At 37.8% G+C, this 71,629-nt stretch overlaps 5 protein-coding genes across 5 annotated transcripts; all 5 read right to left on the bottom strand.

The window, feature by feature from the left end:
• Positions 1 to 30,582: 30,582 nt before the first annotated feature.
• LOC149373885 (uncharacterized) lies at positions 30,583 to 33,762 on the bottom strand. The gene is made up of 6 exons (XM_089595322.1): positions 33,487 to 33,762; positions 33,214 to 33,415; positions 32,926 to 33,155; positions 32,407 to 32,852; positions 31,262 to 31,631; positions 30,583 to 31,159 (listed from the first exon to the last, which is right to left on the bottom strand). Exons 1-6 carry the CDS (start codon positions 33,546 to 33,548, stop codon positions 30,622 to 30,624), a joined length of 1,848 nt encoding a protein of 615 aa, XP_089451448.1. The 5' UTR covers positions 33,549 to 33,762; the 3' UTR covers positions 30,583 to 30,621.
• Positions 33,763 to 39,283: 5,521 nt separating this feature from the next.
• LOC149373884 (uncharacterized) lies at positions 39,284 to 42,576 on the bottom strand. The gene is made up of 6 exons (XM_089595316.1): positions 42,301 to 42,576; positions 42,028 to 42,229; positions 41,740 to 41,969; positions 41,221 to 41,666; positions 40,076 to 40,445; positions 39,284 to 39,973 (listed from the first exon to the last, which is right to left on the bottom strand). The coding sequence occupies exons 1-6, from the start codon at positions 42,360 to 42,362 to the stop codon at positions 39,436 to 39,438; spliced, it is 1,848 nt and encodes a 615-aa protein (XP_089451442.1). The 5' UTR covers positions 42,363 to 42,576; the 3' UTR covers positions 39,284 to 39,435.
• Positions 42,577 to 48,433: 5,857 nt separating this feature from the next.
• LOC149373883 (uncharacterized) lies at positions 48,434 to 51,726 on the bottom strand. The gene is made up of 6 exons (XM_089595317.1): positions 51,451 to 51,726; positions 51,178 to 51,379; positions 50,890 to 51,119; positions 50,371 to 50,816; positions 49,226 to 49,595; positions 48,434 to 49,123 (listed from the first exon to the last, which is right to left on the bottom strand). Exons 1-6 carry the CDS (start codon positions 51,510 to 51,512, stop codon positions 48,586 to 48,588), a joined length of 1,848 nt encoding a protein of 615 aa, XP_089451443.1. The 5' UTR covers positions 51,513 to 51,726; the 3' UTR covers positions 48,434 to 48,585.
• A 5,854-nt stretch (positions 51,727 to 57,580) lies between these two features.
• On the bottom strand, positions 57,581 to 60,875 carry LOC149373882 (uncharacterized). The gene is made up of 6 exons (XM_089595318.1): positions 60,600 to 60,875; positions 60,327 to 60,528; positions 60,039 to 60,268; positions 59,520 to 59,965; positions 58,375 to 58,744; positions 57,581 to 58,272 (listed from the first exon to the last, which is right to left on the bottom strand). Exons 1-6 carry the CDS (start codon positions 60,659 to 60,661, stop codon positions 57,735 to 57,737), a joined length of 1,848 nt encoding a protein of 615 aa, XP_089451444.1. The 5' UTR covers positions 60,662 to 60,875; the 3' UTR covers positions 57,581 to 57,734.
• A 5,520-nt stretch (positions 60,876 to 66,395) lies between these two features.
• On the bottom strand, positions 66,396 to 69,688 carry LOC149373881 (uncharacterized). Its single transcript, XM_089595319.1, has 6 exons — positions 69,413 to 69,688; positions 69,140 to 69,341; positions 68,852 to 69,081; positions 68,333 to 68,778; positions 67,188 to 67,557; positions 66,396 to 67,085 (listed from the first exon to the last, which is right to left on the bottom strand). Exons 1-6 carry the CDS (start codon positions 69,472 to 69,474, stop codon positions 66,548 to 66,550), a joined length of 1,848 nt encoding a protein of 615 aa, XP_089451445.1. The 5' UTR covers positions 69,475 to 69,688; the 3' UTR covers positions 66,396 to 66,547.
• Positions 69,689 to 71,629: the final 1,941 nt, after the last annotated feature.

Genomic DNA, 71,629 nt, shown 5'->3' with positions numbered 1-71,629 from the left:
AACATGGGACATAAGTATAATAAAATGGTATCTTTAAAATAAATTGCATTGTTTGTTTTTCAATTACATTGTAAAACTGAAGTAGTTCATTAAAGTACAATATTATATAGCTTCCGCATGTTTCGAGACGTATCATGTCTTCTGAAATACACGTAACTTAATGAAAACACTCGTTTCTGCGTGACACTTCAAAAATGTTATACAGAATGTTTTTATATTTTTTTAAATGTATCAATTTAACTAGTCATAATTAGATAAATTTAAAAGTTTCTTGAATCATGTAAAAGAGCATTTAGCTGAACCGTTAGCTATAACGAGCTTATGAAAATTATTTAATATATAAATCTATAGGCGTAAGTGTGTGCGAAATGCTTGTTCTACAAACATCGCTGACTAAACATTTACATTAATTATTGTTAATTATTGTTAAAAATAGATTATCATTGTTTAAAAAAGACTAGAATATTCCTACTAGAACAGTATTGCAGAATAAATTTAAAAAATGTATCAAAAAATCGAAAAAAAAATTTTTTATTAAAAAAAGATTTTTGTCGCTTCGGATTCGTAAAAAAGTTTAAACTTATAGGAAAGTGTTAAATAGCTGAGTAAAATAGAGCAAGTAATACTTGAATCATTCAAATATAGGCGCCAGAATAGAAGAGGACCGAGCCGCTAGCCACCGACGTCTACCGCTACGCTTCGCCCGCAGCGATTTTGCCCCGCACGCAAGTGTTATGCGAGAACTAGCCTTATAAAGTCGACACAAAACGTTTGTTTGACATCGCTTCTCGGCCTTTGGCCAAGGTCGAAGGGTGATCATTCTCTTCACTTCATCCCTCTGTGGTTCAGAATCGTCAGATGTTCAGCCGTGCACCCTCTTGAGAGTAGCCGTTGGACTACTGTCGAGATTCCCCCGAAGCCGTATCCTTATTAGGTTTCGGTCTCCAACTCTATCGAGCGGAGGTCAATCATTTACGCATGATTTTCATCACGCTTCCTTTTTAAGGCCTATAGGGCCACGACAGCGGTTTCCGTGCCGGCTTGTAGTGCAAAGCATTCCTTGCCTTTGCTCGATTCCACCTGTTTGGTGGGATTTCGTGCTTCGTTCTTAGCCGAAGCTTTGGACCTAGTCTTCCTCCCCGCCAAAGGCTTAGCTCCGGAGATGGTCGGTGTGGTTTGGATAGGTTGAACCACAATATTTTGCGGAACAATCTTGTAAGTACGTAGCGATGCTACTAGGTTAAGCGCTCTAGAGCAAACCTTATTGTATTCGCTCTTGAGCAACGCCTCAATTTTCGAGGCCTACTCGAATTCACTGCCGATAGGCGGAGTTTCTTCAGTACCACTCATCGTAAGCAGTAGCATTCGGTGACTCAAAAATGTCGGCTTTGACACAATTGTGTCAAAAAACTATATTAAAGTTAAATGCCGGGAATGCGGCTATGTGCCCGACAAACCCGAGGCCACGGCAGTTAAGGAAATCAATAAGCACTTGCGCTTGGAGCATGGTCCCCCGGGTGCAACGGCCCCAAGGGTGCGAGCACGGCCCGCCGGTAGTACGTCCACTAACACCAGGATGATCAGCCGGGCGGGCCTGAGCCTTCCCACTCGGGAGGCTAGGAGCTTAAATGGAAGAGATAGCGACGTGTGGGGGTCGGCGTCCGGGGTGGTGAGAGTGCGGCTCGCCCTGGCGGGCGGGGGGTGCAGCGTCTCGAGTCCTCGTCGGGCTCGAGTGCCTCCTCCTCCTCCTGCCGCGGGTCGCCGGGTGCGGGCAAAGTGTCGGATGGCGGGACCTCCGGCTCCGGGCCCGTCACTGGGTATTCGTCGTCAGCACCTGCAATAACATCCGGCGGGGGCGACGGGTCCCCGGGGCCGGGGGGCGGCCAGCCTCGGGCTGCGTCCACTCCGGTGGAGACCCAGCGGCGGGTGTTGCTTGGCACCCAGCCCAGCCCTACGCCTCCGTTTGTCAGGATGACGAGAGCGGAGCACTTTAAAAAATTGGCCAGGCAGGGGCGGCGAGTGGCTCCCGTGCTGCGGGTGGGGCCGAACGGACGGCGGGCGGCGTCGCCGGGCGGATCTGTGGCTTTGTCTGGCGGGGGCGTGGGTCCCCCGACGAACGAGGATCCGGTGGGTGCGCCGTCTGCCCCTGGCCGCTCTGCCGGCGGTGGTGGCGGTGGGTCAGGGTGCCTTAGCGGGGAGGGCATGTTTTTCGATGTCGTCGATAACGTTTACACCATGACCGGTGAGGGGGGGGAGGCCCCAAGCCTGGACGACGGGAACACGAATTTGACCCTGGGCGCCCGGTCCCGCATGGCTGCTCCGGTGAGCGGCGCAGTGCTTGGGCGATCCCCTAGAGTGGAATCTGAAAGGGAGGCGGGCGATCGAGGATCGGCGCATGAAAGCGATCATAGTAATGTAAGCGATGGAGGAGCGGCCGAAGGGGAGATAGCAAATGTATACACTGCTGGTCTTTGCAGCCCCTCTCCCGTCGATATGTTAACCCCTGCAAGTGACGCGGCATTGTGCGGCTTGCCCTTGCACGAAGCAAGTAACGAAGAGCCCAATGAACCGTGGTATGATTGAATTGAATTGAATTGAATTAAATTGAATAGTTTATTAAGGCTAAAGACTCAGAGTCCTTAATAGCCAAAGCTTAATACATTGCCTTACATTTGGCGGAAATAGTAGGCACGCAGGCCCGCTTACATTGTTTGAGATTCAAGCTGTGTGTCTAATCTAGTGCATATTTGTAATTAAGATAAAAGAAGAAAAAAATATAAATAAATTTAACATGAAATTAGAATAAAAATAATATAAAATTCAACACGAAATATGATGGGAGAGAGTCAAGGACAGCGACAAACAGCGCCATCAATGTTGTAATAGGATCGGCTGGCGAGTCTGCCGCGGGCTCTCGCGTACTGTCCCCGCGGGGCCTCTTGCGCGCCAATGTTAACACCGACTCGGCCGTTGCTGCCTGGCTCTGCGCGCAAAGCCATACGAGCGGCTCAACATCTAGCTTGCCCTCTCCGAGTAGGGGAGAGGGAGAGGCGAACGAGCGACCGGGCGGTGGCGGCCTGAGCGCGGATAATCCTCTCTCCCAAACATTGTCAACTCGCGGGGGAATAAACGAGAAGAGCGCGAGTGAGGACTTGACGGGGGTCGGGGACCTCGTAGCAATAACACCTACAGCGGCTCGCGGGACGATCAAGAGCGATAAGAGTACACTGTTAGAAAAATATGTATTAAATTTAATATTTATGTATTGGAAGCAAATTTCATAAGCCAGTTTTGAGGTTTAAAAACACAATATTGAAATTTAATAAATAGTTTATGGGTTTAATACCAATAGAATATCGTAATTTTAAGAACTATATCCAAAAAATTAATAAAAAAGAGTATTAATTATTTAGGTATCAATATGTAAAAGTAATAATCATTTGTATAGTAGTTAAAAAACATATCTTTTAAAATAAAGATGTAGGTGTTTAAAAAAAATTATTAAAATATTATTAATATTTATGAAAAAAATTTCCTTACGTTTATTATTAATGTTTATTATTAGTGCAATTTTGTTGATAGCTGTAAACGTATGGACTCCTAAGTATTTCTTATGTATTATGCATTTAAACAAGTCATGATTGTCGGATTTTCTTAATTTTTCAAGCAGTGATTATGCATTGTATACGCAACAATTAGATATAAAATTCGCATTTGATTATTTATAATAATATGAAAATACTAATTTTATGACTGAAACAGAAAAAAGGGGAGGATTAAAATTTGTCGTAGCGGGGTCTTGAACCCCTGATCTCTCGCGCCGTAGTCCAGTACCTTAGCAGCTCACCTAAATATGAACATGAGCGAGGAAGACAAAAACTTGTACATATATAATCTAGTTTCATTACTTTTAAAATTAATAATTGTATTGCAATCATTCCAAAGAGATATTGACAATTATGTTTTAATAAATTACTACTTAAACACCAATGTTGCCAAAATTTAATATGTTCATCCATAAAAATATAAAAATCCGCTTAATGTTTAAATGTTTTTTTTATTAATTCTTCTGTGTCTTGATATTTTTAAGTTAGTAAAAAATTAAAATTTATTAAATTTTACGTTCGAAGTATAGATATTTTTTACAAATGTCAATAATCGGTAGCCAAATTTCATTTTCAGTTAAGTTTCATCGATTTTAATACATACTTTCATCAAGTTTCAATAAGTTCCTCTAAAAAATGTATAATATCCTGTATTAAATTATTTTAAGTAACTAAATTATGAAACTTGTGTTAGAAGTGTCTCTTAAATATCTTTTAAATTTAAGAACTTTTTTAATAATAAATAAAATTTTTTTATGAATGTTGATAATCGGTAGCCAAATTTTATTTTCAGTTAAGTTTCATTGATTTAAATACATGCTTTTATCAACTTTCATAAGCTTCTCTAAAAAATTTATAATATCCTATTTTTAAATTATTTTCAGTTACTTAATTATGAAACTTCAGTTACAAGTATCTTTTAAATATCTCTTAAATTTAAGAACTTTTTTAATAATAAATACAATTTTTTATGAATGTTAATAATCGGTAACCAAATTTTATTTTCAGTTAAGTTTCATTGATTTAATACATAATTTTATTAACTTTCATAAGCTTCTCTAAAAAATTTACAATATTGTATATTAAATTATTTTCAGTTACTTAATTATGAAACTTAAGATACAAATGTCTCTTAAATATCTCTTAAATTTAAGAATTTTTTTAACAGTGTAGCGTTAGTAGGGACGCCAGCGCGAGCGTGCCGATCGACGCCTTGGCCGCGATGGTACGGAAAAACAGAGAAGAGCGCAAGGGGGAGTCGGGCCTGCGTGGCCGCAACGTTGTGCTTGTCCCTCGCCTGGGCCGCGCTCGCGGGGGGGCGGTGGCCCGGGCCCGAGGGCTGCTTGTGGGTCCTGTGGGCGAGAGGCCTCCTCGACTGGAGAACAGAAGACTCAACCGAGGCGATAGGCCAATGACCGCCGATCAAGTAGCGCTGGTGGCCCTTGCGGCCCGGGCTATGGATGCTCGTCAACTCGAGGAGCTATCTGCTTGATGTGCCGGGTATCTGTCGCGCTTCTCGCGGACGGCGGCTGGGGGGAGGGACGGGGGTGGAAGGGATCGCCCTCGAGATGGCGGTCGGCGGCGGGGGCGGGGGATCAGGCCTGAGCGGCCTTGGGCTGGCGGCGGGGCTGATGACGAGGACGGGGGACGAGAGAGGCAGGGATAGAAGGCGGCGGCTACGCGAATACAGAAGTTATTCCTCAAAAATAGACGGCGTGCGGTGCAGGAGGTGTTGGACGGGCCTCCCGAGCGTTGCGAACTCAGCACGGAGGAGGTGCGGGAGCACTTTCGGCAGACCCACGCGCACCGAGAGCCACCTGGAGAGCTGCCGCCAGTGTTTGAGAAGACGGAGCCGAGCCCCGAAAGTGGCAACAGGCTATGCGCCCTCTTCGGCGAGGCGGAGGTGAAACGACGACTCGGGAGAATGAGTAACTCTTCGCCCGGGTCTTATGAAGTAACCTACGTGGACCTGAGGAGGGCGGACCCGGGGTGTCACGTGCTAAGGGCACTCTACAACACTTACCTGAGGCTTAAGATGACCCCGGGGGCGTGGAAGGAGTCCAAGACCGTCCTCGTCTACAAAAAGGGAGAGCGAGGCGATATCGCCCACTGGAAGCCGCTAGCCCTGGGCCTGACGACGGCCAAGCTCTTCGCGGCTCTCATCGCGGGTCGGCTGACCGAATGGGCGACAGTCCACGGCAGGCTGAGTCCGGCGCAGAAGGGCTTCCTGCAGTGCGAGGGCTGCTATGAACACGGCTTTGTACTGCGGGAGATAATCCGGGACTCGACTGCCAGGGGCAGGGAGCTTTCGGTGGCGTGGCTGGACTTGGCTAACGCGTTCGGCTTGGTCCCGCACGCGTCGATCCATCGGGCGCTGGCCGAGCACAGGGTGCCCGAGCCCATACGAAGGTTGGTGGAGGCGGCGTATCGGGGCGTGACTACGAGAGTTAGAACGGCTGGTGGACTGACGGAGCCGATCGAGGTGCTGTCGGGGGTGGTGCAGGGTTGTCCGCGTAGCCCCATAATTTTTAATCTGTCCATCGAGCCCATCATAAGGGCTGTATAATCCGCTGGTGGAGGATACGAGGTGGCTGGACGGCACTACGAGTGCCTGGGCTACGCGGATGACCTTGCTCTAATATCTGCCTCCCCGGGGGGCCTTGAGAAGCTGCTGGGCGGGGCCTCGGAAGTGGCCGGAGCGATAGGCTTGACATTCAGGCCGGAAAAGTGCGCGTCTCTGCATCTCGGGGGCAGGAGGGCATTGCGGGCGTGGGCCACGCGATTCGCGGTACAGGGGGTGGAGATGAGGGCACTGGGGGCGGGCGAGGCTTACGAGTATCTTGGCGCTCAGGCGGGCTATAGGGTGAGCGAGATGCCGGTGGACACGATTGACGATATGGTGCGGGACCTGCTTGCCGTTGACCGCTCCCTCCTCGACCCCTGGCAGAAGCTGGAGGTCGTGGCCTCGTTTGTATTGCCGCGGATGGACTTTTGCCTAAGGGGCTCGGTGGTGGCAAAGGGCCCCCTGACGGAGGCGGACAGGGTGCTCAAAAAACTGGCCAAGGGATGGATGCACCTCCCGCAAAGGGCAAGCGTGGAGGTGGTCTTCCTCCCCCCGTCAATGGGTGGAGGTGGACTGCTGCCACTGGCGGACATGGCTGACTTACTCACAATAGCTCATGCTTATAGAATGCTGCACGCAGCCGACGAGCGGGTGAGTGGGCTGGCGTGGTCCGCCCTGCGGGAGGCTGTCAAAACCCGGATAAAGAGGAGAGCGAGCTAGAGTGATTTGGCCGAGTACCTGTCTGGATGGAGACCTGGCGCAGCCGTCGAGTGACCTTGTCTCTTTGTGGTCGAGGGCGCGGAACGCGGCGCGCAGGCTGAATTGGACGCTCGGTGTGAGGTGGAGTTGGTCGCCTGAGCGCCGGGAGATGGCCCTGGAGTGCCGGGGTGCGAGAGGCAGAGTGCTCGTCACGCCCCAGGCTAGGGCGCAGATCGAGCGCCGGCTCCGGGCCGCACTGGTGGAGCGCTAAAGGAAGCGACTGCTTGCGAAAAAAGATCAAGGCAAGGTATATGAAGTCACGTCCCGCTCTCCAACGGCCAACTACTTCTTGAGAAGTGGCAGCTTTACGCGCTTCGCAGAGTGGCGATTCGTGCACAGAGCCCGGCTGAATGTGCTGCCGCTCAATGCTGCAAAGAGGTGGTTGGCTGCGGCCGATAAGCGCTGCAGGAGGTGCGGGGCGAAACTGGAGACGCTCCCCCATGTGACCCAGCACTGCGGACCGAGCTCGGCGGCAATTGCGAGGCGACATAACAACATCCTTGATCGCCTCGCAAAGGCGACGCGCGCGCCTGGGGAGGTGTCGATAAATCGCCGGGTTAGGGGTGTCGACCGGGAGCGCCAGCAGTTGAGGCCTGACCTGGTGGTCAGGGACGAGATGCAGCGCAGGGTCACCATCATAGACGTTGCTGTGCCCTTTGAAAACCGTCTGGGGGCCCTCCACGAAGCTAGAGAAGAAAAAGTGCAAAAATATCACGAGCTTGCGGAGGACCTTAGGCGGCAGGGGTACGCGGTTGAGGTGGAGGCCTTTCTGGTCGGCGCCCTGGGCGCGTGGTGTGGGTGGAACGAGAGGGTCCTGCGCCTGTTTAAGATAGGTAGGCGATACGCCGGACTAATGCGAAAACTGATGATCAGCGAGACGATGAGATGGTCCCGCGACATATATGTAGAGCACGTCTCGGGTATGCGCCAATACAGCGACCAGAGGACGGGCACCGACGAGTCCGGGCCTGGTCGAGCAAACTAGGGGTGTGAGACGTGCTTGTACTGCCCTTGTTCATTATCTTTGTTTTTGTTTTGGTTTTTTGATCGTCTATTAAATTGTACTTTATATTAACTAACTGTGATTTGACAACGCCAAAATTAGGTATGAAACAATGTATTTTATCTTTTCTTGTAAGCGTATCTGGATTTTACATCCTAGTCTATAAGCGATTTATATATACATATATACAAAGATTTATGAAAGATTGACTTATATAAAATATCGTTAAGCGACTAATAAATGACTAGCATGCAATTAAATGTTAAAAGCAACGAGAGCACAACGTACGCGGCTCTACCAATAATGTAAATAAATGTAACAACTCGACTCGACAAAATGTGATAAATGTACAAACAGCGGTACTATCTATATGACAATGTTTATACACACTGACACAATCAACACATGTACCTGCCGCAAGGCAGGAAGTTGCTACAATCAATAAACAAAATACAACACTTGATTAATCCATCAAAAATCGCCATGGCAGCTGCGGCTGTCATCGAACCCTACAAGAAGGTAATTCACGAGGACAACGCGTTCGTCGTCCTCCTGCCCATCAGGGAGTTTGAAATACTACAGTGTCCGTTGTGTGTGGGGTGCGTATACAGAGGTGCGCGGAAAATAGAAAACTATATCCGCCATGCAAAACAGCACCACGAGAACGTTCCCTACAATTTCAAGTGTTGGAACTGTGGTTTCGTGGCTCCGGTGGACAAGCGCTACCCGCGGAAAATAGTGTACGATCACTGTGCGGAGTGTGTCACCGAGTTTGAGGGTGTAAGATCGGGTGCGGTGGACATGGCAAGACGAGCCGGCATAAGGCGAGCCCTGCTGCCGGCGGCCGATCCGAGTGCGGCCGCGGAGGACGCGGGGCATCGACAGCGGCGGCGGCAACGGCAACCTGCGCAGCAGCAGCAGCAACAACAACTACAGCGGGAGATGGACCGCAGCCCCCCGCAGCGGGAGCGGAGTCCGGAGGCAGGTACCGTAACAACACCCACACCTGCACCGGCCTCCAGTGACGGATCGCCGAACACATCGAGTGCGATGTCGTTCGCTACGCCGACAGCAATAAGTCTGGCACACACAGTCAACACCACTCCAAATAGCGACGACGTTAGGCCTGCTTCGTCTCCCGCACCTGCGAGTGCTGTCCCCGCGGGGCCTGAGTTGTCTTCAATCGATGCGACGGGAGACGCGGCGATGTGGCAAAGCGCAAACAATAACATCAACATCGACGCTGGCCAGGCCGCGGAAATCCCAGCGGGCCCACAGCGAGAGAGTCTCAATAACACAGAGAGGGAAGCGGGAGCGCCGGAAAATCAAAGGCGAACGCGGCAGCGGTCGGAGCCCGAGCAGATGGAGGTCAAGAACGCCCTCATACAAATACGAAACAAACAGCAGCTTGTCGATATAATGCCAAGAATCAACACCTTTCTGGGCAGATTTGAGAGGCGAAACGGCTCGACGGAGAGGGGGAGGGTGAGGAGACAACCACGGGCTCCGGAGCACACGGACAGGATACAGGCGGCCACGAACCTGCAGCGTCTCTACAGAAATAATAGAAAGCGGGCCGTGCAGTTGATCCTGGCGGCCGCCGATCATCGATGTGAGATCAGCAAAGAGAGGGTAGAAGATCACTTTCGGCGGCAGGCGGTGGGCAGGGACGGCGGGGATGAGTGGCCGGATGTGCTCCAGAGAGACCCCCCGACGCAGGGCAGCAGTGACGCTTTGTGCAAGCCGTTTACGGAGGAGGAGGTGAACGGGTGCCTGAGGCGCCGCACCAACACTGCGCCAGGCCCAGATGGCATCACCTATGACAACCTGAGGAGAGCTGATCCGGCTGCACTGGTGCTCACGGAGCTGTACAACGCGGTCTGGAGAACTGAGGGGGTCCCTGCTGAGTGGGGCGTTTCGGAGACCATCCTCCTGCATAAGAAGGGCGACAGGGACGACCTCCGCAATTGGCAGCCAATTGCTCTCGGCAACACAACACCGAAGCTCTTCACAGCGCTGCTCTCCGAGAGAGTAAAGAGATGGGGCACCAACAGCGCTCGCTTCAGCGCGTCGCAGAAGGGCTTCTTAAATTTCGAGGGTTGCTTTGAGCATAATTTTGTGCTTGGGGAGCTGCTGAGGGACGTCAGGACGCGGGGTAGTGACTCTTCCATCTATCGAGCGCTCGAGGGCCATGGACTTCCGCTCAAGGTGAGGCGTGTCATAAGTTCGTTGTACTCGAGCCTTACCACCACTGTGCGGGTGGCGGGTGGCACCACGGCCCCCATCGAGGTCCAGGGATGTCCATTGAGCCCGGACGTCTTCAACCTGACCCTGGAGGTCCTTCTTCGAACTATAGCGACATCATAAGAGAGCTACACGCTAAGTGGCAGAAGATACAACAACCTCTTTTATGCCGACGATGGGGCCTTGGTTGCCAACTCACTGGAGGGGATGGCGTCGCTGCTGGAGGCTGCTGAGAGGGCGGCGGCGGCAATAGGCATAGCTTTCAACCCGACTAAGTGCGCGACCCTCCACGTCATCGGAGGGCGCAACGGGGGCGTGCGGCTGACCGTTTTCGAGCTGCAGGGGGCGCGCATGCCCGCGCTGGAACGTGAGGAGGCCTACGAACACCTGGGCATACCAACCGGTTACCAGGTGCGTCAAACACCGGTCTCGGGCATCAGGGACCTCGTGGCCGACGCTGGCAAGATCAACGAGTCTCTGCTGGCACCGTGGCAGAAGCTGGATGCGGTGGGGACCTTCCTGCTGCCAAGACTGGACTTCATTATGCAGGGTGCCAGCATCGAGAAGGAGTACCTCGTGACGGCGGACAAGGAGATCAGGAGGATGGCCAAGGCATGGATGGGTCTACCCCAGCGAGCGAGCACCGAGATCGTGCACATCGCCCCGAGACAGGGTGGCGGCGGACTGTTGCCCTTGGCGGATCTATACGATCTACTTACAGTGACACATAGCTACAGGCTTCTATATGCCAAAGACCCTAATGTAAGTGGACTGGCCATGGAGCTCCTACAGAAAGCCGCCTCGAAATGACTCCGTAAGCGTGCGACCGAGAGCGACATCGCGCGCTACCTGTCAGGAGATATGGAGATGCCATTGTCCGGCGCAGGCTCGTCGTACTAGTCTAGGGTGAGAGCGTCCACCGAAAGGTTGAGTACAAGGCTGGGTTTGTCCTGGCAGTGGTATCCGGAGAGAGGATCGCTGGGGCTGACCGTGGGCGGACAGGCTGGGCCGCTGCTGCCGGAAAATAAAAACGGCGTCATCCATGCTCTGCGTGCGAGCCTTGGGATGCATTATGCTGGCGTCCTGGAGGCCAAAAGGGACCAGGGCAAGGTGTTTGAGGTGACGAGGAGGAGTGCAGCGTCCAATCACTTCCTCAGGACTGGCAGGAACACCCGCTTCTGCAAGTGGCGCTTCAATCACCGAGCCCGCCTCAACGTGCTGCCTGTCACGGCTGCAATTCTAGGGATCCAGGGGCTGGATAAGAGATGCCGGTGGTGCGGGGCGGGGCTCGAGTCGCTCCCGCACGTTCTGTGCCACTGTGGGCCGCATTCGACGGCAAGGTGGCGGTGCCACGACAACCTGCAGAGTCGCCTCGTCAGGGCCGCGCGCTGTGCGGGGGTCATTGCCGTGAATAAGACCGTCATGGGGACGCGCGGGCGAGCGGCTGCGCTTAGACCGGACATCGTTGTGCGCGACGAGACTGCCCACCGAGTAACCATCGTGGAAGTGTGCGTGCCATATGAGAATCGGAGGGAGGCGCTTACCCGGGCGAGACAGGAGAAGATCTCCAAGTACCAACCGATTGCTGATAAGCTGACAGCGAGAGGATACCACGTCGAGGTAGAGGCCTTCGTCGTTGGTGCGCTCGGAGCCTGGGACGGGCGCAACGAGAGGGTACTCAAGTTGCTCCGCATAGGAAGGTGGTACGCCGGGATGATGCGTCGATTCATGGTAAGGTGACACCGTCCGATGGTCCAGGGACATATATGTGGAGCATGTGTCCGGAGTGCAGCGGTTGTTTATGTTTAATTAGATTGAGTGGGCCGATCCCTGCGGTACTGCAACCTTATGGAATCTGCCAGAAGTAACAGAGCGAGCTAATCATGATGACTAACAGTATCAATGGTGCCGCATGCGCGACAATTGCCAACGATCAGGGACATTTAATTTGACACACTTTTTAACTACAAAGCAGAGGAGCGAGCCCTCAACTCGACTGCTGATGAGAGACAAAGAGATGACAAGTTTCTAGGCCCAAGGAGATTCACAGGGTGTGATGCAAGCGTGGTAGTCTAAGAATTCTTGGACAGAGCAGCTGACCTCTCTGAACCAGAGAGGGATGAAATTAAGAGAATGATCACCCTTTGACCTTAGCTAGAGGCCGAGGAGCGATGCTAAACGAACGTTTTTTGTCGACTTTATAAAGGTAGTTCTCGCATAACACTTGCGAGCGGTGCAAAATCGCTGCGGGCGAAGCGTAGCGGTAGACGTCGGTGGCTAGCGGCTCGGTCCTCTCTAATTCTGGCGCTTATATTTAAATGACTTAAGTACTACTAGCTCTATTTTACTCAGTTATTTAACACTTTACTATAAGTTTAAACTTTTTTATGAATCCGATTTATTGATACATTTTTGATAACTGTTCTGCAATACTGTTTTGGTAGGAATATTATAGTCTTTTTTAAACGATTATAATCGATTTTTAACAATAATTAACGAAAATGAATGTAAATGTTTAGTCAGCGATGTTTGTAGAACAAGCATTTCGCACACACTTACGACTATAGATTTATATATTAAATAATTTTCATAAGCTCGTTATAGCTAACGGTTCAGCTAAATGCTCTTTTACAAGATTTAAGAAACTTTTTATTAATGGACACTATCACAAAAAAAAATGATATGATTTTTGCAAACAAACTTTTTAGTGGAAAAATAGTTAAAAAGCATTTTTAATGCATTGCTTCGTGCAAATTTCGGTTGATTATTTTAAAAGAATTGTATCACACAAATAAAAAATCTAAGGAACCCCTTCAAAAATTTATGCAAATCAACATTGTATTTAGAATAACAAATCGAAATTTTATATATGTGCGATTCACAATTTTCGACAAGTTACTTATGTATTTAATATCTGTACTCTTGTAGGATACATCCCATGTTGCAACGACGAAGTGTTCTAGGATCTGTATGAACAATGTTTTGTCCATTAAAATTATTAAGTTTATACATGTATCGAGTAAAAACATTTCCTATACTGTTGAAAATGATAAAGATTTTATTTAATAATTGTAACATTCGGATAAATACACAATATTTTTATAAAAAATTTATCTAACTATGACTAGTTAAATTGATTCATTTAAAAAAATGTAAGAACATTCTGCATAACATTTTTTAAGAGTCACAATGAAATATGTACTATCATTAAGTTGCTTACATTTCAAAAGACGTGATACGTCTCGAAACATGCAGAAGCTATTTAATATTGTACTTTAATGAACTACTTCAGTTTGACAATTAACTTAAAAAGCAAACAATGCACTTATTTTAAAGTTACCATTGTATTATACCTATGTACCATGTTTCTATGACATTGTTTATTTATTTATTTATTTTTTTTTTTTTCAATGAAATATTTGAATTTTTAATAGTAATTACATGTTTAAAAAATAATGATTACTAATTCAAGTTTTTCTGCTGTACATTCCATTATAAGTAGTCACATTCTACAGTTTTCTGTCACTTATACCTTCTTTGAAATCAAAAAATAATGGAGAGACAATGCGAGAGAGATAAACGTTTCATCTCGCATTCCATTGTCTCTCTCAATCCGTGATCATCCTCTCATTCTGTATATTTGCATGTTTTTGCCTAGTAAAACTGTGAAGTACTCTGGAATAATGGTCATGCTTAATAAATAACGAAGATTTCCATCATCAGTACCCATACCGTCATATACATAGGTATTAATACAATATTGTTTACGATTATGACCATACAGTCAATAATATAGAAAACTACCGTTGCCGTATTAGTTCACAATTAAACGCTATCGATGAATCTCGCGGACTCTCTTCCTTTCCACACCACATTTATAATATCACACTTCATGAGATATACTTAAAAACCATATAACTCGTTTCTTAATTTCTCATTTGAATTTGAAGCAATTAAAGAACAGAATATCATCTACTTAAATAATACAATATAATTTACAAAAGACCGCCTCCGGTGTACAGAAATTACAATTTCTAAATAATTACTTCCTTAGTGCTTGCCTTTTCATAAAATACTTTCTTTAAATTATAATTGTATTTCAGGTAACTTATGACACATAAAATTACATTTTATAAAACTCTTTGAGACAAATTTGTAATTGCCCTCAACCGTCTTGGTTTATTAAAACTTTTTTCAATTTAAATAAATTTAAATAAAAGTTCATATAAACTTAAGATAAAACAAACAAAAAAACTGTATATTGTTCGTAAAATACATTAGTATTTTTAGTTACTAGGAGGCTCCACCCATACAAATACGTTTTATCAAACTATTTGAAACAGATGTTCTACTTTTCTTATCCATCATTAATTGAAACTTTTCTCATATTAAATAAAACTGCATATAAACTACAAATAGATCAAAACAAAAAATCATATTTTTCGTCAAATACATTAGTATTTTTTTTTACTAAAAGGCTTCCCCCTTTACGCTTTTCTCACCATCGGTTAATAATAAGTAGCATGTGTTTCGTAATTTTTGAAGGAAAACTAAATGATAAGCTTTTTCAGAACAAACATATTTTTAAGCAACGTATAAGGTTTAATTTTTTTTTCTAATTTTCAAAATTTCATGTGTACACGAATGCTAATACAATTCATACTAAAAGCGACATCACTCAAGTCTAAGTGTAATTATGAGTAGTAGTCCAATAAAAAAACATTTTTCTCGTCCATGACATTTTTATCTTTTTTGTGAAAAAAATTCACTTACATACAGAATTTAAAAGGTGTTGATACTATACTTCTTCAATCACACTTTTTTCCGGCTTTGGACTGGCAGCCATTTAAATGCTGGTATATTTAAGAAGTATAGAACACTGTTTGAAAAAATCAAAGTTTGAGAAACTAGTTAAAATATTCTTGAGACCAAATTATTAAATTCAGAGTAAGTTGTGAAACCTGTTTAATACAATAACATATTGTTTCTTAAAAATTTTTCCTTGTCTACAGTCTCTTTTCATTCACGTTTTTTACTTCGCATCTTGATATATGCTTAACATTACTCAGATTTCAACTCTTTTACAAATTCAAAAATGTTTGGATTCGGTGCATAAAACATTTTATTTAGATAAAATTGAATGAATTCATAAAATTTCATCGTTATGCTCATATTGAAGTAACTTCAACAAAGATGCTGTACTACTCGATATTCTAATGCAATATATATTTTAGATGTATGGGAACGAATTAGACAATGTGCTTTAATGATTCGGGAACCAATTTGATCATAAGCCTTAATGATTCAATGAACAGTGGGAGCCAATTTGACTTTTCTTTATAAATTTGGGAACCAATTTGTCTACGTTCCAAACAACCATTAATTTAAAATGGTCTCGAGTTGTAGGGCATACGTTCATAAACCACAACGAGGCCGATACGTAAACTCACAGAGACAGCATATAGTCTCCGAAATTACTTTTCAATCTCGATATTTGTTTTCCTATGCTCTCGTCTTTGCCGTTCCCGTTCGTTCTAGTGCATGTACACCGAAAAGAGAATATAGGTTTACCCACCCGCGTCATGCTCTACTACACAGTGTATACACCCTACTTGTAAGTATGTGTATATGTTGGTTTCATGCTTGAAAATTTTCCCAATGTTATCGCGGTGGTGGTGTAGCACAGCTTCTGTCAATAAAATCGCTACGCCCGCACGTTATCTATCATTTTCTCGTGTCGAGGGATCCTCTCGCCTCGCAGTTTCGAGTACTTGTATATAAACTATACTCGTGCATACGGATGAGCTTGCTTGTACGAAGTTCGGGATGCGCTGATGTTTTTCTTATTTTCGGTGCAATTATGAGAGTTGGGGTGCCATGCGAGGAAGCTAAAATGAGACTCTCTGTACACTTTGCGGGAGCACCACCAAAATCGAAACATTTGTTTGCATTTCATTCTAATTAGGGAATCATCAAAAGTTGTTAGTCAAAGTTAAAATTTCATAAGTCTGCGGAATACCCACGCGAAATTAGATCGTTGTCGCGAAATTCATCACCCATAAGTCGACTTATCCAACTACTCTCGCGAGCTAACTTATCTATAGCCACGCTTATATGGACGGAAGTTCGTTTCTTTGCCCGAGACGATTCGAAGTTCGAACTACTTTATTATCAAGTCAGCCCCCCCCCCACCTGCCCCTGACTTCAAGTTGTGCTCATTACCGCGTAATCCTTAAGGACGTTCGGTAGTGTTAGCGGGGGGAAACATTTGCGCGGTGAGGGGAAACCAGCGATGAATGAAGATTTGGCAACGTCGTACGGGTCTTAAATGTGTGAGTGTTCATGTACACGCATCAGGTGTCTCTGCACACTCTACACTGTCTGCTCGTCTGCTGCGTGCTGCGTCGGTTACGTTTTGTTTTGGGATTTGTAGACACTTTACCTCTTTTTAGAAAACATTTTCCGAATAGGAAAAATCATAAGCTTTCAGATCTTGGAAAAGACTTATTGACATTGTCTGTTGAAAACGCTCATAATGCAATAGTTGATATTGATTTATTAGAAAAATTAACCGCTACATATCTTTCATGGGATGATATTTCAACGAACGTGTTTTCCGTAAAAAAAGATGTTCTTGCGAAAATTCAAAGAATTTCTGATGAAAAAATGTATTCGCCAACTTTTTCCCCCATGTCGTCTATCATTCCCAAAGCAGTGATTAAAAATCTAAGTCAAAATAAAGTAGATTTTAATATTATTGTTGATAAATTTATGGAAGGTAATGATGGTTTAAGATCGTTTCTAATAAATGGGCAAAGCCCTTTAATCAAAAGAGCTACCAGTGTAAATAAAATACTTGAATTTTTAAATGACTTGACAAGTCTCATACAGCATGGGATGTCAGATAAGTAGGATGATTTCTAAGATGAGTGATTCAAACTATGAGCATGTGATTTTGTAATGTGCAAAAAAATTGTATCTTAAGAAGAAATAATAAATTTGAAATTAAAAAAAAAAATAAATAGCGTGTTATTAACATTTATTGTTTTTTATGGGAAGGGGTGGGCGTTCTGTACATACACTCACGCACACACGTAAGCTTGTATTTTATGCGTGAATGCATAAATATCTACAATAATATTGAGATATTTACTGATCAACATCCTGGAACATTTTGAATTTCCCGCCACTTGCAACGTTGCCGTTGCGTTTCGGTCGAGCTTTTATTTAATTTTTTATTTATAAACGAATCAGACGATCGTCGCAAAACTTGGTATACATCAAATTAATAACATTATCTGTAACATATAAAAAAATTGGCCAAATTCACTGGCCCAATTTGCTTAAAACTGTGATTTAGTCAGTTCTCCCATAAGCGACAGTGTTAAAATGACTTAACTTTGAAATTCAATATCTCGAAAACGAAACAGAGGAACCTCTTTAAATTTTGACTGGTTTATTGTAACAACAATAAAAACGTCTGGTCAAAATTTCAGAAAAATTTGTTGGAAAATTCAATCACTACCGAACGTCCTTAAAAAAACGCTTGCGACTTCCCCATCAGCGCTGATGCACCCTCGCGTTTTATACATTATGCCCTTTTTCGAGGAACTATTCACTCTTACATCGGGAGAGCTCATATGATTTCAAACTTTACAAGGATTTTTTTAAAGATTCTAAATGATTTCATCATTGTTCTGTTAGCTCCCTTAGAGAGAAATGATTTTTAAAAAATATATATATATTTATATATTTTGCTCATTTTAGGTAATATTTACGAAATGTTAATAAAATTTGTGTAATAAGCGTGGAAAAGACAAAAATCATCGATTTCAATGTTTCTAGTGATGAATTGGCATGGTTTCATTGAAAAAAGAAAATACATAATAAATCTTCTGAATACAATGCACGATTTTTTCAAATTACAATTATCAATTCGGTTGGTACAAATACTTTTCAGAACTTAAAAACAAAATTCACACAGTCTTAAACATTTATTCACTGCCAGTTCATACTTGAATTTTAATTTTAGAGTGATTTTTTTCCTTGTCAACTCATTCGTCATTGCAGCAATTTGAAAATTAATCGTGTAGTGAGAGCAAAGGGGCGTTTGGATTGAGATAGGGACTCTGCCCTACATCTCCAGGTTTCTGTTATTTCTTATTCTGCTTGATTGTCGATTACTCAACCTTATCATATCAAACTTAAAAAAACAAAAAAAAAATGTACTTATACGTACTAGAACTAAGTGGGATTGACATCTAACGTGAACAATCAAATAATACTTTACATACCTTATCTCTTGGAGTTTTTGGATAAATTTACTAACAATTCAAAACAATGATAATTCTGATGGTGCAGTAGTAGGCAAATAATTACGAGCCGACTGTAGTAGGCCTTTGAGGTATTTTGACGAGTTTCGTAGGTTACGCGTGTAAGCGTACGCTTGTGGTAATCCATGTGAAATTTTTAAAATGTATTTATCTCACGTATTTGTTTCGTGCCTTATTATTTTCGTAATTTCCAGTGTCAAGTCAGATGAATCAGTGGAACCTCGAGCAATACCTGCTTTGGTATGCGTATTATAACTATTGTTTAAACTTTGACTGTCAATTATTATTATTGTTATTGTCATTATTATTATTATAATTATTATTGTCATTATAATTATTGTCATTATTACTATTTCCATTGTTATTATTATTATTATTATTATTATTGTTACTATCATTATTATTATTATTATAATTGTTATTATTATTATTATTATTGTTATTATTATTATTATTATTAATATAATTATTGATTTGCTAGTATATATCAGTGCCCTCCAGTGAATTTGGAAATTCAAAGTGATGAGTGACCCGTTGGGGGCGTTTTTCGCCCCCAACGTATCACTGATCACTTTGAATTTCCTAATATTATTATTATTATTACAGTAATAACTGCATTTAAATTTTTTAGCCATGTTTAAAAAGTAGTTTTTTGTACGGGCGTATAATTTTAATTTTTTATTCTGTACAATTTACATTGTTTTGAATTGTTAGTAGGTTTATCCCAAAACTCCAAGAGATAAGGTATATTATGTTTACCCTGGGCACCAGGTGCTTTAAAGACGTTTGCTGTCGCGATATTTATGCTCAGCGACTCTATAACCCCCGAGTAATCAGTATGGAGAGATTATAAAAAGAATTTCTCAAAAACTCCAGGAGACGAGGTGTATAGCGCTCCTCCTGAGCACCAGGTACCTTGAAGACAAATTGTGTCGTGATATTTGTGTTTAGCGACCCCAACAACCCCCGGGTAACAAGTTTCAACCAATTATTTAACGAATTTCTTAAAAACTCCAGGGGACGAGGTATATACCGTTCACCCAAGGCACCAGGTACCTTGTAGACAAATGCTGTTGCAATATTTGTAATCAGCAATCCCGAAAACCATCGAATTACTTGTTTGGACCAAACATTTATAACATATTTTTCGAATAATCCTGGGAACGACAGGAATACCGTTTACCCTGGGCGCCAGGTACTCGTGGACCACTCCTGTCACAATATTTGTGTTCAGCGGTCCCATTAACCTTCATGTACCGAGTTTGGAATCATTTTTATCACTATTAACGGAATTGTAAATTTATTATATACGGTCAACTTATAATCTAATTATTATTCATGCAAATTGCAAGATTGGTAAAAAAAGTGTCTACAACCCTTGGGAGGAAAAATAAAAATCCTTTATCTCGCATGCTTATGGATGTCAACTGTCTGCGGTCTGAGACATTCTTTATTTTTCTGTCCAAAGTGAGTAATGCACTATTTCTATACTTTTATACTACGGAAAAATTTCATTTAAATTTTAACTCACTTTTTTAATAATAAATATCAATTTTAAGTATAGAGAAACGTCGGTTTACATACAAGATATAATTTCAAAGATGTACTGTCTCACGGTTGCACGGCCTACTTAATCTTATGATACTCTCGTGCTCTCTACACATTGACGGCGGCGTGGTCAGAGTTAACAGCTCGCGCGTCGCCTCTTTTTTTGCATTTTGGTTCGAGTCCCTAGTTTGGCAATTAAATTTTTTTTTTTGCTATGTATGACACGGTTTTAAAGAAGTAGTTAACTATTTTTTGGTAAGTTAGTTTAGCTAAGTTTAGTTATTATCCTAAAAACGATGCAATAATTGTATGAATATAGAAGCATTATTTTACTAATGCTGTTTCGATATTTAATTTAAAAACATATCCATAACTACAAATATATCAATATTGTATGTTCATATATTACAGAGTTAACCATTTATAAGTACTGTGATATTAGGTGCATATTATAAAAAGGAATTAGTTATTTATTACTTTATCCATTCCTTGGGTGCGCTGGTGGCAAAGAGGAACCAGAGCACTGTGAGGCGTCAAGTAAAGTTCAACTACTTCCTGTGGACCGACCGTTGCACCCGCTTCCGTGACTGGCGCTTTATACGTCACGCCCACCTTAACGTATTTCTGCTTAATGTTTACATCCGCAGGATTATGGAGCTGGACTTAAGATGCAGGAGATGTAGGTTCGAGCTCGAGACCCTGTCGCATCACGTATTGCGGGCTATTGTGGATTGCATGATGCGGTGAGGCAACACTGCTACAACAACCTACAGAATCAATAGAACAAAACGATCAGAAAGTTGACGAAGGAGTGGCTGGAACTCCTCCGATATGCGCCTACAGGCCATCGGGTGCAAGAAACTCCTGTCAGATCATGTTTTGCTCTTCAACAGCCAACCACTTTCTCAGACGTGGTAACTTCACGCGATTTAAAGAATGGTGCTTTGTACACTGAGCGCGGCTAAATGTGCTGCCGTTCGATTCTACGAAGAGGTCGTTGACCACGGTGGATGCGTGCTGCAGGAGATGCGGGGCGAGACTTGAGACGCTCCCCTACGTGATCCAGCTTTGCGGGCCGAACTTGGCGGAAATTGCAAGGACACAACAACATCCTTGACCGACTCGCAAAGACGACGCACGCATCTGTGGTAGTGTCAGGGAATCACTGGGTTGGAGGTGTCGACCGGCAGCGTCAGTAGTTTAGACCTGATCTTGTGGTAAGGACCAAGACACAGCGCAGGGTTACCATCATCAACGTTGCTGCGCCCTTTGAAAACTGGCTGGGAGCCCACCACAAAGCCAGAGAAGAAAAGCTACAAAAATAACACGGGCTCGCAGAGGACCTCTAACGGCAGGGTTACACGGTCGAGGTGATTGAAACATAAGAGGTGCAAGCAAGCAATCCATACCCCGACTTACGGAGGGCCGATGCAGGTGCGTGGGTGCTTATAGCTGTCTATAACGCTGCGTGGGAGGCGTCTATAATAATTCTGCGGATCCCCCCGAGCAAGGTAGCGATGATGCACTGTGTGCACCGCTCACCGCGGAAGAGGTGTTTGGGTGCCTGAGGCGCCGTGCCAATACTGCCCCGGGCCCCGATGGCATCACATATGACAACCTCAGAAGAACTGACCCGGGGCCCACGTCCTTGCGGCCCTGTACGACGTGGTGTGGCGGATCGGGGAGGCCCCGGGCTCGTGGGGTAGGTCAAACACCATCCTCCTGTACGGGAAGGGCAACAGGGGTGATCTACGAAATTGGCGGCCGATCTCCATCGGCGACACCACGCCTGAGCTGTTTGCGGCTGATTACGAAACTAAAAATAACATTAGAAAATTAAAGCAAAATAAAGTAAGATAAAGTCAAAGAATTGTTAAAGGAGTACAGGTAGTTGCATTGTAAACCCGTTCTTCCTTACCAACCCCAGTGGGTTATGCGAATAATAATAATAAATAAAAAATAATGTATCAATACTGTATCGTTTTATAGTTAACTAATTATAAATATTGTGATATCAAGTGCATATTACGGAAATAAATTAATTATTCACTATTTTATCCATCGCACCTGCCTCAAAGTCTTGCTCCTCAACACTGCTACTCGTGGGATTGAGGCGCTGGATGAAAGATGCAGAAGGCCGAGCTCAAGTCCCTGCCACACCGGAGAGGCGTTCAGCTGCCTGAGGTGTCACACAAACACTGTGTCAGGCCCGGATGGTATTACCTATGACAACTTGAAGATAGCTGATCAGGGGGCGCGCGACCTTACGGCGCTGTTGAATGCAGTCTGGAGAACCGAAGAGGTATCTGCTGATTGGGGTCTATTGAGCATCATCTTCCTTTACGAAACGGGTGACAGGATCGATTTCCGCAGTTGGCGGCCAATCTCCCTCGGCAACACAACACCGAAGCTGTTTACAGCACTGCTGTCTGAGAGGATGAACAAATGAGGGCCAACGCAGGTTTAAGTGGGTCGCGTAAGGGCTTTTTGAGTTTCGAGGGCTGCTTCGAGCACAACTTCGTGCTTGGAGAGCTACTGAGGGACGTTAGGATGCCGTTGTCCAGCATTCAAGGGTCTTGTCGCCGACGCCAATATAAGATCAACGAGTCTTTGCTAGATCCATGGCAGGAACTAGATGCAGTTGGTACATTTCTACTGCCACGACTTGATGACATTACGGAGGGGGCTAGCATCAAGAAAGAATACCACGTGGTAGTGGACAATAAAATCAAGGGGATGGCCAAGGCGTGGATTCCTTCAACGAGCGAGCGCCGAACTCGTGCTCATCGCACCAAGACAGGGTGATGGCTGTATATTTGCCCATGGCAGATATGTATGACTTACTCACGGTGGCACGTACCTACAAGGCTTTTATGTGCCACGGGCCTTACTGTGAGCAGATTGGGCATGAAAATATAATAAGGGCGAGCTATCTTGGAGTAGCTCTTGAGGCGAAAGCGCCATTGCACGCTACTTATCGGGGGACCTCGACATGCCGCCGTCCAGCTCAGGGACTTTGTACTATACAATAGGGTAAACCTCTCCACCGTAAGAATTGGCGCAAAGCTAGATCTTTCTTCAAAAACCGGGAAGTCTCTCCACAGCTAAATAAAATACAAAGTAATATTAAACCAAACAAAAAACATTCCAATAGTATACAATTTCAAGAATATTGAAAATGATGATAATCGTATCTATACATTTGACAAAAATTGAAAAAACTTTAATTTAGTACTTTTTGGGATATTATTGAAACAGAAATGTACTACCTTGCAGGGTTTCATGGTATACTTAAGCTTATCGAAGTTCCTCAGCTCTTACACATAGTCGGCGGCGTGGTCAGAGTTAAAAGCTCGCACGTCGTCTTCTGTTTTGTCTTTTGGTTCAAGCCTCTTGTGCAGCATTAAATTTTTTTTTTTTTTTTTCATTTTGTCGCTTATGATGTGGGTTTTCAATAAATATTGAACTTTTTATTCATATTTTTATTCAAGTTTTAGGCCAGTAATGAGACAATATCAGAAAACTACGTAAATACTTATATAGTAGCAACGGAATTATTTATTACTGTTGATAATAATAATTATAATCTGTTTTAAAAAATACATTTATTTTTATAAATGGATAATTAACTAAATTTAAGTAAATATAAGTAGCGTGATTGTAAGAGCATATTAATAAATAAACTCAGTTATTTGTTACTTAATCCATAAATACAAATATACTGAACGTAATAGAATGTTTTACTTATGAATTTATGTATTAGTGGGAGGACGGGCTGCAGAATCGTATCCAAATAAAGAGCAACAACAATGTCAAGTGTAAATGTCCAGTGTAGGCTTTACGATACTGCTGTATGAATTTCAGTTAAAAATCTCAAATGGATAATTCAAGGGGTTTTACCGAAACCTCGGCTGCCACTCATTTATTTCTTGTTGTTGAGCCCACACAGGTAATCTTTCAAGTGAAGTTGGAAAGCTCTCATAAGTTGGACGCTGTAAAACCCATTGTGGTATATATGACAGTGGGTTCCCTGCTGAATGAGTAATGCTGATCTCTGGCATCCTTATCTGTAGCCCAGGAGGATTCGCGATCGATCCGAAATGTGGTAACCTGTAAATAAATAATAGATAATTATTGTTTAATCAGAACTTGAAGATTTTAAGTTTCCTACGGGATACCTTTTAAATATAAGTATACTTACAAGAGTCACTTTACGAAAATCAGTATATATCAAAAGGTTGAAAAGTTAATTTTTCTTTTATTATTTATTACATAATATCATGTAACCAAAAGATGTAATGGAAGAATTTGAAAAAATTTCCGCAATGCGCTGAATCTCCGTAGAATGCAAAACATTCGAATTGTCTAATTAAAACGAGATTGCGTGTATTCGCGAAAGTATTTTCCGTGAAAATGTTTGGTGGCCACCATTTCTCACTTGTCTTGTAACAAAGTTTTTATCATTTTTCACAATTTCAAAATGAAACAATACAGCCAATTTAGTTTTTTTTTTTTTTTTTTTTTTTTTTTTTTTTTTTTTTTTTTTTTTTTTTTTTTTTTTGTAAATCACAAGCAATAACTTTTATGATCCAATTTCTGCTACAACTTAAAAAATAAATTCAACAAAGATCTTTAACCTAAGTATCAAACATCTTTTATGATTTAAATAAAAAAAAAACAAAAAAAAAAAACCTTAATCATTTTAAAATGTTTTTTAGCCCAAGAAAATGCAAATGTCGTTTCAACTGAGTAGGCCATGAAAAATTCAGTTTTCTATGAAATGATCTATATAATAAAATGTAGTTTGACACTCACAGAGGCAGAGCCTCGCACGGCTCAGGTAGTGGAAAAACAGCTACAGCAATCAAAAACACGACCTGCAGTAAAGATTTAAAGTCCATGATGATGAAGCTCAGGCACGGTGATCCGTGATCGAACTGACGAATGATCGAGGGCACGCGCGCTTTTATCTCGCGCTATTGGCAAAAGCATCGGAGTCTCGTGGATTAGCACTTTCTGTTTTGATAATCGAGAGCTCTGACGTATTGCCAAACGTGGAAGTATTTGTCAGGTATGTCATTTGTTCGAGGTGTTTTGGCATAATTGGAAAACTCTGCAGCCACGAACGTGAGTGCTTGAGGAAAAAAGAGCGTGGAAGTCATGCATCTCGCGGAATTTATTTTCCTTGGTGAAACATCATGAAAGGATGGTTGGTTTTTCTCAGTCCGTTGTGTTTTAATAATAAGTGTGACACATTTTTTAAATTGACATACATGCATTTTATTTAATTTATAAAAACGACCAACCAAATGAAATGTGCATGACTATACGGATCAGGAAAACTTTTATTGGTGATTTTCGTTTTCACAGTTTGCTGTCATTGTTCTTAATTTCATAGATTTTATTCGAGATGATAAGATCATTTCTGGAATTGTGAGTGGAAAATCGTGTACACAGGTATAGTAACCTAATATCTCAAAAATAAATTTCATTGTCTTTTGGTTATATTCAAGATTTAAGGAGGTACATCTAAATTTATATTCCATGATTTTTATTACTAGTTACTTTTACGATGGTTTTGATGTATTGGTTTAATAAGTCAGAAAAACATGTATTTCTCACGCTAATGCTATATGTTCATTAAATTTTTCGAATTGATTAATTTATATTTTTATTATTTCCAACAATGGAGGATATGTTTTTATGTACTACGTATACTTGATACAATTTAATGTTAGTGGAAAAAACATTAATGATACATATTTCCTAATATAATGTATTCTCTAAATCTTTGAATCGAAGTTCATTGTTTTGGTGAAAATTTCCGTCAACCCTTTGGTGTGTTTTTTTTTACTTTTTTTTTTTTACAAAAAAATTAGCCAAGAATCGATGTTATAAGGCTATTATTCACCAATCAAAAAAAAAATATTTCAACTTACACGAGTATAGTTACACTTTTTGTTCAGGTAAGAAGTCATTATTGTTTATTTGATGTTTTACGTTCTTTACGGTAATTTCTAAGTTATACTTTGTGCCTTGGATATTTATATTTGCCATCGATAAGTGTAACTGTAAAATAAAGAAAAATTAAACGTTACAGTAAAATGTGATATTTTATCATCTAGATAGGCATGTAAAATTAATCGATCAAAAAAAATTGTCATTCAGTTTCAATGAGAAACTAAGCTATTATTTTTTTTTGCATAAATCATTGACATACATTTAATAAATTATCGCAGTTATGAATGGAATTACTTACTCTGCAGTAAGATACGTTTTAATTCGCTTACAATTATCGATAAAAATAACTATTTTTTTTTTAATGCAATAGTTTTGTAACAAATATCTGTAACTATCAATTGAGTAGACAACTATATAGTTACATTTTTCAATGATTAATGAATTTTGTACATTACTTTTCATGGCAACGCTATACGTATACGTTTTTATCACGAATACTTTTGCCTTACTAAAAATGTCAACTATAAAATACTGAAAGAAATGGCATTGTACGCAACAAATGGCCTTATTTTCCGGTACAAACTTATGGTTAAACTCACGTGGACTTGAAATTATAATTTTATTTTTTTTCAAATCTCAGCCGCGAAAGCTCCATCTAAGCGAAGCCTAATGTACATCTAATTATCGACGACCAACCGAAGAGATAACGATAGAAACGATGTGGGAGGAGGGGGGGGAGAGAAAAACAGAGGCTTCGTCAACGCATAGCCAAGGCGTTGTTACTTTCAAAAATATCAGCGAACAAATACCTTCTCGGTGGCTCGATTATAGAAATGCAGTTCCGCCGGTCTCCGGAGTTAAGCATCATTTGCTGCGGTTAGTACTTGGATGGGTGACCGTTCGGGGCTCTTCGTTTCGCCTGTGATGTGTTCGTTTCGAGGACCGGTTAACTGTATCTCTGTCGTCTTGACCAGCTTGAAGGTGCAGGAGTTAGTAATCCTTGTGTCTATACGTAGACACCTGGACCTAACTCTTGCCGACTTTTGTCTTTTTTTTTTTATTTTTACTTTAAGAGAATGTTTATCAATTTTCTTGGCATTAAATTCTTTTTTTTCACGCATATTAAGCGAATTAATAAGCATACTAATTAACGTTTGACAGTTAGGTATATACGTATTTATTAAACGAGTACGGACCAACTGAGGAACGCCACAGGTGTGACATTAGAGGTGGTTGATGAAAATAAGGTATATAGCCTTTTTTTTATTGAGGAAATATGGTCCTGATTTATTTGGTGTAGTTAAATTAAAAAAAAACTTTTCTCCCGTTGGGGGAAAACGCACCTTGTCACATGCTTTTTCAACTTTTGCACGTTGGATGTATTATATGCGAGATATTTTATAGATTTAACTCTTTCTAGTTCTTATATTTTTGTAAAATTTTCTTTTCTAACATTTTTTTAAATCGTATATTAATTTATTTTTAAAAATAGCGACACATTTTGGTAGTACATCATGAATGGTTTTTCCCTCGAAATCTCACACAAAGACGTGTTACATTACATCGAATAGTGACAATAAATTTTATTTTTTTTGATACATCGTTAGCCTCACGAAGTTGTCGGATAACAATTTAAAAACGGTCAAGTTTTTTCTCGTTTTTTTGGCGCAACACACAGTTTATATGCCACTTGTTGTTCTATAATTGTAGATCTTGTTGTGTTACGTTTCAGAATACATATTTAAGTCTAAAATGTGATTATTATTGTCTGGATATTGATCATTTACACAAAATAATAGCCAAAAACTGAAGTTATAGTGCTCATATTGATAAATCAAAAAAATTTGTTTAAACTTCTACGAATATAGTTGTACTTTTCGCTTAGGTAAGAAACGCGAAAATTTCCATGTTATTTTTAAAAAGTTGATTAATATAAAATTTTTCATTTTTTCATTTTTTAAAGTAAAAAATGAAAATTTCAAGAAATTGTTTACAAACGAATGTATTAAGTAAAAAAAAGAAAAAAAATTGATCGACTCTCAGTGATGTATCTCTAAATGGACAACGAAAATCAAACTGGTTGATTAAAAAAGTTGGCTGCTATCCTAAAGAAAAGTTATTTATTGCCTCAGTGATTCGATTGAATTCAAGGAAAAAAAAATGTTACTTCCTGACAAAAGCTCAAGACATTGCTTTTCATCAATTGTAGCTTTCGAGCGCTTGGTTGTGTTTGAGAGGCAGAAGATGTACATTTCCATACAAACGTATTTAGCGGCTGGCACTCAAAGTGTCGGCGAGCCGCCAAAGTATTGTCGAGCTGACGTGAATACCTATTCGCTTCGAGTCGATGCAGAGGTTGTGCCCTCCCTAGCCAAAATCAGGCAAAAATTCTTGCATGTAAACAAACGGCTCAGAGCATATATACATGCGTATAGCTGCTTGTGATTGACATACTTGGCACATTGGCAGGCTAGAAAGGGAACGACGATCCCCTTCTGCTATTTCGTTCAACCAATCACAAGCAGCTGTGCGCATGTATATATGCTCTGAGCCGTTTGTTTACATGCAAGAATTTTTGCCTGATTTTGGCTAGAGAGGGCACAACCTCTGCAGCGACTCGAAGCGAATACACCAGAGTCGAAAAATCCGTCTTCGTACAAAAGGAAGCTGTGCGCGTGTCATTCTGTCCATTTTCCAGAAAAGTCACGTATACACGTATACAGTTGGGTATTCGGGGATAAGTCGAGAAAAGGATGAGTCTTGAGAAACTGAGAAATCTGGTTTTATTTCCAATAAATTGTTTTATCTGTGAAATTTATTTTTGGTTGTGACATCTGTATTGCATCCTACGAGCACACATCAATTACATGGGTGACTTATGTGAGTGTACACAATTTTTGAAAGAAGTATATTTATTAAAACATTTTAAAATTTACAAATCACCGTAGCTCAGAGGTCCTTATGTGTTTTGTCATTCATGGTATGTTAACAAATCCTTTATAAAGATACAATATATTGTACCCCTATTGTATATTTATTTATTTAAATTAGCGTTCACGTTACGCAGTAAGTATCGTTGACAAATAGTTTTATTTTCAAATTTTTCGAATATAAATAGATTCTTAGACAGCTAAATGGAAAAACGTGTAATTCTAAAAAAAATTTTGATCAACCATCGCCTTTAAACGTAAACGTATAAACGTATTTTGATATAAAATTTTTAGATGGTGCATTATTATAAAAATTCCTAAGTAAGCATGTACTTAACATTGTTTGAGACAGTATGAAATGTCGTTATCGAAAAAAAACTTGTGGCAAAATGCTTTTCCATATTATTTCAGATGCTACGTATTTCTTAATTATTGTAAGATGTAAAATAAAAATAAAAAACATATTTATTGTATATTTCTTCACTCAGTTATCAATTTAATATCAAGTAAAGCCTATCGAATTTTTTTTTTTTACTAAAATTTTCCTCTCGTTGGTACGTCAAAATTCACAAACAAAGGAAACAAAAACGAAATCGTATTGAACGAGCAAAAATAATTGTTTTGCACATTTACTCGTCTAGTTTTCGTTTACACCGAGAGTTCTTTCAGTGCCGTTCGTTGTTCTATTTTTACACATGCTGTTGAAACAAACCCCTGTACCAGAGACTAATGGAACTGAACAGCAAGGAAAAATGAGAAAAAAGCTCCAACGGTGGTTTTGTCGAAAATCCGATTTTCCGATGTCAACGCGTTTTTTACTAGTATCATTTCCACGTGTCGTTAAGGGCTTTTTAGAAAACGACTCAAAATTTGTGGACTGTGCACTTGACAAACAGCTTTTTATTACTTGTTTTTTGATTCTCTCGTTTGTCCCTCGAATGGTTAATTCAACAATGGGAGCATCAATTTATAATTGTTCCTGCATGTTTTTTTCCTCCATTTACCAGCGAAAACGGAAAAATTGTTAAAATTTGTTGGGTTTAAGAAAAAACATGGCTAAAAATAATCAAGTAGGCAAACTGTTGAAAAAATTTTTTATTTGACAATATAATACAAACAAACAGTAGACAGTTAATAAAGTTACAAAGAGGATTTTGCGTTAAAAAAAACTGTACTTTCGAGTAAATGTGCATTTATTACATGACTAGTTTCTTAGTGGTTTCGCAGATCATTTGAGAAAAATATATCAGTAACCTAAATAATCCAATTGTACTTTTTTAATATAAACTGAATAACTATTAATTAAAGTAAGCGCGACATCTCACATAAGTGCCTAAGTACTACTTAAAAGTTTTATGGAATAAAGATTTTTTTTTTTTAATTTGACATTTACTAATCATAGTGGAACAAAAACGCAAAAAAATCAACAAAATAAAAATTCAAAGTTTTTGTACGGTCATTCGTTGAACAATCAAAATCTTTTAGTTGTTTCACCAACTATTTAATTTATTTTATACACGGCAAGCCGGTAAAATCTGATGATTGAAAATTTTTCAAATCAACTGATTAACGCGATTTTTTTCAATTCTCTGACATCCAAATGAGCAAAATTATTCAACATGATATGATCATCCAAACTTACGTAATTGATTTTCTCTAAGATACCTTGAAATGCTTATTTTAGATTATCTCTTGCCGCACGCAATACCCTCATCTTCTCCATTGCTAGTTCAATATGAGTTACCAACGCATACTCGTGATATTCAAGTTCCACTTTTTCTTCAAGCGACAAGAGTAAGTCGGTGCAACCTTTCAGGCAATCCTCGTTATTGAATGAGCCTGCCAACGCATCCAGCGGCATCGTGAGGATGTCGAACATCGATTTTTCGCCTGCCTTGATTTCCTTGAGTTCGTCCAGTTTTTCGTTGCAATCCGAGATGATACACGATAAGTGGGTCGAGTTCAACCGTCCTTTCATCGGGATCAAATCAGCGTTTGAACCCACAAACCGTGAGTTTATCATGTAATAAAAGACAAACAGTTTTTGGAACGTATCTGCGGTTGGCCATCCCCCAATGCTTTGGAGAGTATCGACCAGCAATAGATTAACAGTCGCGATGTCTTGAAATTCCCAGAACAAGCACTCCATTTTCATTCTAATTCCAACATTGATAGGCCGATAAGTGAGTTGATGTAGAACGTGGTTGTAGCGTCTGTTGACAACAAAAAAAAAAAAAAAGAAAAAAAAAGTGGCGATGTTAATTTAGGCGTGGTATGAATTTTATGATTTTTTTAAGTATAATTGAATGACTAACTCGTCTGTCCGAAATCCAGCCTCGAAGAGCATCTTGACGATACGGTAATGGTTCGATTTGACAGCTTCTTTCAGCGCTTCGTTGAAATCTCGGCAACGAGTTTTACTTGCCTCTTGGATGAAACTCATGTTGAGCAGGCGATCGACGACCTGCTCATACCCCAAATTGATGGATACTATGAGTTCGTACAGTTTGGGCTCGTCCTTATAAAAAGGGGCTAACAAACGATTTTTTGTATATGTCCTGTTGAGTGTTGTCTCGTTGACTCCGGTGATTTTTGCCAGCATTAGGTTTATTACGTTGTTGCAATTTTTCGTAGCTAAAAAAAATGGTGTCTCATTTATGTAGTTGTGCGAGCCCAAATCCGTTCCTATAAAACAAAAGTATATTATTTTATTTATTGGTATAGTATCATTTCAAATAGGTATATAATACTAAAACTGGCAGGCATATATACACAACAACGTGACCATCACAATACTTATAAAATAAGCCCCTCATAATTTAACCAATGAAATAATGAATTTAGCATTAAAAATAATTTAATGCAAACATACGTTCTCTTATTAATTTATGGTTTTGTGTATTGGAAACTAATTGATTAAAAATTTACTAATTTCCAATAAAGTCACTCGAGCAATTTTGTGTAAAAAAAGATTATGACGGTATTAAATCAGAATTTTGGTGGTATTTATGATATTATAGACGAGTTCTTTGATTAAAGAATAAATAAAAACAAAAAAAATATCAGTTCCTGGTTTTTCTATTCCTAATAAGGATAAGTTTGAGCACCGAAGCTATCAGCATGTTAACAACAACAAAAAACTGTTTTACAATTAAACCTTTATTTTTTTGATGCCTAATTTCAAGTATAAAGGCGGAAATTAATTTTTATAAGTGCTTGCATACATTTTCTGTTTTGGTTCTACAAAAATTTTATTAATATTTAGCTATTTTTCAATTAATAATGAATTTTTTACCATTTTGATCATGTCCCGTAAATTTTTTAGGTCAAGAAATCATTTTAAGTAAAATTTTCTTTTTTAGTAAAATAACTTTGTTAAAAAATAACATGCAAAAAAAAAGTAATAACAACGAGATATCCATGTTTGAGTCGATTTAAAAGTCCATATCCTTCGACTCACCGTACGCAATAAGCAATCTAGCAATATTTTCTTGTAGCTCCTTGTCGCGGTTTGGTTCTTTATCCTTGAGTAGTAAGTGCAGCGGTGCCTCACCGTAGACATTTTTAAGGTTGACATCAGCTCCTGACAGAAGAAGAGCCTCAACTCTCGTGAAATTTGTCTCGCGGACAGCCAAATGGAGTTCCGAGTCACCCGCGTCGCCATTGACATAAACGCCCCGCTCGTTCAGAAACTCGAGGATAAAGCACTTTTCCCAGTAGTGGCGATTTTCGTGCTTTTCGCCAACTGCGTGGTACAGCAGAGCTCGGAGCGAAAAGTTCTCATCCATTTTCCTTCCATTATCCAACAACTTTGCAACGAACTTTTTGTACTCGTGCTTATCCATTTGGCATGATACATCAGTGCACGCTCGGAGCAACAGTTTGTAGACATTTCCGCTCTCGGCACTAGTAAAAGGAAATTAATGAAATGGGCACCCTTGATCTACTTACAGGCTACATGCAAAAATAATACGCTTACCCAGATTCTATGAGCTTCTCTGCAGAAATTATGCTGCAGCTTGTAACGGCAGTGTCCAAAGGCGTGTTGCCTTGGAAGTCGAAAACATCGGTATCCGCCCCGTGATTCAACAACAGCTCCGTAATTCTTCCGTCGTCACTATTCACTGCGTAGTGCAGGGCCGTGCGGTCACTCTTGTTTTTGATGTTGGGATCGGCACCAGCTTCCAACAGGAGCCTCGCGAAGACGATCTTCGGGATTCAGAGATGGTCAAGATTTTTCCAAGCGAAACTCAGATCCAAAACTCACCATTTTTAATTGAACAGCCAAAATCAGCGCCGAATTAAGGTCGTGTCCCCCTCGCACGTTCACGTCTGCTCCGTAGTCTGTGAGTAGTTTAAATATCGCCAGTACGTTATCAAGCGAGGTGAGATTTACAGAATGGCACTGTATCAGGTACATCAGTGGCGTGTAGAATTTGGGATCCCCGTCATTAATGGAAGACGCGTCTCTGAAATGTGGACGTATACGTGAGGTAAAAATGATTTTACGCGACCTTTGCTCAGCGAGGAAAAATCGTACCGTCCCAGGATTTTGTGAACTCTTGCGACGTCGTCGCAACTAATGGCTTCATGAAGACTCATGGTTTCTTACACTTTTTCTGATTTGTTGTACTTGTACCGATGTGACAATAAACCTCCGTAACTTGAACTACTCAACTCGAGACGATTTTTCTGTTGCTTTTGAGTACGAGTCAATAACGCAACTGCAGCCAACAGTAGTACTGTGCACATTGAGGAAACCCGAAAAGCGTATACCTACTTAACATCAATGATTCACGCTTGAAAGTAACTACAGTCGCTCCTCCTATCATCACAAGTCCGGTTCCGACACTAAATACTTAGTGTGCCCTGGTAAAATTTTCAAAGAACTATATCTATATAAATGCATACACAGTCATAGTTCTGTGAAACCATTACACTACCACCATTAAGCCCATTGCAGATGCACACCCCAAAATTAGCTCCAACTTGGAAAGTTTTCGCATCTGTGTGGTGCTTTGTTTAGTTCATGTATGGGTGTTGATGCTCGTCAAAGTAAAAAAGCTATGTAAAAGTTAAACGTAAGTATGAATCAAATATTCTGTCGGATAAAACTCTCACGTGACTTGATCTACGTCCATTGTTTGTTGAAATTTAATACTCCGTTACGGGGTTAGAAAAAAATTGTCTTTGTATCTTTAGTTTTGTCGCCAGTAAACAGAGACATATTGATAACATACGATCACTAAAAATTGACAAGAACTAACCAGCATTTACTGGATGTATATTCTTTCGCTAAACTTGAATTCAAAGTCTAATGGGTTAATCTTGGATGAAAATTACCTGTGAAAAAAGTTTAAAAGTTTTTTCCTTATTTTGTTCGAAAAAAGTAGTGAGATCCACAGTTATGCGTTGCCAAGCATAAGTTGTCGGCCTTATAACGAAAGAAAGCTACTTTTCGAAGCATATAAATGAAAAAGCTACTTTTCTAAGTATGAGGCAAAAAGATTACTTTTCAAAACCGTGCAAATAAAAATTTTTGAATTTAATTGAAATCTTTTTATTCACTAATGATTTAGTATCAACTATAATTAAAAAATAATTCAGTCTCTATTTTTTTATGATATTAACCACACATTCTTGTGTAAAAATATTTTCCGGCAGATAAGTGCAAAAGATTCGAGAAATTAACGCTTATTGTAAAGTATTTAAAATATCATATTCCAATAATTATTCAACTACTTTATTAACTACATTTAGTTATAAATTATTGTTTTTTTCACACTTGAATACATTGTTATATATATATATATGTATGTGTGACAACACGATAAGCTTCGCATCTCTCTTTTAAATGATGAAAACACTAAATTTGTGACGTGTTCAAATTTTTACTTATTTTTATTTTTTATTAAACTGAAAATAGAGTCATAGCGGTAACTACCACAATTTTTTAATCAAGTTAGTTGTACAACAAATACATAAATTTTCATATTCCATGAATAGGGACACATTCCACAAGTAGGGACATTTACCTTGTTTATATTTGCCATATTTTAATTTAAGTGTAACTGTAAAATAAACAAAAATTGAACGTTACAGTAAAATCTGATATTTTATCATCTAGATAGGCATTGACATACGGTTTATAAATTATCGCAGTTATGAATGAAATGACTTACTCTGCAGTAAGATACGTTTTAATTCGCTTACAATTATCGATAAAAATAACTATTTTTTTTTTAATGCAATAGTTTTGTAACAAATATCTGTAACTATCAATTGAGTAGACAACTATATAGTTACATTTTTCAATGATTAATGAATTTTGTACATTACTTTTCATGGCAACGCTATACGTATACGTTTTTATCACGAATACTTTTGCCTTACTAAAATGTCAACTATAAAATACTGAAAGAAATGGCATTGTACGCAACAAATGGCCTTATTTTCCGGTACAAACTTATGGTTAAACTCACGTGGACTTGAAATTATAATTTTATTTTTTTTCAAATCTCAGCCGCGAAAGCTCCATCTAAGCGAAGCCTAATGTACATCTAATTATCGACGACCAACCGAAGAGATAACGATAGAAACGATGTGGGAGGAGGGGGGGGAGAGAAAAACAGAGGCTTCGTCAACGCATAGCCAAGGCGTTGTTACTTTCAAAAATATCAGCGAACAAATACCTTCTCGGTGGCTCGATTATAGAAATGCAGTTCCGCCGGTCTCCGGAGTTAAGCATCATTTGCTGCGGTTAGTACTTGGATGGGTGACCGTTCGGGGGCTCTTCGTTTCGCCTGTGATGTGTTCGTTTCGAGGACCGGTTAACTGTATCTCTGTCGTCTTGACCAGCTTGAAGGTGCAGGAGTTAGTAATCCTTGTGTCTATACGTAGACACCTGGACCTAACTCTTGCCGACTTTTGTCTTTTTTTTTTTATTTTTACTTTAAGAGAATGTTTATCAATTTTCTTGGCATTAAATTCTTTTTTTTCACGCATATTAAGCGAATTAATAAGCATACTAATTAACGTTTGACAGTTAGGTATATACGTATTTATTAAACGAGTACGGACCAACTGAGGAACGCCACAGGTGTGACATTAGAGGTGGTTGATGAAAATAAGGTATATAGCCTTTTTTTTATTGAGGAAATATGGTCCTGATTTATTTGGTGTAGTTAAATTAAAAAAAAACTTTTCTCCCGTTGGGGGGAAACGCACCTTGTCACATGCTTTTTCAACTTTTGCACGTTGGATGTATTATATGCGAAATATTTTATAGATTTAACTCTTTCTAGTTCTTATATTTTTGTAAAATTTTCTTTTCTAACATTTTTTTAAATCGTATATTAATTTATTTTTAAAAATAGCGACACATTTTGGTAGTACATCATGAATGGTTTTTCCCTCGAAATCTCACACAAAGACGTGTTACATTACATCGAATAGTGACAATAAATTTTATTTTTTTTGATACATCGTTAGCCTCACGAAGTTGTCGGATAACAATTTAAAAACGGTCAAGTTTTTTCTCGTTTTTTTGGCGCAACACACAGTTTATATGCCACTTGTTGTTCTATAATTGTAGATCTTGTTGTGTTACGTTTCAGAATACATATTTAAGTCTAAAATGTGATTATTATTGTCTGGATATTGATCATTTACACAAAATAATAGCCAAAAACTGAAGTTATAGTGCTCATATTGATAAATCAAAAAAATTTGTTTAAACTTCTACGAATATAGTTGTACTTTTCGCTTAGGTAAGAAACGCGAAAATTTCCATGTTATTTTTAAAAAGTTGATTAATATAAAATTTTTCATTTTTTCATTTTTTAAAGTAAAAAATGAAAATTTCAAGAAATTGTTTACAAACGAATGTATTTAGTAAAAAAAAGAAAAAAAATTGATCGACTCTCAGTGATGTATCTCTAAATGGACAACGAAAATCAAACTGGTTGATTAAAAAAGTTGGCTGCTATCCTGAAGAAAAGTTATTTATTGCCTCAGTGATTCGATTGAATTCAAGGAAAAAAAAATGTTACTTCCTGACAAAAGCTCAAGACATTGCTTTTCATCAATTGTAGCTTTCGAGCGCTTGGTTGTGTTTGAGAGGCAGAAGATGTACATTTCCATACAAACGTATTTAGCGGCTGGCACTCAAAGTGTCGGCGAGCCGCCAAAGTATTGTCGAGCTGACGTGAATACCTATTCGCTTCGAGTCGATGCAGAGGTTGTGCCCTCCCTAGCCAAAATCAGGCAAAAATTCTTGCATGTAAACAAACGGCTCAGAGCATATATACATGCGTATAGCTGCTTGTGATTGACATACTTGGCACATTGGCAGGCTAGAAAGGGAACGACGATCCCCTTCTGCTATTTCGTTCAACCAATCACAAGCAGCTGTGCGCATGTATATATGCTCTGAGCCGTTTGTTTACATGCAAGAATTTTTGCCTGATTTTGGCTAGAGAGGGCACAACCTCTGCAGCGACTCGAAGCGAATACACCAGAGTCGAAAAATCCGTCTTCGTACAAAAGGAAGCTGTGCGCGTGTCATTCTGTCCATTTTCCAGAAAAGTCACGTATACACGTATACAGTTGGGTATTCGGGGATAAGTCGAGAAAAGGATGAGTCTTGAGAAACTGAGAAATCTGGTTTTATTTCCAATAAATTGTTTTATCTGTGAAATTTATTTTTGGTTGTGACATCTGTATTGCATCCTACGAGCACACATCAATTACATGGGTGACTTATGTGAGTGTACACAATTTTTGAAAGAAGTATATTTATTAAAACATTTTAAAATTTACAAATCACCGTAGCTCAGAGGTCCTTATGTGTTTTGTCATTCATGGTATGTTAACAAATCCTTTATAAAGATACAATATATTGTACCCCTATTGTATATTTATTTATTTAAATTAGCGTTCACGTTACGCAGTAAGTATCGTTGACAAATAGTTTTATTTTCAAATTTTTCGAATATAAATAGATTCTTAGACAGCTAAATGGAAAAACGTGTAATTCTAAAAAAAATTTTGATCAACCATCGCCTTTAAACGTAAACGTATAAACGTATTTTGATATAAAATTTTTAGATGGTGCATTATTATAAAAATTCCTAAGTAAGCATGTACTTAACATTGTTTGAGACAGTATGAAATGTCGTTATCGAAAAAAAACTTGTGGCAAAATGCTTTTCCATATTATTTCAGATGCTACGTATTTCTTAATTATTGTAAGATGTAAAATAAAAATAAAAAACATATTTATTGTATATTTCTTCACTCAGTTATCAATTTAATATCAAGTAAAGCCTATCGAATTTTTTTTTTTTACTAAAATTTTCCTCTCGTTGGTACGTCAAAATTCACAAACAAAGGAAACAAAAACGAAATCGTATTGAACGAGCAAAAATAATTGTTTTGCACATTTACTCGTCTAGTTTTCGTTTACACCGAGAGTTCTTTCAGTGCCGTTCGTTGTTCTATTTTTACACATGCTGTTGAAACAAACCCCTGTACCAGAGACTAATGGAACTGAACAGCAAGGAAAAATGAGAAAAAAGCTCCAACGGTGGTTTTGTCGAAAATCCGATTTTCCGATGTCAACGCGTTTTTTACTAGTATCATTTCCACGTGTCGTTAAGGGCTTTTTAGAAAACGACTCAAAATTTGTGGACTGTGCACTTGACAAACAGCTTTTTATTACTTGTTTTTTGATTCTCTCGTTTGTCCCTCGAATGGTTAATTCAACAATGGGAGCATCAATTTATAATTGTTCCTGCATGTTTTTTTCCTCCATTTACCAGCGAAAACGGAAAAATTGTTAAAATTTGTTGGGTTTAAGAAAAAACATGGCTAAAAATAATCAAGTAGGCAAACTGTTGAAAAAATTTTTTATTTGACAATATAATACAAACAAACAGTAGACAGTTAATAAAGTTACAAAGAGGATTTTGCGTTAAAAAAAACTGTACTTTCGAGTAAATGTGCATTTATTACATGACTAGTTTCTTAGTGGTTTCGCAGATCATTTGAGAAAAATATATCAGTAACCTAAATAATCCAATTGTACTTTTTTAATATAAACTGAATAACTATTAATTAAAGTAAGCGCGACATCTCACATAAGTGCCTAAGTACTACTTAAAAGTTTTATGGAATAAAGATTTTTTTTTTTTAATTTGACATTTACTAATCATAGTGGAACAAAAACGCAAAAAAATCAACAAAATAAAAATTCAAAGTTTTTGTTCGGTCATTCGTTGAACAATCAAAATCTTTTAGTTGTTTCACCAACTATTTAATTTATTTTATACACGGCAAGCCGGTAAAATCTGATGATTGAAAATTTTTCAAATCAACTGATTAACGCGATTTTTTTCAATTCTCTGACATCCAAATGAGCAAAAATATTCAACATGATATGATCATCCAAACTTACGTAATTGATTTTCTCTAAGATACCTTGAAATGCTTATTTTAGATTATCTCTTGCCGCACGCAATACCCTCATCTTCTCCATTGCTAGTTCAATATGAGTTACCAACGCATACTCGTGATATTCAAGTTCCACTTTTTCTTCAAGCGACAAGAGTAAGTCGGTGCAACCTTTCAGGCAATCCTCGTTATTGAATGAGCCTGCCAACGCATCCAGCGGCATCGTGAGGATGTCGAACATCGATTTTTCGCCTGCCTTGATTTCCTTGAGTTCGTCCAGTTTTTCGTTGCAATCCGAGATGATACACGATAAGTGGGTCGAGTTCAACCGTCCTTTCATCGGGATCAAATCAGCGTTTGAACCCACAAACCGTGAGTTTATCATGTAATAAAAGACAAACAGTTTTTGGAACGTATCTGCGGTTGGCCATCCCCCAATGCTTTGGAGAGTATCGACCAGCAATAGATTAACAGTCGCGATGTCTTGAAATTCCCAGAACAAGCACTCCATTTTCATTCTAATTCCAACATTGATAGGCCGATAAGTGAGTTGATGTAGAACGTGGTTGTAGCGTCTGTTGACAACAAAAAAAAAAAAAAAGAAAAAAAAAGTGGCGATGTTAATTTAGGCGTGGTATGAATTTTATGATTTTTTTAAGTATAATTGAATGACTAACTCGTCTGTCCGAAATCCAGCCTCGAAGAGCATCTTGACGATACGGTAATGGTTCGATTTGACAGCTTCTTTCAGCGCTTCGTTGAAATCTCGGCAACGAGTTTTACTTGCCTCTTGGATGAAACTCATGTTGAGCAGGCGATCGACGACCTGCTCATACCCCAAATTGATGGATACTATGAGTTCGTACAGTTTGGGCTCGTCCTTATAAAAAGGGGCTAACAAACGATTTTTTGTATATGTCCTGTTGAGTGTTGTCTCGTTGACTCCGGTGATTTTTGCCAGCATTAGGTTTATTACGTTGTTGCAATTTTTCGTAGCTAAAAAAAATGGTGTCTCATTTATGTAGTTGTGCGAGCCCAAATCCGTTCCTATAAAACAAAAGTATATTATTTTATTTATTGGTATAGTATCATTTCAAATAGGTATATAATACTAAAACTGGCAGGCATATATACACAACAACGTGACCATCACAATACTTATAAAATAAGCCCCTCATAATTTAACCAATGAAATAATGAATTTAGCATTAAAAATAATTTAATGCAAACATACGTTCTCTTATTAATTTATGGTTTTGTGTATTGGAAACTAATTGATTAAAAATTTACTAATTTCCAATAAAGTCACTCGAGCAATTTTGTGTAAAAAAAGATTATGACGGTATTAAATCAGAATTTTGGTGGTATTTATGATATTATAGACGAGTTCTTTGATTAAAGAATAAATAAAAACAAAAAAAATATCAGTTCCTGGTTTTTCTATTCCTAATAAGGATAAGTTTGAGCACCGAAGCTATCAGCATGTTAACAACAACAAAAAACTGTTTTACAATTAAACCTTTATTTTTTTGATGCCTAATTTCAAGTATAAAGGCGGAAATTAATTTTTATAAGTGCTTGCATACATTTTCTGTTTTGGTTCTACAAAAATTTTATTAATATTTAGCTATTTTTCAATTAATAATGAATTTTTTACCATTTTGATCATGTCCCGTAAATTTTTTAGGTCAAGAAATCATTTTAAGTAAAATTTTCTTTTTTAGTAAAATAACTTTGTTAAAAAATAACATGCAAAAAAAAAGTAATAACAACGAGATATCCATGTTTGAGTCGATTTAAAAGTCCATATCCTTCGACTCACCGTACGCAATAAGCAATCTAGCAATATTTTCTTGTAGCTCCTTGTCGCGGTTTGGTTCTTTATCCTTGAGTAGTAAGTGCAGCGGTGCCTCACCGTAGACATTTTTAAGGTTGACATCAGCTCCTGACAGAAGAAGAGCCTCAACTCTCGTGAAATTTGTCTCGCGGACAGCCAAATGGAGTTCCGAGTCACCCGCGTCGCCATTGACATAAACGCCCCGCTCGTTCAGAAACTCGAGGATAAAGCACTTTTCCCAGTAGTGGCGATTTTCGTGCTTTTCGCCAACTGCGTGGTACAGCAGAGCTCGGAGCGAAAAGTTCTCATCCATTTTCCTTCCATTATCCAACAACTTTGCAACGAACTTTTTGTACTCGTGCTTATCCATTTGGCATGATACATCAGTGCACGCTCGGAGCAACAGTTTGTAGACATTTCCGCTCTCGGCACTAGTAAAAGGAAATTAATGAAATGGGCACCCTTGATCTACTTACAGGCTACATGCAAAAATAATACGCTTACCCAGATTCTATGAGCTTCTCTGCAGAAATTATGCTGCAGCTTGTAACGGCAGTGTCCAAAGGCGTGTTGCCTTGGAAGTCGAAAACATCGGTATCCGCCCCGTGATTCAACAACAGCTCCGTAATTCTTCCGTCGTCACTATTCACTGCGTAGTGCAGGGCCGTGCGGTCACTCTTGTTTTTGATGTTGGGATCGGCACCAGCTTCCAACAGGAGCCTCGCGAAGACGATCTTCGGGATTCAGAGATGGTCAAGATTTTTCCAAGCGAAACTCAGATCCAAAACTCACCATTTTTAATTGAACAGCCAAAATCAGCGCCGAATTAAGGTCGTGTCCCCCTCGCACGTTCACGTCTGCTCCGTAGTCTGTGAGTAGTTTAAATATCGCCAGTACGTTATCAAGCGAGGTGAGATTTACAGAATGGCACTGTATCAGGTACATCAGTGGCGTGTAGAATTTGGGATCCCCGTCATTAATGGAAGACGCGTCTCTGAAATGTGGACGTATACGTGAGGTAAAAATGATTTTACGCGACCTTTGCTCAGCGAGGAAAAATCGTACCGTCCCAGGATTTTGTGAACTCTTGCGACGTCGTCGCAACTAATGGCTTCATGAAGACTCATGGTTTCTTACACTTTTTCTGATTTGTTGTACTTGTACCGATGTGACAATAAACCTCCGTAACTTGAACTACTCAACTCGAGACGATTTTTCTGTTGCTTTTGAGTACGAGTCAATAACGCAACTGCAGCCAACAGTAGTACTGTGCACATTGAGGAAACCCGAAAAGCGTATACCTACTTAACATCAATGATTCACGCTTGAAAGTAACTACAGTCGCTCCTCCTATCATCACAAGTCCGGTTCCGACACTAAATACTTAGTGTGCCCTGGTAAAATTTTCAAAGAACTATATCTATATAAATGCATACACAGTCATAGTTCTGTGAAACCATTACACTACCACCATTAAGCCCATTGCAGATGCACACCCCAAAATTAGCTCCAACTTGGAGCGCGCGGTGGCTCGGTCGGCTAGGTCGTGGATTGGCACGCGGGAGACCGTGGTTCAATTCCCGGCCAGTGCGACTTTTATGGGCAAAGTACCTCTGTGTCTTTCACATGTGCTTTTTCACCACGCAATGCTCCTCGAGGAGGGTTTAGGCGACCTTCTCGCAGCAAATTTGCCTAATTCCCCCTACCCCCCTCCCAGTGATGGGAGGCCTCCCATCCCTCTTCCCTTCCTTCTCCTAAGTGCTAAGTGCCCATAGTAGTGCCCTTATTAAAAAGGAGCCGGACGTAGAGCACTATAATATAAAAAAAAAAAAAAAAAAAAATAGCTCCAACTTGGAAAGTTTTCGCATCTGTGTGGTGCTTTGTTTAGTTCATGTATGGGTGTTGATGCTCGTCAAAGTAAAAAAGCTATGTAAAAGTTAAACGTAAGTATGAATCAAATATTCTGTCGGATAAAACTCTCACGTGACTTGATCTACGTCCATTGTTTGTTGAAATTTAATACTCCGTTACGGGGTTAGAAAAAAATTGTCTTTGTATCTTTAGTTTTGTCGCCAGTAAACAGAGACATATTGATAACATACGATCACTAAAAATTGACAAGAACTAACCAGCATTTACTGGATGTATATTCTTTCGCTAAACTTGAATTCAAAGTCTAATGGGTTAATCTTGGATGAAAATTACCTGTGAAAAAAGTTTAAAAGTTTTTTCCTTATTTTGTTCGAAAAAAGTAGTGAGATCCACAGTTATGCGTTGCCAAGCATAAGTTGTCGGCCTTATAACGAAAGAAAGCTACTTTTCGAAGCATATAAATGAAAAAGCTACTTTTCTAAGTATGAGGCAAAAAGATTACTTTTCAAAACCGTGCAAATAAAAATTTTTGAATTTAATTGAAATCTTTTTATTCACTAATGATTTAGTATCAACTATAATTAAAAAATAATTCAGTCTCTATTTTTTTATGATATTAACCACACATTCTTGTGTAAAAATATTTTCCGGCAGATAAGTGCAAAAGATTCGAGAAATTAACGCTTATTGTAAAGTATTTAAAATATCATATTCCAATAATCATTCAACTACTTTATTAACTACATTTAGTTATAAATTATTGTTTTTTTCACACTTGAATACATTGTTATATATATATATATGTATGTGTGACAACACGATAAGCTTCGCTTCTCTCTTTTAAATGATGAAAACACTAAATTTGTGACGTGTTCAAATTTTTACTTATTCTTATTTTTTATTAAACTGAAAATAGAGTCATAGCGGTAACTACCACAATTTTTTAATCAAGTTAGTTGTACAACAAATACATAAATTTTCATATTCCATGAATAGGGACACATTCCACAAGTAGGGACATTTACCTTTTTTATATTTGCCATATTTTAATTTAAGTGTAACTGTAAAATAAACAAAAATTGAACGTTACAGTAAAATCTGATATTTTATCATCTAGATAGGCATTGACATACGGTTTATAAATTATCGCAGTTATGAATGAAATGACTTACTCTGCAGTAAGATACGTTTTAATTCGCTTACAATTATCGATAAAAATAACTATTTTTTTTTTAATGCAATAGTTTTGTAACAAATATCTGTAACTATCAATTGAGTAGACAACTATATAGTTACATTTTTCAATGATTAATGAATTTTGTACATTACTTTTCATGGCAACGCTATACGTATACGTTTTTATCACGAATACTTTTGCCTTACTAAAATGTCAACTATAAAATACTGAAAGAAATGGCATTGTACGCAACAAATGGCCTTATTTTCCGGTACAAACTTATGGTTAAACTCACGTGGACTTGAAATTATAATTTTATTTTTTTTCAAATCTCAGCCGCGAAAGCTCCATCTAAGCGAAGCCTAATGTACATCTAATTATCGACGACCAACCGAAGAGATAACGATAGAAACGATGTGGGAGGAGGGGGGGGAGAGAAAAACAGAGGCTTCGTCAACGCATAGCCAAGGCGTTGTTACTTTCAAAAATATCAGCGAACAAATACCTTCTCGGTGGCTCGATTATAGAAATGCAGTTCCGCCGGTCTCCGGAGTTAAGCATCATTTGCTGCGGTTAGTACTTGGATGGGTGACCGTTCGGGGCTCTTCGTTTCGCCTGTGATGTGTTCGTTTCGAGGACCGGTTAACTGTATCTCTGTCGTCTTGACCAGCTTGAAGGTGCAGGAGTTAGTAATCCTTGTGTCTATACGTAGACACCTGGACCTAACTCTTGCCGACTTTTGTCTTTTTTTTTTTATTTTTACTTTAAGAGAATGTTTATCAATTTTCTTGGCATTAAATTCTTTTTTTTCACGCATATTAAGCGAATTAATAAGCATACTAATTAACGTTTGACAGTTAGGTATATACGTATTTATTAAACGAGTACGGACCAACTGAGGAACGCCACAGGTGTGACATTAGAGGTGGTTGATGAAAATAAGGTATATAGCCTTTTTTTTATTGAGGAAATATGGTCCTGATTTATTTGGTGTAGTTAAATTAAAAAAAAACTTTTCTCCCGTTGGGGGAAAACGCACCTTGTCACATGCTTTTTCAACTTTTGCACGTTGGATGTATTATATGCGAAATATTTTATAGATTTAACTCTTTCTAGTTCTTATATTTTTGTAAAATTTTCTTTTCTAACATTTTTTTAAATCGTATATTAATTTATTTTTAAAAATAGCGACACATTTTGGTAGTACATCATGAATGGTTTTTCCCTCGAAATCTCACACAAAGACGTGTTACATTACATCGAATAGTGACAATAAATTTTATTTTTTTTGATACATCGTTAGCCTCACGAAGTTGTCGGATAACAATTTAAAAACGGTCAAGTTTTTTCTCGTTTTTTTGGCGCAACACACAGTTTATATGCCACTTGTTGTTCTATAATTGTAGATCTTGTTGTGTTACGTTTCAGAATACATATTTAAGTCTAAAATGTGATTATTATTGTCTGGATATTGATCATTTACACAAAATAATAGCCAAAAACTGAAGTTATAGTGCTCATATTGATAAATCAAAAAAATTTGTTTAAACTTCTACGAATATAGTTGTACTTTTCGCTTAGGTAAGAAACGCGAAAATTTCCATGTTATTTTTAAAAAGTTGATTAATATAAAATTTTTCATTTTTTCATTTTTTAAAGTAAAAAATGAAAATTTCAAGAAATTGTTTACAAACGAATGTATTTAGTAAAAAAAAGAAAAAAAATTGATCGACTCTCAGTGATGTATCTCTAAATGGACAACGAAAATCAAACTGGTTGATTAAAAAAGTTGGCTGCTATCCTAAAGAAAAGTTATTTATTGCCTCAGTGATTCGATTGAATTCAAGGAAAAAAAAATGTTACTTCCTGACAAAAGCTCAAGACATTGCTTTTCATCAATTGTAGCTTTCGAGCGCTTGGTTGTGTTTGAGAGGCAGAAGATGTACATTTCCATACAAACGTATTTAGCGGCTGGCACTCAAAGTGTCGGCGAGCCGCCAAAGTATTGTCGAGCTGACGTGAATACCTATTCGCTTCGAGTCGATGCAGAGGTTGTGCCCTCCCTAGCCAAAATCAGGCAAAAATTCTTGCATGTAAACAAACGGCTCAGAGCATATATACATGCGTATAGCTGCTTGTGATTGACATACTTGGCACATTGGCAGGCTAGAAAGGGAACGACGATCCCCTTCTGCTATTTCGTTCAACCAATCACAAGCAGCTGTGCGCATGTATATATGCTCTGAGCCGTTTGTTTACATGCAAGAATTTTTGCCTGATTTTGGCTAGAGAGGGCACAACCTCTGCAGCGACTCGAAGCGAATACACCAGAGTCGAAAAATCCGTCTTCGTACAAAAGGAAGCTGTGCGCGTGTCATTCTGTCCATTTTCCAGAAAAGTCACGTATACACGTATACAGTTGGGTATTCGGGGATAAGTCGAGAAAAGGATGAGTCTTGAGAAACTGAGAAATCTGGTTTTATTTCCAATAAATTGTTTTATCTGTGAAATTTATTTTTGGTTGTGACATCTGTATTGCATCCTACGAGCACACATCAATTACATGGGTGACTTATGTGAGTGTACACAATTTTTGAAAGAAGTATATTTATTAAAACATTTTAAAATTTACAAATCACCGTAGCTCAGAGGTCCTTATGTGTTTTGTCATTCATGGTATGTTAACAAATCCTTTATAAAGATACAATATATTGTACCCCTATTGTATATTTATTTATTTAAATTAGCGTTCACGTTACGCAGTAAGTATCGTTGACAAATAGTTTTATTTTCAAATTTTTCGAATATAAATAGATTCTTAGACAGCTAAATGGAAAAACGTGTAATTCTAAAAAAAATTTTGATCAACCATCGCCTTTAAACGTAAACGTATAAACGTATTTTGATATAAAATTTTTAGATGGTGCATTATTATAAAAATTCCTAAGTAAGCATGTACTTAACATTGTTTGAGACAGTATGAAATGTCGTTATCGAAAAAAAACTTGTGGCAAAATGCTTTTCCATATTATTTCAGATGCTACGTATTTCTTAATTATTGTAAGATGTAAAATAAAAATAAAAAACATATTTATTGTATATTTCTTCACTCAGTTATCAATTTAATATCAAGTAAAGCCTATCGAATTTTTTTTTTTTACTAAAATTTTCCTCTCGTTGGTACGTCAAAATTCACAAACAAAGGAAACAAAAACGAAATCGTATTGAACGAGCAAAAATAATTGTTTTGCACATTTACTCGTCTAGTTTTCGTTTACACCGAGAGTTCTTTCAGTGCCGTTCGTTGTTCTATTTTTACACATGCTGTTGAAACAAACCCCTGTACCAGAGACTAATGGAACTGAACAGCAAGGAAAAATGAGAAAAAAGCTCCAACGGTGGTTTTGTCGAAAATCCGATTTTCCGATGTCAACGCGTTTTTTACTAGTATCATTTCCACGTGTCGTTAAGGGCTTTTTAGAAAACGACTCAAAATTTGTGGACTGTGCACTTGACAAACAGCTTTTTATTACTTGTTTTTTGATTCTCTCGTTTGTCCCTCGAATGGTTAATTCAACAATGGGAGCATCAATTTATAATTGTTCCTGCATGTTTTTTTCCTCCATTTACCAGCGAAAACGGAAAAATTGTTAAAATTTGTTGGGTTTAAGAAAAAACATGGCTAAAAATAATCAAGTAGGCAAACTGTTGAAAAAATTTTTTATTTGACAATATAATACAAACAAACAGTAGACAGTTAATAAAGTTACAAAGAGGATTTTGCGTTAAAAAAAACTGTACTTTCGAGTAAATGTGCATTTATTACATGACTAGTTTCTTAGTGGTTTCGCAGATCATTTGAGAAAAATATATCAGTAACCTAAATAATCCAATTGTACTTTTTTAATATAAACTGAATAACTATTAATTAAAGTAAGCGCGACATCTCACATAAGTGCCTAAGTACTACTTAAAAGTTTTATGGAATAAAGATTTTTTTTTTTTAATTTGACATTTACTAATCATAGTGGAACAAAAACGCAAAAAAATCAACAAAATAAAAATTCAAAGTTTTTGTTCGGTCATTCGTTGAACAATCAAAATCTTTTAGTTGTTTCACCAACTATTTAATTTATTTTATACACGGCAAGCCGGTAAAATCTGATGATTGAAAATTTTTCAAATCAACTGATTAACGCGATTTTTTTCAATTCTCTGACATCCAAATGAGCAAAAATATTCAACATGATATGATCATCCAAACTTACGTAATTGATTTTCTCTAAGATACCTTGAAATGCTTATTTTAGATTATCTCTTGCCGCACGCAATACCCTCATCTTCTCCATTGCTAGTTCAATATGAGTTACCAACGCATACTCGTGATATTCAAGTTCCACTTTTTCTTCAAGCGACAAGAGTAAGTCGGTGCAACCTTTCAGGCAATCCTCGTTATTGAATGAGCCTGCCAACGCATCCAGCGGCATCGTGAGGATGTCGAACATCGATTTTTCGCCTGCCTTGATTTCCTTGAGTTCGTCCAGTTTTTCGTTGCAATCCGAGATGATACACGATAAGTGGGTCGAGTTCAACCGTCCTTTCATCGGGATCAAATCAGCGTTTGAACCCACAAACCGTGAGTTTATCATGTAATAAAAGACAAACAGTTTTTGGAACGTATCTGCGGTTGGCCATCCCCCAATGCTTTGGAGAGTATCGACCAGCAATAGATTAACAGTCGCGATGTCTTGAAATTCCCAGAACAAGCACTCCATTTTCATTCTAATTCCAACATTGATAGGCCGATAAGTGAGTTGATGTAGAACGTGGTTGTAGCGTCTGTTGACAACAAAAAAAAAAAAAAAGAAAAAAAAAGTGGCGATGTTAATTTAGGCGTGGTATGAATTTTATGATTTTTTTAAGTATAATTGAATGACTAACTCGTCTGTCCGAAATCCAGCCTCGAAGAGCATCTTGACGATACGGTAATGGTTCGATTTGACAGCTTCTTTCAGCGCTTCGTTGAAATCTCGGCAACGAGTTTTACTTGCCTCTTGGATGAAACTCATGTTGAGCAGGCGATCGACGACCTGCTCATACCCCAAATTGATGGATACTATGAGTTCGTACAGTTTGGGCTCGTCCTTATAAAAAGGGGCTAACAAACGATTTTTTGTATATGTCCTGTTGAGTGTTGTCTCGTTGACTCCGGTGATTTTTGCCAGCATTAGGTTTATTACGTTGTTGCAATTTTTCGTAGCTAAAAAAAATGGTGTCTCATTTATGTAGTTGTGCGAGCCCAAATCCGTTCCTATAAAACAAAAGTATATTATTTTATTTATTGGTATAGTATCATTTCAAATAGGTATATAATACTAAAACTGGCAGGCATATATACACAACAACGTGACCATCACAATACTTATAAAATAAGCCCCTCATAATTTAACCAATGAAATAATGAATTTAGCATTAAAAATAATTTAATGCAAACATACGTTCTCTTATTAATTTATGGTTTTGTGTATTGGAAACTAATTGATTAAAAATTTACTAATTTCCAATAAAGTCACTCGAGCAATTTTGTGTAAAAAAAGATTATGACGGTATTAAATCAGAATTTTGGTGGTATTTATGATATTATAGACGAGTTCTTTGATTAAAGAATAAATAAAAACAAAAAAAATATCAGTTCCTGGTTTTTCTATTCCTAATAAGGATAAGTTTGAGCACCGAAGCTATCAGCATGTTAACAACAACAAAAAACTGTTTTACAATTAAACCTTTATTTTTTTGATGCCTAATTTCAAGTATAAAGGCGGAAATTAATTTTTATAAGTGCTTGCATACATTTTCTGTTTTGGTTCTACAAAAATTTTATTAATATTTAGCTATTTTTCAATTAATAATGAATTTTTTACCATTTTGATCATGTCCCGTAAATTTTTTAGGTCAAGAAATCATTTTAAGTAAAATTTTCTTTTTTAGTAAAATAACTTTGTTAAAAAATAACATGCAAAAAAAAAGTAATAACAACGAGATATCCATGTTTGAGTCGATTTAAAAGTCCATATCCTTCGACTCACCGTACGCAATAAGCAATCTAGCAATATTTTCTTGTAGCTCCTTGTCGCGGTTTGGTTCTTTATCCTTGAGTAGTAAGTGCAGCGGTGCCTCACCGTAGACATTTTTAAGGTTGACATCAGCTCCTGACAGAAGAAGAGCCTCAACTCTCGTGAAATTTGTCTCGCGGACAGCCAAATGGAGTTCCGAGTCACCCGCGTCGCCATTGACATAAACGCCCCGCTCGTTCAGAAACTCGAGGATAAAGCACTTTTCCCAGTAGTGGCGATTTTCGTGCTTTTCGCCAACTGCGTGGTACAGCAGAGCTCGGAGCGAAAAGTTCTCATCCATTTTCCTTCCATTATCCAACAACTTTGCAACGAACTTTTTGTACTCGTGCTTATCCATTTGGCATGATACATCAGTGCACGCTCGGAGCAACAGTTTGTAGACATTTCCGCTCTCGGCACTAGTAAAAGGAAATTAATGAAATGGGCACCCTTGATCTACTTACAGGCTACATGCAAAAATAATACGCTTACCCAGATTCTATGAGCTTCTCTGCAGAAATTATGCTGCAGCTTGTAACGGCAGTGTCCAAAGGCGTGTTGCCTTGGAAGTCGAAAACATCGGTATCCGCCCCGTGATTCAACAACAGCTCCGTAATTCTTCCGTCGTCACTATTCACTGCGTAGTGCAGGGCCGTGCGGTCACTCTTGTTTTTGATGTTGGGATCGGCACCAGCTTCCAACAGGAGCCTCGCGAAGACGATCTTCGGGATTCAGAGATGGTCAAGATTTTTCCAAGCGAAACTCAGATCCAAAACTCACCATTTTTAATTGAACAGCCAAAATCAGCGCCGAATTAAGGTCGTGTCCCCCTCGCACGTTCACGTCTGCTCCGTAGTCTGTGAGTAGTTTAAATATCGCCAGTACGTTATCAAGCGAGGTGAGATTTACAGAATGGCACTGTATCAGGTACATCAGTGGCGTGTAGAATTTGGGATCCCCGTCATTAATGGAAGACGCGTCTCTGAAATGTGGACGTATACGTGAGGTAAAAATGATTTTACGCGACCTTTGCTCAGCGAGGAAAAATCGTACCGTCCCAGGATTTTGTGAACTCTTGCGACGTCGTCGCAACTAATGGCTTCATGAAGACTCATGGTTTCTTACACTTTTTCTGATTTGTTGTACTTGTACCGATGTGACAATAAACCTCCGTAACTTGAACTACTCAACTCGAGACGATTTTTCTGTTGCTTTTGAGTACGAGTCAATAACGCAACTGCAGCCAACAGTAGTACTGTGCACATTGAGGAAACCCGAAAAGCGTATACCTACTTAACATCAATGATTCACGCTTGAAAGTAACTACAGTCGCTCCTCCTATCATCACAAGTCCGGTTCCGACACTAAATACTTAGTGTGCCCTGGTAAAATTTTCAAAGAACTATATCTATATAAATGCATACACAGTCATAGTTCTGTGAAACCATTACACTACCACCATTAAGCCCATTGCAGATGCACACCCCAAAATTAGCTCCAACTTGGAGCGCGCGGTGGCTCGGTCGGCTAGGTCGTGGATTGGCACGCGGGAGACCGTGGTTCAATTCCCGGCCAGTGCGACTTTTATGGGCAAAGTACCTCTGTGTCTTTCACATGTGCTTTTTCACCACGCAATGCTCCTCGAGGAGGGTTTAGGCGACCTTCTCGCAGCAAATTTGCCTAATTCCCCCTACCCCCCTCCCAGTGATGGGAGGCCTCCCATCCCTCTTCCCTTCCTTCTCCTAAGTGCTAAGTGCCCATAGTAGTGCCCTTATTAAAAAGGAGCCGGACGTAGAGCACTATAATATAAAAAAAAAAAAAAAAAAAAATAGCTCCAACTTGGAAAGTTTTCGCATCTGTGTGGTGCTTTGTTTAGTTCATGTATGGGTGTTGATGCTCGTCAAAGTAAAAAAGCTATGTAAAAGTTAAACGTAAGTATGAATCAAATATTCTGTCGGATAAAACTCTCACGTGACTTGATCTACGTCCATTGTTTGTTGAAATTTAATACTCCGTTACGGGGTTAGAAAAAAATTGTCTTTGTATCTTTAGTTTTGTCGCCAGTAAACAGAGACATATTGATAACATACGATCACTAAAAATTGACAAGAACTAACCAGCATTTACTGGATGTATATTCTTTCGCTAAACTTGAATTCAAAGTCTAATGGGTTAATCTTGGATGAAAATTACCTGTGAAAAAAGTTTAAAAGTTTTTTCCTTATTTTGTTCGAAAAAAGTAGTGAGATCCACAGTTATGCGTTGCCAAGCATAAGTTGTCGGCCTTATAACGAAAGAAAGCTACTTTTCGAAGCATATAAATGAAAAAGCTACTTTTCTAAGTATGAGGCAAAAAGATTACTTTTCAAAACCGTGCAAATAAAAATTTTTGAATTTAATTGAAATCTTTTTATTCACTAATGATTTAGTATCAACTATAATTAAAAAATAATTCAGTCTCTATTTTTTTATGATATTAACCACACATTCTTGTGTAAAAATATTTTCCGGCAGATAAGTGCAAAAGATTCGAGAAATTAACGCTTATTGTAAAGTATTTAAAATATCATATTCCAATAATCATTCAACTACTTTATTAACTACATTTAGTTATAAATTATTGTTTTTTTCACACTTGAATACATTGTTATATATATATATATGTATGTGTGACAACACGATAAGCTTCGCTTCTCTCTTTTAAATGATGAAAACACTAAATTTGTGACGTGTTCAAATTTTTACTTATTCTTATTTTTTATTAAACTGAAAATAGAGTCATAGCGGTAACTACCACAATTTTTTAATCAAGTTAGTTGTACAACAAATACATAAATTTTCATATTCCATGAATAGGGACACATTCCACAAGTAGGGACATTTACCTTTTTTATATTTGCCATATTTTAATTTAAGTGTAACTGTAAAATAAACAAAAATTGAACGTTACAGTAAAATCTGATATTTTATCATCTAGATAGGCATTGACATACGGTTTATAAATTATCGCAGTTATGAATGAAATGACTTACTCTGCAGTAAGATACGTTTTAATTCGCTTACAATTATCGATAAAAATAACTATTTTTTTTTTAATGCAATAGTTTTGTAACAAATATCTGTAACTATCAATTGAGTAGACAACTATATAGTTACATTTTTCAATGATTAATGAATTTTGTACATTACTTTTCATGGCAACGCTATACGTATACGTTTTTATCACGAATACTTTTGCCTTACTAAAATGTCAACTATAAAATACTGAAAGAAATGGCATTGTACGCAACAAATGGCCTTATTTTCCGGTACAAACTTATGGTTAAACTCACGTGGACTTGAAATTATAATTTTATTTTTTTTCAAATCTCAGCCGCGAAAGCTCCATCTAAGCGAAGCCTAATGTACATCTAATTATCGACGACCAACCGAAGAGATAACGATAGAAACGATGTGGGAGGAGGGGGGGGAGAGAAAAACAGAGGCTTCGTCAACGCATAGCCAAGGCGTTGTTACTTTCAAAAATATCAGCGAACAAATACCTTCTCGGTGGCTCGATTATAGAAATGCAGTTCCGCCGGTCTCCGGAGTTAAGCATCATTTGCTGCGGTTAGTACTTGGATGGGTGACCGTTCGGGGCTCTTCGTTTCGCCTGTGATGTGTTCGTTTCGAGGACCGGTTAACTGTATCTCTGTCGTCTTGACCAGCTTGAAGGTGCAGGAGTTAGTAATCCTTGTGTCTATACGTAGACACCTGGACCTAACTCTTGCCGACTTTTGTCTTTTTTTTTTTATTTTTACTTTAAGAGAATGTTTATCAATTTTCTTGGCATTAAATTCTTTTTTTTCACGCATATTAAGCGAATTAATAAGCATACTAATTAACGTTTGACAGTTAGGTATATACGTATTTATTAAACGAGTACGGACCAACTGAGGAACGCCACAGGTGTGACATTAGAGGTGGTTGATGAAAATAAGGTATATAGCCTTTTTTTTATTGAGGAAATATGGTCCTGATTTATTTGGTGTAGTTAAATTAAAAAAAAACTTTTCTCCCGTTGGGGGAAAACGCACCTTGTCACATGCTTTTTCAACTTTTGCACGTTGGATGTATTATATGCGAAATATTTTATAGATTTAACTCTTTCTAGTTCTTATATTTTTGTAAAATTTTCTTTTCTAACATTTTTTTAAATCGTATATTAATTTATTTTTAAAAATAGCGACACATTTTGGTAGTACATCATGAATGGTTTTTCCCTCGAAATCTCACACAAAGACGTGTTACATTACATCGAATAGTGACAATAAATTTTATTTTTTTTGATACATCGTTAGCCTCACGAAGTTGTCGGATAACAATTTAAAAACGGTCAAGTTTTTTCTCGTTTTTTTGGCGCAACACACAGTTTATATGCCACTTGTTGTTCTATAATTGTAGATCTTGTTGTGTTACGTTTCAGAATACATATTTAAGTCTAAAATGTGATTATTATTGTCTGGATATTGATCATTTACACAAAATAATAGCCAAAAACTGAAGTTATAGTGCTCATATTGATAAATCAAAAAAATTTGTTTAAACTTCTACGAATATAGTTGTACTTTTCGCTTAGGTAAGAAACGCGAAAATTTCCATGTTATTTTTAAAAAGTTGATTAATATAAAATTTTTCATTTTTTCATTTTTTAAAGTAAAAAATGAAAATTTCAAGAAATTGTTTACAAACGAATGTATTTAGTAAAAAAAAGAAAAAAAATTGATCGACTCTCAGTGATGTATCTCTAAATGGACAACGAAAATCAAACTGGTTGATTAAAAAAGTTGGCTGCTATCCTAAAGAAAAGTTATTTATTGCCTCAGTGATTCGATTGAATTCAAGGAAAAAAAAATGTTACTTCCTGACAAAAGCTCAAGACATTGCTTTTCATCAATTGTAGCTTTCGAGCGCTTGGTTGTGTTTGAGAGGCAGAAGATGTACATTTCCATACAAACGTATTTAGCGGCTGGCACTCAAAGTGTCGGCGAGCCGCCAAAGTATTGTCGAGCTGACGTGAATACCTATTCGCTTCGAGTCGATGCAGAGGTTGTGCCCTCCCTAGCCAAAATCAGGCAAAAATTCTTGCATGTAAACAAACGGCTCAGAGCATATATACATGCGTATAGCTGCTTGTGATTGACATACTTGGCACATTGGCAGGCTAGAAAGGGAACGACGATCCCCTTCTGCTATTTCGTTCAACCAATCACAAGCAGCTGTGCGCATGTATATATGCTCTGAGCCGTTTGTTTACATGCAAGAATTTTTGCCTGATTTTGGCTAGAGAGGGCACAACCTCTGCAGCGACTCGAAGCGAATACACCGGAGTCGAAAAATCCGTCTTCGTACAAAAGGAAGCTGTGCGCGTGTCATTCTGTCCATTTTCCAGAAAAGTCACGTATACACGTATACAGTTGGGTATTCGGGGATAAGTCGAGAAAAGGATGAGTCTTGAGAAACTGAGAAATCTGGTTTTATTTCCAATAAATTGTTTTATCTGTGAAATTTATTTTTGGTTGTGACATCTGTATTGCATCCTACGAGCACACATCAATTACATGGGTGACTTATGTGAGTGTACACAATTTTTGAAAGAAGTATATTTATTAAAACATTTTAAAATTTACAAATCACCGTAGCTCAGAGGTCCTTATGTGTTTTGTCATTCATGGTATGTTAACAAATCCTTTATAAAGATACAATATATTGTACCCCTATTGTATATTTATTTATTCAAATTAGCGTTCACGTTACGCAGTAAGTATCGTTGACAAATAGTTTTATTTTCAAATTTTTCGAATATAAATAGATTCTTAGACAGCTAAATGGAAAAACGTGTAATTCTAAAAAAAATTTTGATCAACCATCGCCTTTAAACGTAAACGTATAAACGTATTTTGATATAAAATTTTTAGATGGTGCATTATTATAAAAATTCCTAAGTAAGCATGTACTTAACATTGTTTGAGACAGTATGAAATGTCGTTATCGAAAAAAAACTTGTGGCAAAATGCTTTTCCATATTATTTCAGATGCTACGTATTTCTTAATTATTGTAAGATGTAAAATAAAAATAAAAAACATATTTATTGTATATTTCTTCACTCAGTTATCAATTTAATATCAAGTAAAGCCTATCGAATTTTTTTTTTTTACTAAAATTTTCCTCTCGTTGGTACGTCAAAATTCACAAACAAAGGAAACAAAAACGAAATCGTATTGAACGAGCAAAAATAATTGTTTTGCACATTTACTCGTCTAGTTTTCGTTTACACCGAGAGTTCTTTCAGTGCCGTTCGTTGTTCTATTTTTACACATGCTGTTGAAACAAACCCCTGTACCAGAGACTAATGGAACTGAACAGCAAGGAAAAATGAGAAAAAAGCTCCAACGGTGGTTTTGTCGAAAATCCGATTTTCCGATGTCAACGCGTTTTTTACTAGTATCATTTCCACGTGTCGTTAAGGGCTTTTTAGAAAACGACTCAAAATTTGTGGACTGTGCACTTGACAAACAGCTTTTTATTACTTGTTTTTTGATTCTCTCGTTTGTCCCTCGAATGGTTAATTCAACAATGGGAGCATCAATTTATAATTGTTCCTGCATGTTTTTTTCCTCCATTTACCAGCGAAAACGGAAAAATTGTTAAAATTTGTTGGGTTTAAGAAAAAACATGGCTAAAAATAATCAAGTAGGCAAACTGTTGAAAAAATTTTTTATTTGACAATATAATACAAACAAACAGTAGACAGTTAATAAAGTTACAAAGAGGATTTTGCGTTAAAAAAAACTGTACTTTCGAGTAAATGTGCATTTATTACATGACTAGTTTCTTAGTGGTTTCGCAGATCATTTGAGAAAAATATATCAGTAACCTAAATAATCCAATTGTACTTTTTTAATATAAACTGAATAACTATTAATTAAAGTAAGCGCGACATCTCACATAAGTGCCTAAGTACTACTTAAAAGTTTTATGGAATAAAGATTTTTTTTTTTAATTTGACATTTACTAATCATAGTGGAACAAAAACGCAAAAAAATCAACAAAATAAAAATTCAAAGTTTTTGTACGGTCATTCGTTGAACAATCAAAATCTTTTAGTTGTTTCACCAACTATTTAATTTATTTTATACACGGCAAGCCGGTAAAATCTGATGATTGAAAATTTTTCAAATCAACTGATTAACGCGATTTTTTTCAATTCTCTGACATCCAAATGAGCAAAAATATTCAACATGATATGATCATCCAAACTTACGTAATTGATTTTCTCTAAGATACCTTGAAATGCTTATTTTAGATTATCTCTTGCCGCACGCAATACCCTCATCTTCTCCATTGCTAGTTCAATATGAGTTACCAACGCATACTCGTGATATTCAAGTTCCACTTTTTCTTCAAGCGACAAGAGTAAGTCGGTGCAACCTTTCAGGCAATCCTCGTTATTGAATGAGCCTGCCAACGCATCCAGCGGCATCGTGAGGATGTCGAACATCGATTTTTCGCCTGCCTTGATTTCCTTGAGTTCGTCCAGTTTTTCGTTGCAATCCGAGATGATACACGATAAGTGGGTCGAGTTCAACCGTCCTTTCATCGGGATCAAATCAGCGTTTGAACCCACAAACCGTGAGTTTATCATGTAATAAAAGACAAACAGTTTTTGGAACGTATCTGCGGTTGGCCATCCCCCAATGCTTTGGAGAGTATCGACCAGCAATAGATTAACAGTCGCGATGTCTTGAAATTCCCAGAACAAGCACTCCATTTTCATTCTAATTCCAACATTGATAGGCCGATAAGTGAGTTGATGTAGAACGTGGTTGTAGCGTCTGTTGACAACAAAAAAAAAAAAAAAGAAAAAAAAAGTGGCGATGTTAATTTAGGCGTGGTATGAATTTTATGATTTTTTTAAGTATAATTGAATGACTAACTCGTCTGTCCGAAATCCAGCCTCGAAGAGCATCTTGACGATACGGTAATGGTTCGATTTGACAGCTTCTTTCAGCGCTTCGTTGAAATCTCGGCAACGAGTTTTACTTGCCTCTTGGATGAAACTCATGTTGAGCAGGCGATCGACGACCTGCTCATACCCCAAATTGATGGATACTATGAGTTCGTACAGTTTGGGCTCGTCCTTATAAAAAGGGGCTAACAAACGATTTTTTGTATATGTCCTGTTGAGTGTTGTCTCGTTGACTCCGGTGATTTTTGCCAGCATTAGGTTTATTACGTTGTTGCAATTTTTCGTAGCTAAAAAAAATGGTGTCTCATTTATGTAGTTGTGCGAGCCCAAATCCGTTCCTATAAAACAAAAGTATATTATTTTATTTATTGGTATAGTATCATTTCAAATAGGTATATAATACTAAAACTGGCAGGCATATATACACAACAACGTGACCATCACAATACTTATAAAATAAGCCCCTCATAATTTAACCAATGAAATAATGAATTTAGCATTAAAAATAATTTAATGCAAACATACGTTCTCTTATTAATTTATGGTTTTGTGTATTGGAAACTAATTGATTAAAAATTTACTAATTTCCAATAAAGTCACTCGAGCAATTTTGTGTAAAAAAAGATTATGACGGTATTAAATCAGAATTTTGGTGGTATTTATGATATTATAGACGAGTTCTTTGATTAAAGAATAAATAAAAACAAAAAAAATATCAGTTCCTGGTTTTTCTATTCCTAATAAGGATAAGTTTGAGCACCGAAGCTATCAGCATGTTAACAACAACAAAAAACTGTTTTACAATTAAACCTTTATTTTTTTGATGCCTAATTTCAAGTATAAAGGCGGAAATTAATTTTTATAAGTGCTTGCATACATTTTCTGTTTTGGTTCTACAAAAATTTTATTAATATTTAGCTATTTTTCAATTAATAATGAATTTTTTACCATTTTGATCATGTCCCGTAAATTTTTTAGGTCAAGAAATCATTTTAAGTAAAATTTTCTTTTTTAGTAAAATAACTTTGTTAAAAAATAACATGCAAAAAAAAAGTAATAACAACGAGATATCCATGTTTGAGTCGATTTAAAAGTCCATATCCTTCGACTCACCGTACGCAATAAGCAATCTAGCAATATTTTCTTGTAGCTCCTTGTCGCGGTTTGGTTCTTTATCCTTGAGTAGTAAGTGCAGCGGTGCCTCACCGTAGACATTTTTAAGGTTGACATCAGCTCCTGACAGAAGAAGAGCCTCAACTCTCGTGAAATTTGTCTCGCGGACAGCCAAATGGAGTTCCGAGTCACCCGCGTCGCCATTGACATAAACGCCCCGCTCGTTCAGAAACTCGAGGATAAAGCACTTTTCCCAGTAGTGGCGATTTTCGTGCTTTTCGCCAACTGCGTGGTACAGCAGAGCTCGGAGCGAAAAGTTCTCATCCATTTTCCTTCCATTATCCAACAACTTTGCAACGAACTTTTTGTACTCGTGCTTATCCATTTGGCATGATACATCAGTGCACGCTCGGAGCAACAGTTTGTAGACATTTCCGCTCTCGGCACTAGTAAAAGGAAATTAATGAAATGGGCACCCTTGATCTACTTACAGGCTACATGCAAAAATAATACGCTTACCCAGATTCTATGAGCTTCTCTGCAGAAATTATGCTGCAGCTTGTAACGGCAGTGTCCAAAGGCGTGTTGCCTTGGAAGTCGAAAACATCGGTATCCGCCCCGTGATTCAACAACAGCTCCGTAATTCTTCCGTCGTCACTATTCACTGCGTAGTGCAGGGCCGTGCGGTCACTCTTGTTTTTGATGTTGGGATCGGCACCAGCTTCCAACAGGAGCCTCGCGAAGACGATCTTCGGGATTCAGAGATGGTCAAGATTTTTCCAAGCGAAACTCAGATCCAAAACTCACCATTTTTAATTGAACAGCCAAAATCAGCGCCGAATTAAGGTCGTGTCCCCCTCGCACGTTCACGTCTGCTCCGTAGTCTGTGAGTAGTTTAAATATCGCCAGTACGTTATCAAGCGAGGTGAGATTTACAGAATGGCACTGTATCAGGTACATCAGTGGCGTGTAGAATTTGGGATCCCCGTCATTAATGGAAGACGCGTCTCTGAAATGTGGACGTATACGTGAGGTAAAAATGATTTTACGCGACCTTTGCTCAGCGAGGAAAAATCGTACCGTCCCAGGATTTTGTGAACTCTTGCGACGTCGTCGCAACTAATGGCTTCATGAAGACTCATGGTTTCTTACACTTTTTCTGATTTGTTGTACTTGTACCGATGTGACAATAAACCTCCGTAACTTGAACTACTCAACTCGAGACGATTTTTCTGTTGCTTTTGAGTACGAGTCAATAACGCAACTGCAGCCAACAGTAGTACTGTGCACATTGAGGAAACCCGAAAAGCGTATACCTACTTAACATCAATGATTCACGCTTGAAAGTAACTACAGTCGCTCCTCCTATCATCACAAGTCCGGTTCCGACACTAAATACTTAGTGTGCCCTGGTAAAATTTTCAAAGAACTATATCTATATAAATGCATACACAGTCATAGTTCTGTGAAACCATTACACTACCACCATTAAGCCCATTGCAGATGCACACCCCAAAATTAGCTCCAACTTGGAAAGTTTTCGCATCTGTGTGGTGCTTTGTTTAGTTCATGTATGGGTGTTGATGCTCGTCAAAGTAAAAAAGCTATGTAAAAGTTAAACGTAAGTATGAATCAAATATTCTGTCGGATAAAACTCTCACGTGACTTGATCTACGTCCATTGTTTGTTGAAATTTAATACTCCGTTACGGGGTTAGAAAAAAATTGTCTTTGTATCTTTAGTTTTGTCGCCAGTAAACAGAGACATATTGATAACATACGATCACTAAAAATTGACAAGAACTAACCAGCATTTACTGGATGTATATTCTTTCGCTAAACTTGAATTCAAAGTCTAATGGGTTAATCTTGGATGAAAATTACCTGTGAAAAAAGTTTAAAAGTTTTTTCCTTATTTTGTTCGAAAAAAGTAGTGAGATCCACAGTTATGCGTTGCCAAGCATAAGTTGTCGGCCTTATAACGAAAGAAAGCTACTTTTCGAAGCATATAAATGAAAAAGCTACTTTTCTAAGTATGAGGCAAAAAGATTACTTTTCAAAACCGTGCAAATAAAAATTTTTGAATTTAATTGAAATCTTTTTATTCACTAATGATTTAGTATCAACTATAATTAAAAAATAATTCAGTCTCTATTTTTTTATGATATTAACCACACATTCTTGTGTAAAAATATTTTCCGGCAGATAAGTGCAAAAGATTCGAGAAATTAACGCTTATTGTAAAGTATTTAAAATATCATATTCCAATAATTATTCAACTACTTTATTAACTACATTTAGTTATAAATTATTGTTTTTTTCACACTTGAATACATTGTTATATATATATATATGTATGTGTGACAACACGATAAGCTTCGCTTCTCTCTTTTAAATGATGAAAACACTAAATTTGTGACGTGTTCAAATTTTTACTTATTTTTATTTTTTATTAAACTGAAAATAGAGTCATAGCGGTAACTACCACAATTTTTTAATCAAGTTAGTTGTACAACAAATACATAAATTTTCATATTCCATGAATAGGGACACATTCCACAAGTAGGGACATTTACCTTGTTTATATTTGCCATATTTTAATTTAAGTGTAACTGTAAAATAAACAAAAATTGAACGTTACAGTAAAATCTGATATTTTATCATCTAGATAGGCATTGACATACGGTTTATAAATTATCGCAGTTATGAATGAAATGACTTACTCTGCAGTAAGATACGTTTTAATTCGCTTACAATTATCGATAAAAATAACTATTTTTTTTTTAATGCAATAGTTTTGTAACAAATATCTGTAACTATCAATTGAGTAGACAACTATATAGTTACATTTTTCAATGATTAATGAATTTTGTACATTACTTTTCATGGCAACGCTATACGTATACGTTTTTATCACGAATACTTTTGCCTTACTAAAATGTCAACTATAAAATACTGAAAGAAATGGCATTGTACGCAACAAATGGCCTTATTTTCCGGTACAAACTTATGGTTAAACTCACGTGGACTTGAAATTATAATTTTATTTTTTTTCAAATCTCAGCCGCGAAAGCTCCATCTAAGCGAAGCCTAATGTACATCTAATTATCGACGACCAACCGAAGAGATAACGATAGAAACGATGTGGGAGGAGGGGGGGGAGAGAAAAACAGAGGCTTCGTCAACGCATAGCCAAGGCGTTGTTACTTTCAAAAATATCAGCGAACAAATACCTTCTCGGTGGCTCGATTATAGAAATGCAGTTCCGCCGGTCTCTGGAGTTAAGCATCATTTGCTGCGGTTAGTACTTGGATGGGTGACCGTTCGGGGCTCTTCGTTTCGCCTGTGATGTGTTCGTTTCGAGGACCGGTTAACTGTATCTCTGTCGTCTTGACCAGCTTGAAGGTGCAGGAGTTAGTAATCCTTGTGTCTATACGTAGACACCTGGACCTAACTCTTGCCGACTTTTGTCTTTTTTTTTTTATTTTTACTTTAAGAGAATGTTTATCAATTTTCTTGGCATTAAATTCTTTTTTTTTACGCATATTAAGCGAATTAATAAGCATACTAATTAACGTTTGACAGTTAGGTATATACGTATTTATTAAACGAGTACGGACCAACTGAGGAACGCCACAGGTGTGACATTAGAGGTGGTTGATGAAAATAAGGTATATAGCCTTTTTTTTATTGAGGAAATATGGTCCTGATTTATTTGGTGTAGTTAAATTAAAAAAAAACTTTTCTCCCGTTGGGGGAAAACGCACCTTGTCACATGCTTTTTCAACTTTTGCACGTTGGATGTATTATATGCGAAATATTTTATAGATTTAACTCTTTCTAGTTCTTATATTTTTGTAAAATTTTCTTTTCTAACATTTTTTTAAATCGTATATTAATTTATTTTTAAAAATAGCGACACATTTTGGTAGTACATCATGAATGGTTTTTCCCTCGAAATCTCACACAAAGACGTGTTACATTACATCGAATAGTGACAATAAATTTTATTTTTTTTGATACATCGTTAGCCTCACGAAGTTGTCGGATAACAATTTAAAAACGGTCAAGTTTTTTCTCGTTTTTTTGGCGCAACACACAGTTTATATGCCACTTGTTGTTCTATAATTGTAGATCTTGTTGTGTTACGTTTCAGAATACATATTTAAGTCTAAAATGTGATTATTATTGTCTGGATATTGATCATTTACACAAAATAATAGCCAAAAACTGAAGTTATAGTGCTCATATTGATAAATCAAAAAAATTTGTTTAAACTTCTACGAATATAGTTGTACTTTTCGCTTAGGTAAGAAACGCGAAAATTTCCATGTTATTTTTAAAAAGTTGATTAATATAAAATTTTTCATTTTTTCATTTTTTAAAGTAAAAAATGAAAATTTCAAGAAATTGTTTACAAACGAATGTATTAAGTAAAAAAAAGAAAAAAAATTGATCGACTCTCAGTGATGTATCTCTAAATGGACAACGAAAATCAAACTGGTTGATTAAAAAAGTTGGCTGCTATCCTAAAGAAAAGTTATTTATTGCCTCAGTGATTCGATTGAATTCAAGGAAAAAAAAATGTTACTTCCTGACAAAAGCTCAAGACATTGCTTTTCATCAATTGTAGCTTTCGAGCGCTTGGTTGTGTTTGAGAGGCAGAAGATGTACATTTCCATACAAACGTATTTAGCGGCTGGCACTCAAAGTGTCGGCGAGCCGCCAAAGTATTGTCGAGCTGACGTGAATACCTATTCGCTTCGAGTCGATGCAGAGGTTGTGCCCTCCCTAGCCAAAATCAGGCAAAAATTCTTGCATGTAAACAAACGGCTCAGAGCATATATACATGCGTATAGCTGCTTGTGATTGACATACTTGGCACATTGGCAGGCTAGAAAGGGAACGACGATCCCCTTCTGCTATTTCGTTCAACCAATCACAAGCAGCTGTGCGCATGTATATATGCTCTGAGCCGTTTGTTTACATGCAAGAATTTTTGCCTGATTTTGGCTAGAGAGGGCACAACCTCTGCAGCGACTCGAAGCGAATACACCAGAGTCGAAAAATCCGTCTTCGTACAAAAGGAAGCTGTGCGCGTGTCATTCTGTCCATTTTCCAGAAAAGTCACGTATACACGTATACAGTTGGGTATTCGGGGATAAGTCGAGAAAAGGATGAGTCTTGAGAAACTGAGAAATCTGGTTTTATTTCCAATAAATTGTTTTATCTGTGAAATTTATTTTTGGTTGTGACATCTGTATTGCATCCTACGAGCACACATCAATTACATGGGTGACTTATGTGAGTGTACACAATTTTTGAAAGAAGTATATTTATTAAAACATTTTAAAATTTACAAATCACCGTAGCTCAGAGGTCCTTATGTGTTTTGTCATTCATGGTATGTTAACAAATCCTTTATAAAGATACAATATATTGTACCCCTATTGTATATTTATTTATTTAAATTAGCGTTCACGTTACGCAGTAAGTATCGTTGACAAATAGTTTTATTTTCAAATTTTTCGAATATAAATAGATTCTTAGACAGCTAAATGGAAAAACGTGTAATTCTAAAAAAAATTTTGATCAACCATCGCCTTTAAACGTAAACGTATAAACGTATTTTGATATAAAATTTTTAGATGGTGCATTATTATAAAAATTCCTAAGTAAGCATGTACTTAACATTGTTTGAGACAGTATGAAATGTCGTTATCGAAAAAAAACTTGTGGCAAAATGCTTTTCCATATTATTTCAGATGCTACGTATTTCTTAATTATTGTAAGATGTAAAATAAAAATAAAAAACATATTTATTGTATATTTCTTCACTCAGTTATCAATTTAATATCAAGTAAAGCCTATCGAATTTTTTTTTTTTACTAAAATTTTCCTCTCGTTGGTACGTCAAAATTCACAAACAAAGGAAACAAAAACGAAATCGTATTGAACGAGCAAAAATAATTGTTTTGCACATTTACTCGTCTAGTTTTCGTTTACACCGAGAGTTCTTTCAGTGCCGTTCGTTGTTCTATTTTTACACATGCTGTTGAAACAAACCCCTGTACCAGAGACTAATGGAACTGAACAGCAAGGAAAAATGAGAAAAAAGCTCCAACGGTGGTTTTGTCGAAAATCCGATTTTCCGATGTCAACGCGTTTTTTACTAGTATCATTTCCACGTGTCGTTAAGGGCTTTTTAGAAAACGACTCAAAATTTGTGGACTGTGCACTTGACAAACAGCTTTTTATTACTTGTTTTTTGATTCTCTCGTTTGTCCCTCGAATGGTTAATTCAACAATGGGAGCATCAATTTATAATTGTTCCTGCATGTTTTTTTCCTCCATTTACCAGCGAAAACGGAAAAATTGTTAAAATTTGTTGGGTTTAAGAAAAAACATGGCTAAAAATAATCAAGTAGGCAAACTGTTGAAAAAATTTTTTATTTGACAATATAATACAAACAAACAGTAGACAGTTAATAAAGTTACAAAGAGGATTTTGCGTTAAAAAAAACTGTACTTTCGAGTAAATGTGCATTTATTACATGACTAGTTTCTTAGTGGTTTCGCAGATCATTTGAGAAAAATATATCAGTAACCTAAATAATCCAATTGTACTTTTTTAATATAAACTGAATAACTATTAATTAAAGTAAGCGCGACATCTCACATAAGTGCCTAAGTACTACTTAAAAGTTTTATGGAATAAAGATTTTTTTTTTTTAATTTGACATTTACTAATCATAGTGGAACAAAAACGCAAAAAAATCAACAAAATAAAAATTCAAAGTTTTTGTTCGGTCATTCGTTGAACAATCAAAATCTTTTAGTTGTTTCACCAACTATTTAATTTATTTTATACACGGCAAGCCGGTAAAATCTGATGATTGAAAATTTTTCAAATCAACTGATTAACGCGATTTTTTTCAATTCTCTGACATCCAAATGAGCAAAAATATTCAACATGATATGATCATCCAAACTTACGTAATTGATTTTCTCTAAGATACCTTGAAATGCTTATTTTAGATTATCTCTTGCCGCACGCAATACCCTCATCTTCTCCATTGCTAGTTCAATATGAGTTACCAACGCATACTCGTGATATTCAAGTTCCACTTTTTCTTCAAGCGACAAGAGTAAGTCGGTGCAACCTTTCAGGCAATCCTCGTTATTGAATGAGCCTGCCAACGCATCCAGCGGCATCGTGAGGATGTCGAACATCGATTTTTCGCCTGCCTTGATTTCCTTGAGTTCGTCCAGTTTTTCGTTGCAATCCGAGATGATACACGATAAGTGGGTCGAGTTCAACCGTCCTTTCATCGGGATCAAATCAGCGTTTGAACCCACAAACCGTGAGTTTATCATGTAATAAAAGACAAACAGTTTTTGGAACGTATCTGCGGTTGGCCATCCCCCAATGCTTTGGAGAGTATCGACCAGCAATAGATTAACAGTCGCGATGTCTTGAAATTCCCAGAACAAGCACTCCATTTTCATTCTAATTCCAACATTGATAGGCCGATAAGTGAGTTGATGTAGAACGTGGTTGTAGCGTCTGTTGACAACAAAAAAAAAAAAAAAGAAAAAAAAAGTGGCGATGTTAATTTAGGCGTGGTATGAATTTTATGATTTTTTTAAGTATAATTGAATGACTAACTCGTCTGTCCGAAATCCAGCCTCGAAGAGCATCTTGACGATACGGTAATGGTTCGATTTGACAGCTTCTTTCAGCGCTTCGTTGAAATCTCGGCAACGAGTTTTACTTGCCTCTTGGATGAAACTCATGTTGAGCAGGCGATCGACGACCTGCTCATACCCCAAATTGATGGATACTATGAGTTCGTACAGTTTGGGCTCGTCCTTATAAAAAGGGGCTAACAAACGATTTTTTGTATATGTCCTGTTGAGTGTTGTCTCGTTGACTCCGGTGATTTTTGCCAGCATTAGGTTTATTACGTTGTTGCAATTTTTCGTAGCTAAAAAAAATGGTGTCTCATTTATGTAGTTGTGCGAGCCCAAATCCGTTCCTATAAAACAAAAGTATATTATTTTATTTATTGGTATAGTATCATTTCAAATAGGTATATAATACTAAAACTGGCAGGCATATATACACAACAACGTGACCATCACAATACTTATAAAATAAGCCCCTCATAATTTAACCAATGAAATAATGAATTTAGCATTAAAAATAATTTAATGCAAACATACGTTCTCTTATTAATTTATGGTTTTGTGTATTGGAAACTAATTGATTAAAAATTTACTAATTTCCAATAAAGTCACTCGAGCAATTTTGTGTAAAAAAAGATTATGACGGTATTAAATCAGAATTTTGGTGGTATTTATGATATTATAGACGAGTTCTTTGATTAAAGAATAAATAAAAACAAAAAAAATATCAGTTCCTGGTTTTTCTATTCCTAATAAGGATAAGTTTGAGCACCGAAGCTATCAGCATGTTAACAACAACAAAAAACTGTTTTACAATTAAACCTTTATTTTTTTGATGCCTAATTTCAAGTATAAAGGCGGAAATTAATTTTTATAAGTGCTTGCATACATTTTCTGTTTTGGTTCTACAAAAATTTTATTAATATTTAGCTATTTTTCAATTAATAATGAATTTTTTACCATTTTGATCATGTCCCGTAAATTTTTTAGGTCAAGAAATCATTTTAAGTAAAATTTTCTTTTTTAGTAAAATAACTTTGTTAAAAAATAACATGCAAAAAAAAAGTAATAACAACGAGATATCCATGTTTGAGTCGATTTAAAAGTCCATATCCTTCGACTCACCGTACGCAATAAGCAATCTAGCAATATTTTCTTGTAGCTCCTTGTCGCGGTTTGGTTCTTTATCCTTGAGTAGTAAGTGCAGCGGTGCCTCACCGTAGACATTTTTAAGGTTGACATCAGCTCCTGACAGAAGAAGAGCCTCAACTCTCGTGAAATTTGTCTCGCGGACAGCCAAATGGAGTTCCGAGTCACCCGCGTCGCCATTGACATAAACGCCCCGCTCGTTCAGAAACTCGAGGATAAAGCACTTTTCCCAGTAGTGGCGATTTTCGTGCTTTTCGCCAACTGCGTGGTACAGCAGAGCTCGGAGCGAAAAGTTCTCATCCATTTTCCTTCCATTATCCAACAACTTTGCAACGAACTTTTTGTACTCGTGCTTATCCATTTGGCATGATACATCAGTGCACGCTCGGAGCAACAGTTTGTAGACATTTCCGCTCTCGGCACTAGTAAAAGGAAATTAATGAAATGGGCACCCTTGATCTACTTACAGGCTACATGCAAAAATAATACGCTTACCCAGATTCTATGAGCTTCTCTGCAGAAATTATGCTGCAGCTTGTAACGGCAGTGTCCAAAGGCGTGTTGCCTTGGAAGTCGAAAACATCGGTATCCGCCCCGTGATTCAACAACAGCTCCGTAATTCTTCCGTCGTCACTATTCACTGCGTAGTGCAGGGCCGTGCGGTCACTCTTGTTTTTGATGTTGGGATCGGCACCAGCTTCCAACAGGAGCCTCGCGAAGACGATCTTCGGGATTCAGAGATGGTCAAGATTTTTCCAAGCGAAACTCAGATCCAAAACTCACCATTTTTAATTGAACAGCCAAAATCAGCGCCGAATTAAGGTCGTGTCCCCCTCGCACGTTCACGTCTGCTCCGTAGTCTGTGAGTAGTTTAAATATCGCCAGTACGTTATCAAGCGAGGTGAGATTTACAGAATGGCACTGTATCAGGTACATCAGTGGCGTGTAGAATTTGGGATCCCCGTCATTAATGGAAGACGCGTCTCTGAAATGTGGACGTATACGTGAGGTAAAAATGATTTTACGCGACCTTTGCTCAGCGAGGAAAAATCGTACCGTCCCAGGATTTTGTGAACTCTTGCGACGTCGTCGCAACTAATGGCTTCATGAAGACTCATGGTTTCTTACACTTTTTCTGATTTGTTGTACTTGTACCGATGTGACAATAAACCTCCGTAACTTGAACTACTCAACTCGAGACGATTTTTCTGTTGCTTTTGAGTACGAGTCAATAACGCAACTGCAGCCAACAGTAGTACTGTGCACATTGAGGAAACCCGAAAAGCGTATACCTACTTAACATCAATGATTCACGCTTGAAAGTAACTACAGTCGCTCCTCCTATCATCACAAGTCCGGTTCCGACACTAAATACTTAGTGTGCCCTGGTAAAATTTTCAAAGAACTATATCTATATAAATGCATACACAGTCATAGTTCTGTGAAACCATTACACTACCACCATTAAGCCCATTGCAGATGCACACCCCAAAATTAGCTCCAACTTGGAGCGCGCGGTGGCTCGGTCGGCTAGGTCGTGGATTGGCACGCGGGAGACCGTGGTTCAATTCCCGGCCAGTGCGACTTTTATGGGCAAAGTACCTCTGTGTCTTTCACATGTGCTTTTTCACCACGCAATGCTCCTCGAGGAGGGTTTAGGCGACCTTCTCGCAGCAAATTTGCCTAATTCCCCCTACCCCCCTCCCAGTGATGGGAGGCCTCCCATCCCTCTTCCCTTCCTTCTCCTAAGTGCTAAGTGCCCATAGTAGTGCCCTTATTAAAAAGGAGCCGGACGTAGAGCACTATAATATAAAAAAAAAAAAAAAAAAAAATAGCTCCAACTTGGAAAGTTTTCGCATCTGTGTGGTGCTTTGTTTAGTTCATGTATGGGTGTTGATGCTCGTCAAAGTAAAAAAGCTATGTAAAAGTTAAACGTAAGTATGAATCAAATATTCTGTCGGATAAAACTCTCACGTGACTTGATCTACGTCCATTGTTTGTTGAAATTTAATACTCCGTTACGGGGTTAGAAAAAAATTGTCTTTGTATCTTTAGTTTTGTCGCCAGTAAACAGAGACATATTGATAACATACGATCACTAAAAATTGACAAGAACTAACCAGCATTTACTGGATGTATATTCTTTCGCTAAACTTGAATTCAAAGTCTAATGGGTTAATCTTGGATGAAAATTACCTGTGAAAAAAGTTTAAAAGTTTTTTCCTTATTTTGTTCGAAAAAAGTAGTGAGATCCACAGTTATGCGTTGCCAAGCATAAGTTGTCGGCCTTATAACGAAAGAAAGCTACTTTTCGAAGCATATAAATGAAAAAGCTACTTTTCTAAGTATGAGGCAAAAAGATTACTTTTCAAAACCGTGCAAATAAAAATTTTTGAATTTAATTGAAATCTTTTTATTCACTAATGATTTAGTATCAACTATAATTAAAAAATAATTCAGTCTCTATTTTTTTATGATATTAACCACACATTCTTGTGTAAAAATATTTTCCGGCAGATAAGTGCAAAAGATTCGAGAAATTAACGCTTATTGTAAAGTATTTAAAATATCATATTCCAATAATTATTCAACTACTTTATTAACTACATTTAGTTATAAATTATTGTTTTTTTCACACTTGAATACATTGTTATATATATATATATGTATGTGTGACAACACGATAAGCTTCGCTTCTCTCTTTTAAATGATGAAAACACTAAATTTGTGACGTGTTCAAATTTTTACTTATTTTTATTTTTTATTAAACTGAAAATAGAGTCATAGCGGTAACTACCACAATTTTTTAATCAAGTTAGTTGTACAACAAATACATAAATTTTCATATTCCATGAATAGGGACACATTCCACAAGTAGGGACATTTACCTTGTTTATATTTGCCATATTTTAATTTAAGTGTAACTGTAAAATAAACAAAAATTGAACGTTACAGTAAAATCTGATATTTTATCATCTAGATAGGCATTGACATACGGTTTATAAATTATCGCAGTTATGAATGAAATGACTTACTCTGCAGTAAGATACGTTTTAATTCGCTTACAATTATCGATAAAAATAACTATTTTTTTTTTAATGCAATAGTTTTGTAACAAATATCTGTAACTATCAATTGAGTAGACAACTATATAGTTACATTTTTCAATGATTAATGAATTTTGTACATTACTTTTCATGGCAACGCTATACGTATACGTTTTTATCACGAATACTTTTGCCTTACTAAAATGTCAACTATAAAATACTGAAA

This window comes from Copidosoma floridanum, unplaced genomic scaffold (genome assembly GCF_036245765.1).
Source record: "Copidosoma floridanum isolate Cflo_tuat_1 unplaced genomic scaffold, Cflo_Japanese_pri ptg000025l, whole genome shotgun sequence".
In the NCBI taxonomy this organism is placed as follows: Eukaryota; Metazoa; Arthropoda; class Insecta; order Hymenoptera; family Encyrtidae; genus Copidosoma; species Copidosoma floridanum.
Note: the sequence above shows the minus strand (reverse complement) of the source record. Positions and strands in the feature narration are given on the sequence as shown.

Coding starts and splice junctions, on each gene's coding strand:
- LOC149373885 (XM_089595322.1), bottom strand. CDS start 33,548: ATGAGTCTTCATGAAGCCATTAGTTGCGACGACGTCGCAAGAGTTCAC. Junction 33,416..33,486: donor GTTCACAAAATCCTGGGACG/GTACGATTTTTC, acceptor TCCACATTTCAG/AGACGCGTCTTCCATTAATG. Junction 33,156..33,213: donor TGGCTGTTCAATTAAAAATG/GTGAGTTTTGGA, acceptor TGAATCCCGAAG/ATCGTCTTCGCGAGGCTCCT.
- LOC149373884 (XM_089595316.1), bottom strand. CDS start 42,362: ATGAGTCTTCATGAAGCCATTAGTTGCGACGACGTCGCAAGAGTTCAC. Junction 42,230..42,300: donor GTTCACAAAATCCTGGGACG/GTACGATTTTTC, acceptor TCCACATTTCAG/AGACGCGTCTTCCATTAATG. Junction 40,446..41,220: donor TAGATTGCTTATTGCGTACG/GTGAGTCGAAGG, acceptor TTTGTTTTATAG/GAACGGATTTGGGCTCGCAC.
- LOC149373883 (XM_089595317.1), bottom strand. CDS start 51,512: ATGAGTCTTCATGAAGCCATTAGTTGCGACGACGTCGCAAGAGTTCAC. Junction 50,817..50,889: donor GAGAAGCTCATAGAATCTGG/GTAAGCGTATTA, acceptor TCCTTTTACTAG/TGCCGAGAGCGGAAATGTCT. Junction 49,596..50,370: donor TAGATTGCTTATTGCGTACG/GTGAGTCGAAGG, acceptor TTTGTTTTATAG/GAACGGATTTGGGCTCGCAC.
- LOC149373882 (XM_089595318.1), bottom strand. CDS start 60,661: ATGAGTCTTCATGAAGCCATTAGTTGCGACGACGTCGCAAGAGTTCAC. Junction 60,529..60,599: donor GTTCACAAAATCCTGGGACG/GTACGATTTTTC, acceptor TCCACATTTCAG/AGACGCGTCTTCCATTAATG. Junction 58,745..59,519: donor TAGATTGCTTATTGCGTACG/GTGAGTCGAAGG, acceptor TTTGTTTTATAG/GAACGGATTTGGGCTCGCAC.
- LOC149373881 (XM_089595319.1), bottom strand. CDS start 69,474: ATGAGTCTTCATGAAGCCATTAGTTGCGACGACGTCGCAAGAGTTCAC. Junction 69,342..69,412: donor GTTCACAAAATCCTGGGACG/GTACGATTTTTC, acceptor TCCACATTTCAG/AGACGCGTCTTCCATTAATG. Junction 69,082..69,139: donor TGGCTGTTCAATTAAAAATG/GTGAGTTTTGGA, acceptor TGAATCCCGAAG/ATCGTCTTCGCGAGGCTCCT.